General features: G+C 35.4%; 4 protein-coding genes across 4 annotated transcripts; 3 read left to right on the top strand and 1 right to left on the bottom strand.

The window, feature by feature from the left end:
* Window positions 1–5,250: 5,250 nt before the first annotated feature.
* Window positions 5,251–6,189, bottom strand: LOC308430786 (olfactory receptor 7G2-like; the record flags this gene model as incomplete). Its single annotated transcript, XM_080930073.1, has 1 exon — window positions 5,251–6,189. One exon carries the CDS (start codon window positions 6,187–6,189, stop codon window positions 5,251–5,253), a length of 939 nt encoding a protein of 312 aa, XP_080786199.1.
* Window positions 6,190–25,328: 19,139 nt separating this feature from the next.
* Window positions 25,329–26,276, top strand: LOC308430776 (olfactory receptor 7G2-like; the record flags this gene model as incomplete). Its single annotated transcript, XM_080930064.1, has 1 exon — window positions 25,329–26,276. One exon carries the CDS (start codon window positions 25,329–25,331, stop codon window positions 26,274–26,276), a length of 948 nt encoding a protein of 315 aa, XP_080786190.1.
* Window positions 26,277–37,094: 10,818 nt separating this feature from the next.
* LOC308430797 (olfactory receptor 7G2-like) lies at window positions 37,095–38,011 on the top strand (the record flags this gene model as incomplete). The annotated part of the gene is given in 2 exon segments (XM_080930084.1): window positions 37,095–37,881; window positions 37,884–38,011. Coding segments are annotated over 2 exon segments (915 nt in total).
* Window positions 38,012–63,061: 25,050 nt separating this feature from the next.
* On the top strand, window positions 63,062–63,994 carry LOC308430882 (olfactory receptor 7G2-like; the record flags this gene model as incomplete). Its single annotated transcript, XM_080930159.1, has 1 exon — window positions 63,062–63,994. The coding sequence occupies one exon, from the start codon at window positions 63,062–63,064 to the stop codon at window positions 63,992–63,994; it is 933 nt and encodes a 310-aa protein (XP_080786285.1).
* Window positions 63,995–65,755: the final 1,761 nt, after the last annotated feature.

Genomic DNA, 65,755 nt, shown 5'->3' with positions numbered 1-65,755 from the left:
TCTTCCTTATCTTTTTTGATAACTTTTGGTTGAAAATTTACTTTATTCGATATTAGAATGGCCACTCCAGCTTGCTTCTTGGGGCCATTTGCTTGGAAGTTTTTTTCTCAACCTTTTACTCTGAGATAGTGTCTGTCTTTTTCTCTGAGATGAGTTTCCTATATGCAGCAAAATGCTGAGTTTTATTTATGTATCCAGTCTGATAGCCTACGTCTTTTTATTGGGGAGTTGAATCCATTTATGTTAACAGATATCAAGGAATAGCTGTTGCTGTTTCCTGCTCTTTTTGCTTTTGTTGGTTGAATTGTGCCTTTGTGTCTTTTTTCTTTTGTTTTTTTTTTAAATTGAACAACTTTATTTTAAAAAACAAAGATAAATGTACAGATTTTAAACATTTTTGCATAAAAGTATCTGAATACATTTTGTCAGTACTTAATTTTTTTAAAGGTTTGATAGTATGCATGAAAATCTTCCTAGTTACTATGAAGATAAAGTACATGTAAAACAAGATGTAACCTGTAAATAGTCAACGTTTTCTTGGTGTGTAAAGATTAAGCATAATTGTTTTTCATTTTCTTTTTTAAATTTTTTCTTTTGGCCTTTGTTTTTTTTTTTTTTTTTTTTTTTTTTTTTTTTTGAACTTCATATAGTCTGTGAATTGTTGGGTGTTCAGAGCTTTCTGGGGTTAGTATCCAATTATCAGTGACTGCATATTATGTCTGTTCTTTTGTGACTGGGTTACCTCACTGCGGATGTTATTCTCTACATGCATCCATTTTCTTAAGAATTTCATAAGGTCATTGTATAAATATACCACAAATTTTGTATCCATTTATCTACTGTAGGACATCTGGGTTCTTTCCAGCTTCTGGCAATTCTAAATAGGGCAGCTATGAGCATTGTGGTACATGTGTCTTTCTTGTATGTTAGTGCATCTCTGGGGTATATGCCCAGAATTGGAATAACTGGGTCTGCAAGTAGGACTATGTCCAATAATTTGAGGACCCACCAGACTGATTTCCAGAGTGGTTGTACCGATTTATAAACCCACCAACAGTAGAGGAGTCTTCCTCTTTTTCTGCATACTAACGAGCATCTGCTGTCATCCGAGTTTTTGGTAGTTTTTACTGCATATATAATCTTAGGAATGGACGGGCCTATGCATTTGGTCAGCTGTGAGAACTCTTAATTATTCTGTATTGTATACTTTCTGAGTATTACAAAACATTCCTTTGGAATTTTTTGATCTCTGCGTGGTGAGGAGTTTCACTTCCCTTTTAAACATTCAAAGTCATAATGAGTGTCCCTCCAAGATGGAAATTTTCTACCCATAAGAAATTCTTACACAGCAGAGATCCATTTTAGAAAAGTTTAGCATAAATGGGGATTCTTTGAGATTGTAGCTTCAGCACTAAGAAATCCCTTATGATCTTTCTGTTTTGTTTTCATTCAGGAAATGAACATGACCATTTGTCTTCAGAGTAAAGTTTAATCTTATGATCGCTTATATTTGTCTATGAGCAGTATTTGATTAGGTGTCGTAAAGTGTCAGGGTGAACGTAAAATGAAAACTCTTATTTGAACAAAGCTCCATTGCTATTCTTGAACATTGAAAGTTTTAAGATATTTATCAGGTTGTAGAAAATAGTGGCAGATACAATACAAACAACAAAGAAAAAGACATTATGCTCAATCCTTACTCACCAAGAAAACATTGAATAATCTTGGGTTACATCCTGTTTTACATGTACTTTTTGTTCATTGTATCTAGTAAGACCTTAATGCAGAGTATCAAACCTTAAAAAAAAAAAAAAAAAAAAAAAAAAACAAGCACTGAAAAAATGTATTTGTATATTTATGCAAAAATGTTTAAATTTTTTCCTTTTATAATGTTTTGTAAAATAAAGTTTTTTTTTAAAAAAGAAGCGATCTATATTTTAATATCAGCATGAACGCAAAACTGTTGAAACAGTTACAGCTGACCAGGAAAAGCAGGCTGAGAGCATCATCTTTACTAAAGCAGCTTTGTTAAATATCTTTTCTTGTTGCCTGGTAGTAGCCACACTTGCCATCTCAGGGTTCCAACTTTACATCAGCATTTGACCCAATTTGGAAAATATTCATTGTTACCTATATTATCATCTACCAAAATATATTCTACATGGACAACATCACATTGGCATACTACGTAGTTCTCAAAGAATTTGTTATGCCAAAATCTTGCTTTTCCCTACCCTGGAGAAAATGAAGAAGTCAGGGAATCTTTGCTCAAGAGAGTGATGGAACACACGAGTGTGGGTATTGTATACCCCAGGAAAGCTCTGATTTTATTGGGAAAATCAATTTTAACTTTACAGATAGTTGATCCTTTATTTCTGATATATAAACTTAATTCCAAGAAAATAAAGTTTTTAATGAGAGTAATGCTTTTCTATGAATTTTATTGATGAATAAAATGAGAGTGTGAACAAAGAAGAATCACTATTTTATTCCCCTATAAAATTCAAGGTAACATATGTCTTTCATGTACTCAAGAACCTTTAAGGCTAATGAATTCTAAAGCAAAACAATACCTCCTTTGTAAAGAAATGGGAATTGGTATGAAATTTTAAGGTTAACTCTGTTTACATGCATGAGCTATTATTATATAAGGACATTAATAATAAATTACAGGAATTTATAAATACATAAAAATATAAAACCAAATATCACCCAGGTAAATTTTTTGAAGACTTGGACATTATAGTTATTATTTTATTTGCAATTTCAAAAAACTCACACAAAAATTATTTTTCAGTTACTGTTACACTTTTTCCCAAATACAGAAAAAACGCAAAAACTTTAGAAGGAGTAAAAATACAAGGGCAAGAAATTTATATGTTGTTGTGTGAATAAAAAATGTAATACATGCCAATTCTAGGGCCCACATCATTGAAATATGTGAGTAAGAACACGGGAAGGATCTCATAAAATTAAATTGGAGAAAACTAAGCCTGCACCATTCATAAATGTCAGTAATATTAGTGAATGTGAATATCTTAGAAGGAATGATAATTTTTAAATGAAAACCTCCTTATAACACAATTCAGGATGCATACTTTTAGACAGCTAGATGAGTTTGTAAATTCAGAGCAATTGAGCTCAAGAAGACAGCATTTTTACCCCAAATATACAGCTACCTATTAATGAAACATATAAAGTTGAATGGATTCTTTTCAATAAGTATATTTAAAGTAGAACATTTTTTTTTTACCTACACTTCAATAAAAATTTTAGTTGCCACTACCTGTGATAGAAATAGAGTTTAAAATGTAAATCATAGTTACTAAATGATAAGAAGGTGAACTGGGGTATTGTCAAATGAACAACAAATAAATAATCCAAATTGATATTTGCTTTTTCCAAGTTAATGGAACTAAGTTGGAAAAATTTGTACAGGAATCCATAAAGGATGGATATCCCTCTACAAATGTCCGGAATATTATTTTTGAGAATGCATGTACAGATATAAGAAAAAACTGATTCTATTAATTTAATCCCCCGTTCTCAAAAAATATTACACACAATTATGTTTTTGTATTATACTTACATCCACACAGATAAACTTAGTCCATAACTCCAAACAAATACGTTTGTCATATGTGGTATTTACATGGCTATTGGATAAAATAATATCTAAAAGTTAGGGCATTAGTATACAGACTTGCCAATTTTATTTCTAGCACACAAATAATGGCAAAAATAATTTGTGTGTTTGACTCGTAAAAGCATGTATTATAATGGATTGAGAGTAGAAGTTCTATGACTTTACAGGGAAAATCTGAAAAGGTTTCTATTTGCTCAAAGAAGTTATTAATTAAGAGCATGAATAAATAAATTCACAGAAGTGTATCTTGCTGAACCAGTACCTTTATTCATGAAAAAAAAAAAAGTATAGCAAAGGCAGCTTCAAAAACAGATGCCTACCGCAGTATGACTGATGGCTTAGAATTGCTATACTCTAAAATCTCTCTGATCAACTTAACAACTTCCATCCAAACTCTCTAGAACTCACAGGGACTAAAACACCAAACATTGAGCACACAAGGAGAGACCCATGGCTCCTGTTGCATATATTGCAGAGGATGGCATTGTCTGTCATCAATGAGAGAAGAGGCCTTTTGTTAAGTTAAGGCGAGTTTTTCCAGTATAGGGGAACACCAAAGCCCTGAGATGGAGAGGTGATTGTTAGAGGGAGCATCTTCATTGATTCAAGTGGAAATGTAGGGGTAATTGAAGGGGGGGTGGAATGGGATAGCATTTGAAGCATAAATATAGAGAATATCCAATAAAATATTAAATTAGAAAAAAGAAATAAGTTGAAAGATTTTAATTGAATTAGAACACTTAATCTAAGTCAATTTTTCGACTAAAATGGAACTAGTCTACCCCACTATCTGAATGAAAGGCCAGTAAAATTTTGTAATATTTCTAAATGGAAAATTATTTTTTATCTTAAAAAACAAAAACAAAAACAACTACAATAAGAATGAATTCTCTCTTCAGAAACTTTGATGCAACTGTAACACTTTGGAGAAATTTTTGAATATTATCATTTTCAGAACTTTCTCAGGCTTTTCAAGTTTACTTCTATATATTTTCAGTATAAGAGCTATATTATATAATAGCTAAATATAATAAAAACTCTCAGAGTTTTACCTCTGACATCCAGCAAATATGGGACTATCAACAACATCTAAAACCATATATAGACTGAGAAAATTATGAAGTGTGAATTAGCTTTCTTGTGTATGAACTAATGAGCCTTTATGTTTGAAATTTTAGTTCCAATATTTCTGAACATTTAAATTAGAATGAGGATTGATTTTTCTTATTTGAGAACCTATAAAGGAAAATTTTCCTTTCTTATAAAGAAAAAGCTTCTGTGAATTTTGCCTTTCAAAAATAATGAAAACATAAAGAAGAAGCTAGCTTGTCTAACAAACACAAAAATTGTAGTGAATTAGTTATTAACTAGTAAATTAACTATTGATTAATGTGAAACAAAGTAGTTGTTTTTCTGGGATACATTTTATCTGACACAGAATATGAAGTGAAAATGTCAATAAATATTCTATCTACATAAAGCATTTCTTTTATATGCAATAGTTATACATTTATGCCTTTAAGAGAGGTTTATACATTTTCTTTGAATTGGAAGTATGACCATTATTTTTTTAAATTTTTGCCTCAGTAGATTAGAACACAAATCTATGGTAAACAAATGATCCCAATGATGAGCTGCCTCAAGGAGTCCTTGATTTCTTTGCTCCTCAAGCTGTAGATGAAAGGATTTAACATTTGAGGGACCACACTGTACATCATAGATGTTATTACATTACTAATTGAGGAGTTGGAAACTGAAGCATTCATGTACACACCTAAACCAGTCCCATAGAATAAAGTTACCACTGAAAGATGAGACCCACAGGTTGAAAATGCTTTATGCCTCCTGCCAACTGATGACATCTTCAGAATAGAGGATACGATTTGAGTATAAGAGAAAATAATTCCAGAGAGTGGGATAACTGAAAATACAATGGTTGTAGTATAAATAAAACGAATATTGATCAGTGTATCAGAGCAGGCCATGTTGGTAATTTGACCAAGTTCACAGAAGAAGTTAGGGACTTTCTGTCCTGCGCAGAAGGACAGTTGCAATGCCAGACATGTGTGGAGTAGTGCATTTATTGTGCTAATAAGCAAAGAAAGTAATACTAGGAAAATGCATAGGAAGTGGTTCATAATGATTGTGTATCTTAAAGGTTGACAAATGGCCACATAGCGGTCATAAGCCATCACAGTGAGGAGACAGCTTTCTAAACCACAGAATGTCAACATAAGATATACCTGAGACAGACAGCCTATGTAAGTGATGCTCTGATCATGGATTTGGATGTTCAACAGCAACTTTGGGACTATCGTTGTGCTTGTACAGATATCAGTGAAAGACAGATTGCCAAGAAAGAAGTACATGGGAGTGTGGAGGCGGGAGTCCTTGCTCACAAGCACTATAATGAGTAGGTTTCCAATGATGGTGATAAGGTACATAGACAGGAACAAGTTGAAGAAGAGAGGTTGCAGTTGAGGGACATATGTTAGTCCCATGAGGAAGAATTCTGAAATACCAGTTTGGTTTGTAGGTTCCATGGATATGCTTGAATATTGACAAAAGTATGCAATAAAATATTATATTATTTTTTTTTGTGGAGAAGAGCAACATAAAATTAGTTTAGGGCAGATATAAACAGAATTGTACTATTTTGAGTTACTTTTAATAATGTCAAAGATCATGAGAAATAATGATGTGTTTTAAAATAAATACTCCCAACTGAAGCTTGGAAAGAAGACTCCTGGGTAGAGAGAACTAAGTCCTCTTGCACAGGATTCAGGTATGTTTCTCCATAATGTGGTCTGGAAGCTCTAATTTCATGTGAACAACTCCAGAACTTAGGATTTCTTCTCCTTTTTAAAAGATTATCTCACATGTGGCACTCAAACCCTGACCAAGGCACAGGTTAAGAAATAAAAATTAAAAAATTAAAAATAACTCATTGAGTTTTCTTTCCCCCTAAAGCTTGAGAAACAGTAAATATAAAATAAAAACTTCCTTAGTTATAATATAAACTACAAAATTCATTTTTTTAATCACCTGCCTCCACTTCTCATGTTCATTTGAGTTTCAATAGCTAATCAATCTACAGAGTACAAAGATACTGCGAACATTCAACTGGTGATGAGACTTCATTGACTAATAAAGCACTACACTTTAATTTTTAAAGGCATCTATAACTTAAAGAAAAATGGCAGACTATCATGAAAGTTACAAACTAAAAATCAATAGCAACAGCAAAATATTTTGGCTTGAATCAGAATCACCTCATGTTATCCTCCTGGATTGCAGTTGAACTGATCATGTTTTTGATACACTTATAAGATGATGGCTTAGAACCAATGCACACAACCAACAGAGGAAAAGTCTGATTTCTGCTCTTCTCTGTGCAACTTGAGTTTATGAACCTCCTGCACCTATGTCTCAACAAAATGTGTAATTACCATTCCTAAATTATCACAGACTTAACACTCTATTTTCACATTATAGTATTTGATTTCAAATGTACTCTTAAGCATACCTTCACTTTATGCACTCTAAAATCTACTCATTGGTGTAATTTAGAGAAATGCAGAACATAATTTCAGATGAATTTGAGTTAAAACTGGTAAATTTTTCCCAAAAACTATGAGCTCATAAGTTTTGTAACTGAAAACCAAAGGACTCCGCTTGCAAATCAATCTTACAGGAAGTGTAGAGACCATGTTGATGACTCTCATTTATTTTAAAATTATTGATGGTTTAATAAAATATAGGACATATCACTATATACAATAATAATATACTTGAAAAATATCAAAAAATTTAAATGATGTAATACTGAGTTCTTTATTCAACAATTTGTTTCTTGATAGAGTCAGGTAACACAAAGAGAAATCTAGATGTACAAAATGAGAGTACTCATAAAGAGCAATGATTTTCTTCTCACAATAATAGGAAAATAGCTATAATAACAACAATCACTTAGTGTAATAATTATTTCACACATTCTGCATTTAGAAGATATACATGTTACATATTGTGTTAATGAGTCATGTCATAAATATATTCCAAACTATTGTATTTATTTTATACTCAGAAACTTCAGTCAAATCAGAAACCTCTCATTGAGAACCAATTTGAACTCAATTGATTCTCAGTTCACAACTTGTCCTTCTCGAAACCTCAAATTATGCATCTGAAACTTCATGACCTTTTACGCATTTGCACTGGAATTAAGTTCCACAATGACTTCCTGGAATTTTTTTCAATGACAAAAAAAAAAACAAAAGAAAAAAACTAACAAAAACTGTCTACACTATCGTGAATATTTTAGAAACTTTATCAAGATACTGGAGACCACCACTCTTTTTGTATGTATTTGTGTGTGTGTGTGTGTGTGTGTGTGTGTGTTTAAATGTGTGTGTGTTTGTAAACATCAATTTAGTAAAGGCATATTATACAGTGATAACCTGATTTAAATAATTTAATTAGTTACATAAAAAAAATTGTGAGTGTTACTGTAAGTGGTATATCATGAAGAAGTCTGTGGTATATCATGAAGAAGTCTATAGTATAAAAGAACTTTAGACATTTTGAACACAGAGAGGTTAGTGCATTTTTTACTGTCGACCATGATTACATAATAGAAAACAAATAAAGGACACAATGTTGTCTACAGAAGAATAAGCAAAACCATGTGTTTCTCAAATATTGATTTATTCATTTTGCAAATGCTATAAATAATAGTTGAAGTTCCAGCTCTCCTATAACACTTGAATTTATTTCTAGGGAGAATAAGTACCATGTCATGTGTGTCCTTTCATAACATTTTATGTTATAGTATCAACATAATATGTCTGCTTTGTCTTGCCATTAAGACCTTTATACTTATAAATCCATAATATGTATGTAATTTAAACTGGAATTCATAATTGATGTTTTTAAAGTTAATAGTAATATGTGCACTCATAATTTTCTGAAATTTAATGATAATCACATTTGATATTTGGTAACAACACACTGGTTCCTTTTTTTAAGTGATAAGTAATATGCTTACTTTTAGTTATTTATGAATACATGTCTAACACTGATTACTATACAGAAATGTTATATTAAATTCAAGACCAAATGTCTTTCTCAAAAGCAGATGAATGAAAAGCAATACTCAAGGAATATGTTTTATATATTTTCTACTTTGCTTTTTCAAAGAAAGATCTGAAATACAACAATATATCAGCCCTGATTAATTATGTGAAAAAGCAGCGTATTGTCATGGGTATTTCTTGTCAATATTAAGCACTGGCCACCCTGGTTCTTCTGATCTCTATTTAAAAAAACTAAGTGATTCATACCAAACTTAGTGAAGAAGACTGACATTGTGGAGCAATATGAGGCATTCTCAAAAGGCGATAATGGAAAATGCTTAGAAAAATCATGTCAAAGTTTTCTATAGATAGCTGTGTAGTTAGGGTATCTAAAAAAGACCTATGAAAGACATTGCTTTATCCAGATCATGTAGATCATTTACAGACCATTTTGGATTAATTTTCAAGGCAGCAGTTATTTATCTTTATTTTTTAACCAGAATTTATTCTTCTCTATTAAAACATTATAAAGTTTTTAATTAAAATCACTAACTTTTACCAGCCTTATAAGTTGGGCTTGCAAATTTAGGTAGGCATAACATTATTGTTAGGCATTCTATTCTTTTAAGTAAAAGTTATTTTCTGGTGTTTAAATATAATTAATGCAACAGGCACATTTTCCATAATTATCAAGTCTTTTAGTATCAGTGCATATACCTAACATGCTGCTTTTATTCATATTCTCTCAGATATTTCTATTGAAAATATTTGATCCTGACTAAAAAGTTTCAAGACGCTGCTTTGTATATGTCTGTCTTCCTCTTTAGTTCTTAAAGTAAGCTTAATTGACAGAACTACCTCTCCATCTCCTGATGCATATTAGAATACGCAAAGATAATTAAAGATGAGATGACAGTTAGGGGTTAAATATATTCCAAATTCCTATTTAACCCGTAACACCCCAAAAGATAATTAAATGTAAAGATGTTTCTCAAAAAGTAAATTATATCAATATGTGGACAATTATGGTATGGTATCCTGGTCCAATATGACTTGTGCCCCTGTTCAAATTAAAAGATGAGTGAGATATGTAAACACACCTGTGTACATACAGATACATGTATTCATTAAATAACAATACAAAGGAAGAATAAGCATCAGCAAGCCTTAGAAAAGAAAAAAATATAATATTTGATTTCTCTACTAACTCCAGAATTACAGAAAAATATTTGATTATTTTTAAGGCATTAATTTCAGCATTTTAAAGGAGAAACTTAGCAAACTAACACTTTCACCAAATCTCTGGACACTAATACCAGAGCAGCTTAAGGAAATATGTGAATGATTTGAGATAGTTATTATAGTAAAGGCATGACTAATATCTGGTCATAAGAAAATGGACACTGTACTTCTAGACAGTATTTTACCATCAGAAAGAGACATGTGCATTGAAGTACAAATATATAGGTTTAACCATCAAGAAACATTTGACAAGTGGATTAAAAGGTCTTATTTTCATATATTGTGTTACATGCCCTCACTTCCTCCAAGGATAAATTTTAATTTATCCTTGCCTTTAATTTTAATGTCCTCTGTAAGGTACCATGATAATACACCTGTTACCTTACTGATGATGATGCCCAGAACCTTAACTCGATGTTGTACAAGATTGGCTACCTTAGGAATCAGTGGGATCCTGGAAAACCATGATCATCTTTGGATGAATGCATATCTTTGTTTGGATGATGCTTCATCTTAACATACAAAGAACATTAGCCAGTTATTGAGTCTGACAGTGTGTCGTGTATGTATAATAGATACTTAACATCCAATGCTTCCCACTAGACCATCTGTTTTACTGCAATTCTAATCCCAAGAGTGCAAGGCTTAACTACTGAGTATATAGAAGTGTAGTATTTAATGTGCATGCTTTGATGACCTCTGAGGATAGGAATACTATTCTATTGTTTCTGATCACATTTATGAAGAATATTTTCAAAGCCTTTTTCATTTGTTTACAAGAAGTTTTATGTTTGCTTTTTATTTTTATGTAGAAAATTCTAATCTATTTTTTGATTTATATTTTTCTTATCTTATTTAATAAGTTAATGCTTTGACAATTTTTATACATATATATACAATTTATTTTGGCTCCTGACTTCCCACACTTTCTTATCCCAGTCATTTCTATACCACAGTCAGTTTTATCTTCATTATATAACACATTGAATTCTATCATATCCATCTGAGTGTCAATCAGATGTGATTAATCCATTAGAGATTGATAAGGTAAGCAGTGAACATTATAATATAAAGAATCAATTTTCTCTTTTCTTGTATCTTCCCATATATAAAAAAGCCAAGCAGTAAGGGATAAAGCTTCCAGAGTCATTTCTCCATTAGCACTGAGCTGTGGACATGTCTAAATTTCTGCAGACTGCAATCAACTATAATTATTGAACATTCATTTCTGTCGTTCCATATATGAGCTAGAGGACATTTTGTTCATTATCTTCTGTCTCCTATATTTTTTTCTGTTTCATCTGTTTCGGTGTTCCCAAAGCCTTAAAGAGTAAGACCCACATTTATGCTCTAAAACTAAAATCTTTTCACTTACTTGAGTGTGTTTTGTGTAGACACAAGTTTCTGAATTCACAGAAGTTTACTAGAAATGGAAGCTTCTCTGATTATAGCCAAAAGTTGTATCTGTGATGAACACACACACACACACACACACACACACACACACACACACACACACACACGCATGCACGCATGCACTGAAATTTTAGTTAGACAGTAGAATTAGAATCTCTAAGGCTAATGACTTCCCTTGAAATCAGCTTTTGAACAGTTTTACAGTAACAGACATGAATTCCTACCTATGATGTGGCCCTTAAATCTAGTCTCTAAGTTGTCTCTTACTCCTATAACATTTACCATTTTTGCCATCATTGAATATATATGTAAAATTTACTTAACATTTCAATCTATCACCCCATCCCATTCTCCTAAGAGAAGTGGAGGCTTTCCTTCAGTACCAATCACCCTTGAAACATCTTGTTGCAGTAGGCCTAAGTACAACCACTTGCACTGCAGTTTAGTTATGGGAAGGGATCATATGGTGGATAACCAAGTGAGAGATGGCCTCCATTCTGATTTTTACGGAGCCCACATAAAGACCAAGATAGATGCCTTCTATAAAACTTTAAGGATCCTAATTTCAGACCCTGTGCGATCTTTTATTAATGACCGACTCTCTGTGAAAACCCCATGGTTCCAGATTAGTTCACTTTATATGTATCTTTTGGTGTCCTTGACCCTTCCCCCAACTCACCTAAATCTACCACAACTCTTCGACACTATTCCCCAAGAATCACGTGCTATTTACTTGTGGGTCTCTACGTCTCTTTCCTTCAGCTCCTGGAACCTCTCAAGAGACAGTTATTCTAGAGGGTCCTGTGTGCCAATATAACATGGTATCATTAGTAGGTCAAGAATTTGCTATCTTACGTGGGTTCAAGTTATATTCAACTTACATTCAAGTTGGGCCAGTCATTGGTTGGCCATTCCCTCAATCACTGCTCCCTGTTTATTCATGCATCTGGCTATAGGAGGTGGCCACCTCTCCACTGATTTCCATCAGCCCCAGTTCTCTTCTTCCTTTCCTTCCATACCTGATCATTATACCTATACCACCCATTACTCCCTCTCCCACTCAGTTGCCTCTCTCCAATCACATTTGATTACTATATTTTTCACTTCTGAATGAGTCTCACACAGGTTTCCTTGGACCATTCTTATTACCAAGTTGCTTTGGGGGTCTGTATTGCACCTTGCTTATGTCACTTTATATGTAATATTCAATTATAAGTGTGTACATACCATATGTATCTATCTGAGTCTGAATTACATTATTGAACATGTTATTCTGAAGTTCCTCCCATTCTCCTGCAAATATCATGATTTTTTCATATTTGGGTAGTATTCCATTATGTAAATATACCACTTCTTTTTTTATTCATTCTTCCATTGAGAGATAGTTTAGCTGTTTCCAGTTTCTATCTACTACCATAAAAGTTCTATGAACATAGCTGAGCAAGTGTTTGCTGTATATTGAAATATCTAATGGGTATTTGCACAGGAGAGATAAAACTATATCTGTCTTGAAGTAGAAATGATAGCAATATTCTGTGAAAGCACCAAATTGATTTCCAAATGTATTGTAGAAATCTGGGCTCCCACAAGCAAAGGATGTGCATTCTCTTGTTTCACAAGGTTGCCAACATAAGTTCTAACTTGAATTTTTGTTCTTAGCTATTCTGATCCGTATAATATGGGATTTTGATTTGCATTTTGCTGATGACTATGGACATTGAACAAATTTAAGTAATTTTTGGCTATTACATATTTCTCTTTTGGGAATTCTATTTGGCTCTGTACTCCATTTTAAATGGGTTATTTGGTGTACTGATGTTATTCTCCTGAATTCTCTATATATTTTGGATATTGGTCCTCCATCAGATGCAGGTTGGTAAAGATATTTTTTCATTCTCTAGGCTTCCATATTGTCCTGTTGAAGGTTTCTGCAGTCTTGCAAAAGCTTTTCCTGTTCAAGAGATTTCATTTAATAATTGTTGAACTTAGTGCCTGATCTATTTGTTGTTCTTTTCTGCAATAAGTCTTCCATGTCAATATGTTCAAGGCAGTTTCCCATATTCTCTTCTATTATCTTCAGTGTGCTTGTTTTTGTACTGAGATCTTTGATCCATTTTGGACTACAGTTTTGAGCAAGATGATAAATATCAGTCTAGTTGTGTTATACTACATTAGACATCCGGTTAGACAAACTCCATTTATTGAACATGATATCTTTTTTTTTTCATTGTACAGTTTTTGTTTATTTGTAAAAAAAATCAAACCACAAGTGTTTGTAGGTATTTCTGGCTCCTTATTTAAATTCCATTAATCAATTTGTCTAATTTTATGCCACTACCATGAGGCTTTTTACTAATGTTGCTCTATAGTAGAGCTTAAAATCATAAATGGCGCCGCCTCCAGAAGTTCTTTTATTGTGGAGGATTACTTTACCATCTGAATTGTTCTTTTCATTATTTTTGTTATTGTTGATGCTGCTGCTGTTCCATATGAAGTTGAGAATTGCTAGTACAAGGTCAGTAAAGAATTATGTTGGAATTTTGATGAGAATTGCATTGAGTCTGTAGATTGCTTTGGTAAGATAGCCACTTTTACACTGATTCAGGAACATGGGAGTTCTTTTCATCTCCTGATACCCTGCTCAAATACTTTATTTAGAGTCTTGAAGTTCTTTTAATACACGTCTTTAACTGGCTTGTGTAGAGTTAAACCAATATATTTGTTATTTCAGTACAATATAAAAAGTATTATTTTCTAAATTTCATTCTTATCCTGTTTATTATTTATACAAAGGAGGGCTGAGGATATTTTTAGCTGATTTTTAATCTAGTCACTTTGCAGAGGTATTTTTCATCTTTAGAAGTTATCCTTTAGAAATTTGTAGTCAACAATTTGTACAATTTCAGCATTTTGTAAAAGGGATACTTTGACCTCTTTTTTTTTTCCATTTTGTATCACATTGATCTCCTTTATTTGTCTTATTATTTTTACCAGAATTTCAAAAACTATGTTAAATGGATTTGGAGAAAGTAGGCAGTCTTTTTCTGTCAGCATTCCTGCTTTAATAACAGAACAGATATTCTTGGTAGTTACATTTCAAATGTTAGCCCCTTTCACCCCACTCACATCCATCCTTCCCCTCCACTTATTTCCATGAAGGTGCTCCCTTTTCCAACCACCCTCTCTCCACCTGAGTGCCTTGGTATTCTTCTACACTGGAAAAAAACACACCTTCACTGAACCAGAAGCATTTTCTCCCATTGATGCCAGACAATACTATCCTCTGCTACATATGCAACTTGAGCCATAAGTCTCTCCATGTTTACTCACTGGTTAGTATATTATTCCCTGGGAGTTCTGAATGGTTTGGTTGATTGATAATATTGTTATTCCTATGAGGTTGAAAATCCTTTCAGCTCCTTCACTCTGTTCTCTAGCTTCTTCATTGGAGACCCCATGTTCAATCTGATGGTTAGCTGCAAGCATCCTCAGCTGTATCTGTACATCCTCAGCAGATCCCCTCAGGGGGTATCCATATCTGGCTCCTGCCAGTAAGCACATCTTGGGATCAAGAATAGAGTTTGTGCTTGGTACCTGCTTATTGAGTGGATCCCTGGGTGAGACAGTCTATGAATGACATTTTCTTCAATACCTGCTCCTTTATTTGTTCCTGTATTTCTTCCCATGAGTGATTTATTCTTCCATCTAAGAAAAACTAAGGCATCCACATTCTGGCCTTTTTTCTTTTTGAGATTCATAAGGTCTCTGCATTATTTCTTGGTTATTCAGAGCTTTTGAACTAGTATCCATTTATCAGTGTGTATATATCATGCATGTTCTTTTGTGACTTTGTTACCTCATTCAGAATAATTGCTTATACTTCCATCTATTTGCCTGCTATTACATAAAGCCATTGTTTCTAATAGCTTAGTATTACACCAGTGTGTAAATGTACTGTAATTTTTTTTTATCTATTGCACTATTGAAGGGCATCTGGATTGTTTTCAGTATCTGTAAGGCTGATATGAACTTGGTAGAGTATGTGTCCTTGTTATATGTTGGAGCTTCATTTGGGTATATGACTAGGAATGTATAGTTGAGTCATCAGGTAGTATAGTACTATGACAAATTTTCTGATAAAACCTAAGACTGATTTCCAGAGTGGTTGTACCTGTTTGCAATCCCACCAAGAGTGGAGGAATGTTCCATTTTCTCAACATACTCACCATCATTTGCTGACACCTGATGTTTTTGTCTTAGCCATTTTGACTGGTGTGAGGTGAAATCTCATGGAAGTTTTGATTTGTATTTCCCTGATGACTTGGGTTGTTGAACATTTCTTTAGGTACTTCTCAGCCATTTGATATTTGTCAGTTGAGAATTCTTTGTTCAGCTTTGTACCCCATTTTATAATAGTATTATTTGATTCTCTGGAGTCTAACTTCTTGAATTTTTGTATATATTGGTTATTAATCCTCTATCAGATGTAGGATTGGTAAAGATCCTTTCCCAGTCTGTTGGTCTCTGTTTTGTCCTATTGACAATGTCCTTTCCCTTAAAGAAGCTTTGCAATATCATGAGGTTCAATTTATCAATTCCTGTTTTTAGAGCATAAGGCATTGGTGTTCTGTTCAGGAAAATTTCCCCTGTGCCTATGCATTCTAATCTTTTTCCCAATTTCTCCTCTATTAGTTTCAGTATATCTGGTTTTATATGGAGGCATTTGATACATTTGGACTTGAGATTTGTAGAAGGAGATAAAAAGTATCCATTTGCATTCTTCTGCATGCTGACTGCCATTTGAATTAACACCATCAACACCATTTGTTGAAGAGGCTGTCATTTTTCCATTGAACATTCTAAACACTTTGTCAAAGACCAAGTGATCATAGGTGTATGGGTTCATTTCTGGTTCTTCAATTCTATTTCATTGATCTACCTGAGTGTCTCTGTACAAATATGTGGTTTTTAGTCACTATTGATCTGTAGTACAGTTTCTGGTCAGGGATGGTGATTTCCACAGAAGTGCTTTTATTGTTAATGATAGTTTTTTGGTATCCACGCACAAGAATATAGAAATAATCTGATGCATCCTATCAGATCACTATGCACTAAGGTTGGTCTCAGGGAGTGCAGTGCTCTCTGGAAAAATGTCCTATCTGGAGTGAGTCTCCACCACCAGAACTCAGAATATATTTTCAGGAGGCTGAGCTCCCAGATCAGATGCACAGGCATTTTTCCACCTGGACCAAGGGTAAGTCTGAGGAACAGACCCAGGGAGGGACAACTTTGAGTTCTCAGTGTGTAAAGAGTGTGGAGATCTCTGGAAAAGATTTTTTCCAGAGAGAAATAGAAAGAGAGGGGGGGGGGCTGACTCTGCCATTAGGACTTAGTACCTATGGGCAGAGGGCTGAGCTCTCAAAACAGCCTCACAAGAGTTCACACATGAGCCCTTGGAGACAGAACTGAATCACTTCTATCAGAACTTACTGCCTGCCCACAAAGAGCCAAATACCCAGGACAAGCCCACAGGCCCTTAGATCCCCAGGAGAGACAAGCTTCAGTTAGAGTCAAGATAAACTATAATCACAGACAACAAGATGGCAAGAGGAAAGTGCAAGAACACAAACAATGGAAACCAAAACATCCTGGCAACATCAAAACCCAGTTGTCCCACAACAGCAAATAGTGGATTTCCCACAACACTAGAAAAACAGGATTTAGACCTAAAAATCATACTTCTTGATGATGGTGGAGATCTTAGAGAAGTGCATGAACTTTACCTTCATTAAACAACTATAAGAGAACCAGGAGAAATCATTCAAAGTTTTGCAGTAAAACACAACCAAACAGGTGAAGGAACTGAATACAAAAATTGATACAATAAAAAAATTAGAAAATGATACAACCCTGGAGATAGATATCTAAGAAACTATCAGGAGTCACAGATACAAGCATTACCAATGGACTACAAAGATGGAAATGAGGATCTCAGGGGCAGAAGGCAATGTAGAAAATATAGACACAACAGTAAGGAAAGATGCAAAACCAGAAAGCTCCTAACCCAAAATATCCAGGACATCAGGACACAATGAGAAAACCAAACCTAAGGAAAATAGGTATAGATGAGGGCAAGGAATATCAACTAAAAGGCACAGTAAATATCTTCAACAAAATCATAGAAGAAATCTTTCCTAACCTTAAGAACAAGATGAATATGAACATAAAGGAAGCATACAGAACTCCAAACATATTGGACCAGAAAAAGAAATTCTTCTCTACACATAAGAGTCAGAACACCAAATGTTTCAAACAAAGAAGAATACTAAAATTTTTAAGGGGAAAAGGACATGTAACATATCAAAGCAGACCAATCAGAATTACATCAGAATTCTCAACAGAGACTCAAAGTTAGAAGATTGTAAACAGACATCATACAAACTCTAAGAAAACACAAAAGCCAGCTCAGATTACTGTAACCAGCAAAATTCTCAATTACCATACATAGAGAATCCAAGATATTCAAGGACAAAAGGAAATTTACACAAATCCAGCCCTGCAAAGGATAATAGATAAAAAAATCCAACACAAGGATGGAATCTACATTTTGGGAAAAGCAAGAAAATAATTATTCAAAAAAAGAAGAAAGACACACAAACATAATTCTACCTCTAATACCAAAATTAACAGGAAATAACAGTCACTATTTCTTAATATCTATTGACATCAATGGTATCACTTCCCCAATAAAGGGATATACACCGTAAGACTGGATATGTAAACAGAACCCAGCATTTTGCTGTATAGCGGAAACTCATCTCATATAAAAAGATAGACACTTACTCAGCATAAAACACAGTGAAAAAACCTTCCAAGAAGAAGGACCCAAGAAAAAGCTGGAGTAGCAATTCTAATATTGAATAAAATAGATTTTCAACCAAAAGTTATTTAAAAAAATAAGGAAGGACATATTTTACTCATCACAAGAAAAATCTATCAAGATGAATTCTCAAACCTGAACATCTATGCTCCAAATAAAAGAACATCCACATTCATAAAAGAAATTCTACTCATGCTCAAAGCATATATTGAACCACATACAATAATAACGGGAGACTTCAACACTTCACTGCATCAATGAACAGATCATGGCAGGAGAAACTAAACAGAGACACAATGAAACTAGCTGAGGTTATTAATCAATTGGAATTAACAGACATCTACAGAACATTTCACCCTAGAAAAAAGAATATACCTTTTGGAAGCATCTCACTGCACCTTCTTCAAAATTTATCATATAGTTGGTTACAAAGCAAGTCTCAACAGATATAAGAAGATTGAAGTATTCCTATGCATCCTATCAGATCACCATGGACTAAGGCTCTTCTTTAATAGCAACAAAGGCAATGAAAGCCCACATGGAAGGTGAACAATGTGCTACTCAATGATAACATGGGCAAGAAATATATAAAGAAGGAAATTAAGGATTTTTAAAAAAATTTAATGATAATGAAAGCATAAAATACCCAAACTTCTGAGATGCAGTGAAAGCAGTATTACAATGAAAACTCATAAAAGGTGTAAGTGCCTCAAAAAAAAATCTGGATAAAAAATACACTAGCAACTTGATGGCACACCTAAAAGTTCTAGAACAAAAAGAAGCAGATACACCCAAGAGGAGTAGATGCCAGAAAATTATCAAAGTCAGAGCAGAAGTCAACTATGTAGAAACTAAAAGAACTCTACAAGGAGTCAACAAAACCAGAAGCTGGTTGTTTGGGAAAATTAACAAGATTTATAATCCTTTAGCAAGACTAACTAAAGGGCAGAGAGAGAAAGAGAGAGAGAGAGAGAGAGAGAGAGAGAGAGAGAGAGAGAGAGAGAGAGAGAGAGAGAGAGAGAGAGAGAAAGAGAATGTCCAAATTATTAAAATCAGAATTGAAAGGGGAGACATAAAACAGAAATAAAGTCTAGAAATCATCAGATCCTACTAAAAAACCCATACTCAACAAAACTGAAAAAATTTACAGAAAAAATCTAGACATATACAAGGTACCAAAGTTAAATCAGAATCAGATAAACCATCGAAACAGCCCCATAACTCCTAAAGAAATAGACACAGTCATCAAAAGCCTCTGCAACCAAAAAAAGTCCAGCAACAGATGGATATAGTGCTGAATTCTACCAGACCTTCATAGAAGACCAAATACCAATAGTCTCCAAACTATTCTACAATATCAAAACAGAGGGAATACTACCCAAGTCATTATTCAAAGCCACAATTATGCTCATCCTTAAAACACACAAAGACCCTACAAAGAAGGAGAACTTCAGACAAGTTTCCCTCATGAAAATTGATGAAAAATTACTCAATAAAATTCTTGCAAAACAAATCTAAGAACACATCAAAACAATCATTTACAATGATCAAGTAGGCTTCATCCCAGGGATGCAAGGATGGTTCAATATATAAAAATCCATCAATGTTATTCATTATATAAACAAACTCAAAAAAATCATGTGATTATCTCTCTAGATGCGGAGAAAGAATTCAACACCCCTTCATATTAAAAGTCTTGGAAAGATCAGGAATACAAGGCCTATACTAAACACTGTAAATGCAATATGTAGCAATCTTGAATACAACATCAAACTAAATGGTAAGAAATTGAGGCATTCCCACTAAAATCAGGAACTAGACAAGGCTGCCCACTTTCTCCTTACCTATTCAATATAGTACTGGAAGTATTAGTCAAAACAATTAGACAGCCAAAGTATGTCAAAGAATACAATTCAGGAAGGAAGAATTAAAAATATTAGTATTTAGAGATGTATTGATAGTACAGTTAATTGACCCCCAAAAAATTCACCAGAGAAATTTTACAGCTGATAAGCAACTTCAGCATAGTGGATGGATATAAAGTTAACTCAAAAAAAACAGTAGCCTTCCTTTATTCAAAAGATAACCATGTGGTAAAAGAAATTAGAAATACAACAACCTTTTCAATAGTCAAAAACAATATAAAATACTTTGGTGTGACCCTAACCAAGAAAGTGAAAGATCTGTATGACAACTCCCTGTGATTAGTTAAAGCCACTTGAAGATTGATCTTCTTTGTCTTCCTCCATAGCACTTCTTCTCCATCTTCCCTGACTTCTCTGTTTTTTCCAAACCTCTCTCCCTGCCTTACATTTTATTGTCCAATCACATGCCATGTCTTATCTAGTGCTTCCCCTCTTTTAATTTCAACCACAGAGTTTGATAAGTAGATGTTTAGGAATTATCTCATAAAGTTGGGGAAGCTTGCACTATAATCAGAATATACTATGTGATTTTTTTTGTTAAAGAAAATTTAATCCAACAAGAAGAAATTATGCATTACTATATAGAGAGTAGTAGGTGGTCATGATGGTCACTATGGTAATGGTAGCAGAATACTGTTCTATAAGACAGAATAGGCATTTTGCCTATTTGAGAAGAAATGCATTTCAACAATGATATGTGTTCAAGTACATGGGAGTGTTGTGAAGACTTTGCTCTCTCTTTATCTTTTCTGCAAGCAAGCACTCACCAATCTTTATGTTAAAAGATGAAGAGTTCTTATCATCTATTTTTAACAGGAAAGAAACCATGTAATTGGTGGTTTTATTGGAATTCTACTCTTGATTCTATTACATTAGTTTTTTTAAAAAATTATTAAATGATCTTTGTATTTATAGTTGAAATGTTATCCCCTTTAGTCACCCCACTCCCATCCTTCACCCCCTTCTCTTTGTCTTCACGAAGGTATACTAGTTCCAAATCACCCTCAATGCCTTGGCAATCCCTACATTGGGAAAATGCACCCTCATTGGAACAAAGGCCTCTTCTCACACGGATGCCAGACACTGATATTCTCTGTTACATATACAGCTAGAGCCATGGACCACTCAATTTCTGCTCAATGGTTGGTGCTCCTTCATTTTCCCCCACAGCAGCCCCCTCACCAGTGTCCCCATGTTCAGTCTGATGGTTCGCTGCAAGTATGCTTAGCTGCTTGACTCTGGCAAAGCCCCTATCTGGTTCCTGACAGCAAGCACATCCAGTATCATTGACAGTGCTTGGTCTTGATGGATGCACATGATGTGGATCCCCAGATGAGGCAGCCAATGAAAGATCCATTCCTCAATCCCTGATCTTCAATTGATACTGTATGTCATTCTGTGAGTGTTGTGTTCTGCATTCTAAGAAGGACTGAGGCTTCAACATTTTGGCCTTCCTTTTTGAGCTTCATGAGGTCTTGAATTGTTTCTTGGGTATTCAGAGCTTTCTGGGTCTAGTATACAGTTATTAGTGACTGTATACCATGGGTGTGCATTTGCGACTGGGTTACCTAACTCAGGATGATATTATCTAATTCCATCCATTTGACTAGGAATTTTCTAAAGTCATTGTTTCTAATAGCTGAGTAGTACTTCATTGTGTAAATGTACAACACTTTCTGTATCCACTCTTTTGTTGAAGGACATGTGGGTTTATTCCAGCATTTGGCTATTAGAAATAAGGCTACTATGAACATGGTAAAGCATATGTCCTAATTATTTATTGAAGCATCTTTGGATATACTTCTAAGAGTGGAATAGCTGAGTCTTTAGGTAGTACCATGTCTAATTTTCTCAGCAACAGACAGACAGATTTCCACAGTGGTTGTATTGAAATTAAAATTTTAAGTTGTCCCAACTGACCCTGCCTTGATGACAAGCATGTTTCAAGGCTAAGAACAAAGTAACACGTTCAAAGAAATGGTCCAAACCCAGACCATCTAGACTCAATGAGGTCTGCAGTCCTGGGAAAAACAAATACAAGGTCAGTGGGTCCCAAAATAGAGTAGCCTAGAGTTAAATCATGTCCAAATGCAGACAGAGTGTGCCAATTTGAGTGAACCAATAAAATTGTTATGTGCCTGTTGCTAACTGCCTATGTAATTTTCTCTATAAATATGTCCCCCTAATTAAGTTCACAGTCACCTCCTCTATCTCCTGCATGAGATATGTGTCATCCCCAGACCTCTGGTCTCCCCCTTTCCCACAATAAATCTCTTGCCTGATTGCAGCAAGATAGGCTCTCTGTGAGTTTGTGGGTTTGCATTCTCCAGGTACTAGAGTTAGGGGCTTCCCCAAATTTGGGAGTCTTTCAGTACCAGCTTATAATCCCACCATTTAACAAAAGGGAAACAACAGTTTCAATAATATCCCCATAAAAATTCATCACAATCCTTTTTTGATCTTGGAAGAACAATTCTGAATTTCATATGGAAAACAAACCCACAAAACTGCTGGGTATCTAAAACAACCCCATATAGCAATAAAACTTTCAGAGATATCACCTTTCCTAACTTCATACTGTAAGAAAAAGCAATAGAATCATCAAAGTAAAAATTGTTTTGTTATAAGACAGATAGGATTTTCAGTGGAATTAATCAAAGAACCAGAGATAAATCCATACTTTTTTGGAACTTGATTTTTGTAAAAGAATGCCAACAGATCTAAATTATCACCATTCACAAAACTCAAGTCTAAGTGGGTCAAAGACCTCAACATAAATCCAAATATACTAAATACGATAGAAGTAAAATTGGGAAAGAGCTTGAACACATTGGTACAGGAGACAACTTTCTGAAAGAACAAATGTAGGTCTGGCACTAAAATAAATAGTAAATCGGACCTGAAAAAAACTAAAAAGCTTTTGTAAGAAAAAGGGTACCATCAATCTAACAAAATGACTTTACAGAATGAGAGTAGATTTTCCTCATTCTTACACCTGACATACTGCAAATATCCAAAATATATAAAGAAATAAAAAAAACTTATATTCCAACAAAGCAAAGAACTTGGTTGAAGTGCTAATAAATCAAGCAGAGGAATCTCGAATGACCTGTAATCACTTAAAGAAATGTTCAATAACTTTATTCAGTAGAGATATGTAGATCAACATGACTCTGAGTTTCTATCTCATACCCATTATAATGGCTAAGATTTTTAAAAATCTAGCTATTAATAACAAAGCATTATGAATTTTGCAGGCAAGTGAATTTTACTAGGAAATAACTTTCTGAGTGAGTTCAACCAGTTGGCAAAGGAAATATACTGTTTGTACTCACTTATAAGTGGATATTAGCCATAAATTACAGGATTACCACATTAAATTTTATATGCTCATAGAAACTATATAAAGAGGAGTACCCAAGTCAGGATAGTTTACTCTTTCTCAGAAGGGGAGATAAATAGATATAGGTAAATGAAATGAGGGAACTGGGTTGAAAACAGGATGAGGGTAGATAACTAGGGATAGTTCAGGTTTAGAGAGAAAACAGGTAAGAGAGAATGTAAGTTGGTCATGGGCATGAGGTCTTCTTGAAGACATACCAGAGACCTTGGATGTGGGGATCCCCCACCTAAACTGAGAATGACTATAGCAGAGACTATATCATTTGGGCATATGGACCATGAAGTGGCAATCTACTGTAGCCAGGAATGACCCTCAGTTGAGTAATTAGAATGGCAAACTAACCACAAAACATTAAATTCAAAATGTGTCCTGCCTAGAGGTTTGCAAGGACAAAACAGATCACAGACTGAGGCAATGGTCAACCAATGACTGGCCCAACTTTAAACCAATCCCATGAGACAAACCAATCCCTGATACTATTAATGCTCTTCTGCTATGGTTTCAGGCAAAAGCCTTGAATAATAGTCCTCAGAGAGGCTTCAACCAACACCTGCCTGAAACAAATGCAGAGACCCAGAACCAAACATTCAAGGGACCACAGGCTATTTTGTGGAAGAGTTGAGAGATAAATCTAAGGACCCAGAGGGGTGGGAATTTTACAAGAAGACAAACAAGTCATCTATCCTGGACTCTTGGGGTCTGACAGGAACTGAAAGAGCAACCAAAAAGTACACATGGGCTAGACTTTGGCCGCCACCACATGTGTAGCAGATGTGCAGCATGTTCTTTAGGACAGTCCTCCATCAACTGGTCAGTGGCGTGTCCCTGACTTTCTTTCATGCCTGTAGTGTTCTCTTAAGTGATCTACTTGGGCTGGCTTCAGATTACAGGATGTGACTAGTCCTGTATTTACTTGATGTGCCAGCATAGGTAGGTGTGGAAGGTATTCCCTCTTATCAGAGAAGAAAGGAAAAAGAGTTAGGGGAGGGGTTGCATCAGGGGGAATAGTGATGACATAGCCTGTAATTAAAATATACAGAGAATAAATAGATAGATGATAAAAATGCAAAAAGATACATCTCAGTTTTACATTATTTTTATGTTTTAATATTTATAGTTTTTAAAATTATTTCAAGGTATTTTCAATTATTCAAAGAGATAAATTACATACAACAAACATGTAAAAATATAGGTTGGAATTATTATAAAAATTATGTAGCAGGTACTCAAGACCTGTAAGATGGAAGGAAGTATAAATACAATGTTTGAATATGAGAAGTTGGTATCTTGGTACCATAAAGTGAATAACACAAAATATTCTTTCCTACAATCTCTTAGGCTTTTCACTCATGGGGTCAAAGTGTAAAAAGTAGTCTCAGTCTAATGAGGCACTTTAGATTGAAAATCTCCCAGGAAAATGCATGCTGCTATGAGAGTCTGCTGATCCCTCGTGAAAAGTCTGCTGTGATAGTGTTTCTTCCTGTTCATACAGTTGATTTTCAAATACACATATTCAAAGCTTCTAAAGTTGGATTAAGGCTGGCTGCTACAGCGACTTTGTCTTCATGCTTGTTTCTGGGGGTCTGAAGTCTGGGAGTTCTGCTTCTATAGAAAGTTCTTTAATTATTGGAGCACAGCCTGAGACTTAAAGGATAGTATTCCAGCAAATTATTATGTGTGGCAGCTCTGTCTGATTGAACTTTTTCATTAATTTTTTTCATGTATCACCCTCAATATCAGATTTATGAACAACATGGTAAACAAAAACCAAACAGATTTTCCAGGATTCTTTCTTCTGGGATTGACAGAGGACCCAAAACTGCAGCCCATCTTGTTCACCATTTTCTTTACTATATATCTGGTTACCATTCTGGGAAACCTGCTAATAATCTTGATTTCTATCTCAGACAGCCATCTTCATACCCCTATGTACTTACTCCTCTCCAATTTGTCCTTAAATGACATCTGTTTAAGCACAAGCACGATCCCCAAGATGCTAGTGAACATAGAAGAAAATAGTCAATGCATCTCATACGAAGGCTGCCTCACTCAAATGAGCCTTGTCTTAATTTTTTGTGGCATGGAAAACTGTCTTCTTGCAGTAATGGCTTATGACCGGTATATAGCTATTTGTCACCCCCTGAGATATACAGTCATTATGGAGCCCTGTTTCTGTATCCTGTTGATTCTATTGTCCTTGATAATTAGTGTTGTGGATTCTTTAATGCACAGCCTGATGGTGCTAAGATTGTCATTCTGCACACACCTGGAAATACCAAACTTCTTCTGTGAACTTCCCAAAATGCTCAAGTTAGCCTGTTCTGATACCCTCATTGATAACATCCTAATTTATATTTCATCATGTATATTTGCTGGAATTCCTCTCTCTGGAATAGTTTTTTCTTATATGCATATCATTTCCTCTATTTTGAAAATGTCATCATCAGAAGGAAAGCACAAAGCCTTTGCCACCTGTGGGTCTCACTTGTCAGTTGTGTCCTTGTTCTATGGGACAGGTTTTGGTGTATACATTACATCTATTATTTTGGATTCATCCACGAAGACTGCAGTGGCTTCAGTGATGTATTTGGTTATACCTCAGATGCTGAACCCCTTTATCTACAGTCTGAGAAACAGGGACATGAAGGATGCTATGAGGAAGTTCTTCAGTAAAATGGCTTCTTTTCTATGATATCTCATTTACTTGAACATCAATTTCTAGAGTAAGTAAACTAATACAAATTTATTGAATCAGAATTTTGATTTTTTGTCATACTGCATTCTTCTAATATGATAACAAAAGCACAATGTTTTAACTGTATCAAACTTCACAATTATGATATTTTCTGTGGCGCTATGACAAGGAGATAGACATTCTTTCCTAGTTAAGCTGTTACTGTTATTTTTAATCATAGTGCATGTACCTTTTAGTTAAATATTTTTATGCAAATTAAATGTCATTATCAATAGAATTGATGTATTTATGCATTAGGTGTTTGGTGAATTATATAGTTGAAGAAGCTTGAATTTCTATCAATCCTTCCTACAACTCTTTTCTTCCAGGTACTGGAAATAATATAAAACTGCAAGGGTAGTTTCTGGTTAAGTCCAAAGATTCAACATATATATATATATATATATATATATATATATATATATATATATATATATATATGTGTGTGTGTGTGTGTGTGTGTGTGTGTGTGTGTGTGTATCTCTTCTCTGTGTGTACGAGTGTGTATTTATGTGTGTGTGAGACTGTGTGTTTTTGAATTTTTAGATCTCATTGAATGACTTCATTTTATATCATTTAGACTAAATACTTGTAGTAGTTTGAATTGTTCTGAAAATATGGTTAGGTTTCAGGTCAGTGAGATAGCTCACTTGTAAAGATGTTTATGTTTATACCTGCTGACATTTTTTCACCCCCTAGGTTCCATGTGCTAGAAATAAAAATTCACTCACATAATGTGTCCTATGAGTTCAATATGCAAGTCATGGCATGTGGATAGCTAAATGCATAAGCATGTACACAAAGTAGATATTAGATAGATAGATAGATAGATATGTAAATAATATAGTGTGAAATATTTTAATGTAATCCTATCTCATTTTGCAGGTAGATGGAGAGACCTGACTCCCATAAGTTATCCTTCACCCTCTACACAAGAATCTTCTATTTATGTGCTATATACTTTTAAACACACACTTCCTTAAAAAAACAAATCTAGGATTGAATTTATTTTCAAACTTCTGAGAAAAAGAAAAATCTGAATGATGTTTGATATTATGGTCAACTGTGTTTCTTTCAGACAGAGAAAAAACAACTTCTATAGGAACATTTCTTCTAGAAAATGTGATGCAGTCATAATTTTATTGTGACTGAGTCTTCTAAGAAGTAGTGACTTCCTATTTTCATTCATTTAATAAAAAATATAATTTTATAACCTATACATTTTTATTAAAGATGTGCACATTGCCTTCTAATTGGAATGTACCTGAGAGCTTAGGAAATACGCTTCCTAAGAAAACATGAAAATTCATGATGAGAATTTTCATTCACATGGCAAATGTAGAATGTAGTAAATGAATGAATAGATTTAAACAACTTAATTTTGTTGCCACTGCTTGATACAACAGATAGATAAGTTACTTCTTGTTGAAAATTGGGCTGAAAGAATAAATACAGATATGTTATAGGAAAACAAGCATGGAGTCTTGAAAATCAAAATAAAACATATTCTGACTTATTTGAGTTTATAAAAGAATTTCTAAAGAAGAAATTTGCAAACATTAAAAGTTGTTTGAAGAAGTAATAGACCAAAAAAATTGGACAATTGATGATGCTCATTTCTAGAGATGATTTTCATGAGAGTTACCAATTTTAGTCCAAGAGCTGACATTCTTAGTAAATGCCCAAGTAATTCTACTGCTTTGGTGGAACAATGTGTGAAATTGTTTATTTTCTATTATCACCACTATTTTACATTAGGTTTAAGAAATAGGGTGCCATTTAGAAAACAAAGCTATTCCATTCTTTTTTTGTGAGAGACTGACAGATCATATAAAAAACTTTACCCCTCTTTTGAGAAGGGTCTGTTCCTACCAAGACACTTGTTTAGCACACTGCAAACAATATACTAATCATTATTCTGGCTGTGGAATTTAATTTCCACCTCTGCACCACTTTCCGTAATTTAAACTGACCTCAGAATAGTTTAATCCATTCTACAGAAATGAGGAAATATTCAAACACCCAAGCAGATCATAATTTTAATTGGTTTCAAATTTAATAAATGAAAATAATGTTTTGCACAAAATTACTTTCATATTTCCCCCTCAAAAATTTCACTTTCTCTCTAAATGAATCTTTTTTATTTCTATGAATTATTTTGTGTCCCTATGTTGTGTATTTTAAACACACAAAGTTCACTAGGTTTGTCACAGTAAATATGTGTAAGACCATATACTGGGACATTGAAAGCCTTTTAGGGACCTCATTTTTAATGACAAAAGACTTTCTGACCTTAGCAATCTTATTGATACCATAACTAAAATTTCATAGTATTTCATCCATATATGCCAGAACTTTGTCTGTTTTGATGTACTAAGGGACTTATGGATGCAGTTAGAGTTAATGTAAGTTCATGTGTGTAATGGTGTTCTCATGTCTGGCAAATACTGTCCGGTGTACATAATTATTCCATATCACTCTTTCTGTCTCTTTCATGATGTTTTGCTGAGCCTCACACAGAAAAAATCATAGTACACATGTTCCATTTAGGACTGAGCATTACTTAGTCTCTTTGTTTTTCAATGTAGGACAGTTGTGAGTTTCTGTCTTAATTGCCATCTACTACAATAATAAATTTTTCTAATGCTAGTTGAATGAATACTAATCAAAAAACCAACCTGTGGTTATAAAGATGAAAACACATTATTATGCCCACTACTGTTACCAAGATACATTTATTATTTCTTTTATTGTTGTGACCAAATATCATTAATTTCTCCTTTACATTTTCTCATAAGAGTGGGTGTGGCAGCAGTCCCAAGATGATGCTTGGGACTCCTGCCTAGTCTTGTGACTAGCACCTGACTTCCTCCTGTCCCTGAGATTAGCCACTCCCACCGTTCAAGGAGTTGCACAGGTGCACCAATGATGTGAGATCAGGCCAGATGATGCAGACCTATGAACTGCAGCTGTGCAACATGGACTGAGGAGGTGGAGATAAGAGAGGATAATAGGACTGTGCTTGGAGGCAGGAGAAAGAGAAAGAGAAACAGAGGGAGAAACAGAGAGAGAGACAGAAAGGGAAAAAAGATTTTTACTGGCATGTTGTAAGGTTCCTGAGTAAACTGCTTTGAGAAGAATGCTGTGTCGATGCTCCTTTCTGCTGGTCGGAGATGGTAGCGACAAGTGGTGGCCAGTATGTAGACCCATTCAGAACTCATCTTGGTCAGGGTGACTAGTCGGTAAGCTCCCAGGTAAGTGGGACAATCAAGGTTCTCAGTTTGAGACTATAAAGCTCCCCGGTAAAGGGAATGAGAAAGGCTCTTGTTTTGAGATGACAAAGTTCCCGGTACAGGGAAAAGTTGCACCTGGCACTATGGAAAACACAACATCAGTTTATACAGTTCGCAAAGCTCTGAAGGATTTGCTGAAAGCAAAAGGAATTGGGCTAAGAAAGGAGACTGTATAGAATATTTTAAAAGCAGTGGACCAGGTAGCTCCTTGGTTCCTGCTATCCGGACATCTCACAATGTCTAGTTGGAAAAAATTAGAAAAGGATTTGGGGTTTGCTGAAGAGCAAGGGGCACCAGCTAAAGGAGTGCTGCCAATATGGAAATTGGTGAAAAACTGTATAGATGATGAGGAATGGTGTAGTGCAGAACTGGAGAAAGGAAATGAGACTCTGAATCAGGTTAGGAAAAAGCGCTCCCAGAATTCAGAGGTGGAAGAAGTGTCTAGTGTGGGAGAAATGTTGGAAGACAATCTAGAGAGCATAGCTGAAAGTTTGGAGATAATGTAAGTACAGATTGAACCATTGGTTCCAGGACCGCCAGGGCTTGCTTGATTTTTTTCGATACATCACCTATTTCATTGGTTCAAGAATTTCATTCACAGTTCCATGTTAATTCCAAGACTCTGTTCTCACGCTTTATGATTACGCACAATGAAGCATGAGATATTGTAAAAGGGTGTCAGAAGTGTGCCCCTATGCTACCCCAGATTGGTTTTACGCCCTCTACACCTCTGGCAAATGGATGTCACTCATTCCCTTGAGTTTGGAAAATTAAAATATCTCCATGTTTCTGTTGATACAGTCTCTGGGATTATTTTTGCATGTCTACATACAGGGGAAAAGGCATGTCATTGCACATTGCTTTGAAGCATGGAGCACCTGGGGGCAGCCCAAAGAATTAAAAACAGATAATGGGTCTGCCTTTACTTCTGCTTGTTTTGTGTCCTTCTGCAAAATGATGGTTATTCTAGTAACTCACAGATTGCCCTATAATCCTCAAAGACAAGAAATCATTAAGCGTGCTCACCACACCCTCAATAAGTGTCTAGTTAAACAAAAGGGGGGAATTACCTCCACAGGTTCTCCCACTAGGGAGAGACTGGCTATTGCTCTTTTTATCTTAATTTTTTAAAATGAAGACAACCATGGGCAGGTTACTGCTTATTGTCACACCAATCCTGATGTTTGTCCCAAAGGACTCGTTATGTGGAAAGATGTCCTGACTGGCAAATGGCAAGGTCCTGATCTGGTGTTGGTTTGGGCGAGAGAGTCTGTTTGTGTGTTTCCTCAGGAATATCGACAGCCACTGTGGGTCCCAGAGAGGTTGACCAGAGTGGTCCAGGATGAGCAGAGCAACAACCCTGTGGATGAGCCTGATGCTGCTGATGCTCTTGGTGGTGAAGACTGAAGATCTGCGATGGGGGCTCCTATCAGTGTTTCCAAGATTGTTATGTTTTCAGATGATTATCATTTTCAGGATATAATTGGACATCCCAAAGTCCTGCTCAGGCAATTGCCAGCAATCCCTTTAATGTATGGTTGCTGTGTGGTGTTAATTGTAGTTGCACAAGATTTGTGTGCTTTAAGTATGCTATTTGAGAGGGGGTTGGCATAATGCAAGCTGTCATTGGAATGTGTCTGTGGGATTTGAGACACATTCTCTGTTTCTCAGTTTGTTCCCTGGCCTGTACAGGCCCCCTCAGCAATGACCTTATTCAGGCGTAAAAGGGATTTTGGTCATCACTGCTGCCTCAAGGCTGAAAGAATGGGCTGGACTAGCTGGATTAGCCCTTTGCCTGGTCCTCATAAGTCTCCTGGCATTCTGGTGCATGTGCTGTATACAATTTCAACAGTGCAGTATTCGAGCCTTAATGATACAGGCTTTTGCAGCAGTAGATACTGGGCAGTCTCCTCAAGTGTAGCTTGGTATGCCAGAGAAGTATTCAGTGATGGTTAAGACTCTCTGGGCGTGTCACTAACCTAAGACAGGGATAGAACCAATGCTGTTCATCTCCCAAAGATGAGTAAGGGGCACTATCTCAGGGGGCAACCTAGGACAGACATTCTCTTGGCCAAAAATATAAATAAGGGGGAGATGTGGAGAGCGGGTATGGTGGCAGTTCCAAGATGATACTTGGGACTCTAGCCTAGTCTTGTGACTAGCACCTGACTTACTTCTGCCCCTGAGATTAGCCACTCCTACCATGTGAGCTGCTACACAGGTGCACCCATGACTCAAGATAAGGCCAGATGACATGGATTTATGAACTGCAGCCACACAACATGGACTGAGGAGGTGGAGATGAGAGAGGATAATAGGGCTGAGCTTGGGACCAAGGAAAAGAGAAAGAGAAACAGAAGGAGAAACAGAAAGAAAGAAAGAAAGAAAGGGACAAAAAGATTTTCACTGTCATGCTGTAAGGTTCCTGAATAAACTGCTTTGAGAAGAACATTGTGTCCTCGCTCCTTTTCTGCTGGTTGAAGATGGTAGTGACATTTTATTTTTCCAAATTTTCTCTTGTACCTCACCTTGTTATCCTTAAAATTCATTGTCACCCTTTTCAGTTACTGTTGTTACATTTGTGTGTGTATGCATATACATATATGTTTTTAAATACAATCTGTTCTGACTGAATAATACTTATATTCATGTGTAGTTCAGGTATGGCAAATTGGTTTTGAATAAAACATTTGGGTTATCTTTGGAGAAGATTATCCAATCATCAATTATTTTCTTTTCTTATCAATTCTTAATTGCTTGTAGTTTTCTTTTTTGTTTCTTTGTTTTGTTTTGGTTTGGCCTAGGCTTGAGGCTTTGCAGTCTTTCCTTCATTTACTTTCAATTGTCTATAGGTGTTATCCCTGTTCAGCTCATGTTTAGAGAGATATGTTGTTGATATTTTATTTATTTTGTTTTTAATACTATGAGGAAAGACATTCCTCCAGCATACATTTTTGTCCCCTGACTCTTTTCAAGTGTCTGCCTACCTTTCTGCACTGTTGACTGAGCCTTGTGTAAAGGTGTGATTCATAGATATATCCATTGAATTACCCAGATCTGTTTGGTAAATGTAAGTGTTTATTTGCCTTATTAAAAATATCCTCACAACATTAGTCTGTGATTACTGTTTAAACATTTGACATCTTTTACTAGAGTGCACAATAAACATGAAAGGCATTACTGTATTTTCTGCTCATTCTGGTCACTGGTTAAAATAGCATTCTTTTGCTTCACCACCTCAGCCTTGTGATCTTCAACTTCTCTGATTTGGAATATTACACAACTATGTAATTATACATTTCACTTATTACATTAGTTTTATTCCATCAGATGTCTCTGGAGAATCAATACAGGAAATGTGGTTCATTTACACAATGGAATAGTATTCAGCTTTTAAAAATGAGATATCATGAATATTGTAGTCAAATGGATGGAACTAGATAATATTCTCCTGAATGAGGTAACACAGTCCCCAAAATTCATGCATGGTATGTACTCTCTGTTAAGTGGATATTAGCCAAATTGTATAGAATACCTAGGATACAACCCACAAGCCATAAGTATTGTCACAAGTAGAAAGGCCCATGTGAGGAAGATTCAATCCCATGTAGACTGGAGAATAAAATAATCATGGGAGGGTATGGAGGCAAGGATGTGGGTTGGAGAGGAAAGAGGAAGGAGAAAATGGAAAGAGGACACTGTTACTGATGTTATAATATGCTTATAGACAGGAGTCATGCATGACTGTTCTTTGAGAATTCCTACAAGCAGCTGACTGAGACAGCTGCAGATTTCTACACCCAGCCATTGGATGGAAGACAGCGTCTCTTATGGTTGAATTAGGGAAAGAACTGAAGAAGCTGCAGGGGAATGTGACCCCATTTTTAGACCAGCAGTCTCAACTAACTGAGACCCCAGGCAGCTCCCAGAAACTAAGTCACAAACCAGGCAGCATATACTGGTTGGTATGAGGTCCCTGGCACATATATAGCAAAGGACTGTCTGCTTTTGCCTCAGTGTGAGAAGATAAACCTAATTCTTAAGAGACTTGAAGACTCAGGGAAGAAGAAGGCCTTAAGGAGGGCACCTTCTTGAAGGCAATGGGAAAGAGTGGGATGAGGAACTCTGCTGCAAGTTCAGGAAGTGGGCCATTGGCTGGAATGCAAATAAATTAAGTACCAAAAATAGACATTTAGTAATAATTATTATGACCTTAAACTGCTGCATTTTTTGTTTGTTTATACATTTATTTTGGTTTGTTACTGATTCTCTATATCAATATTTCAACACTGTCTTTGTCTTTCTTGGTTTGATAATTTTCAGATTGAATGTATTTTAACAGCCACACAATTATTACTAAAAAGCTTGAAATCATTATTCATTAATTAATCACCATTAACTTAAAACTTAACATATTTTCTCTTCCATGAGTTATCTTTAATTTCTCCCAGGAAATTTTGTTTTACATGAATAATTCTACTCTAAATTCCCATCCTTAATTATGATAATTTTTATAAGAAAACCCCAAACTGATGTGTACCATTCATAAAATCTCAAATATGTTACAATAGCCTATATATCTATCATGAATAAATAATTAACATAATTAATTAATAATGGAAATATTGAGAAATTAAAAAATATAATCATATTTTTAAGAAGCACATGAAAAGATTTAGCCACATTTATTATTAAGCAAATATATATTCAATTTGAATCTAAAATATAAACTTTTATAAGAGATGACATATTTGAACAAAAAATGAATATGATTACAGTGTGTTATTTACATATATAAAATAAATTTTTGTTGTAATAGCTGACTGCTGATAACAAACCTATTTTCTAGCAAGAGGTAAATTGGTGAACATTAAATATTAAAATTAATATTAAATTAATATTAAAATATTGGAATACCCTCAAGCAATAAAACCAGGATGGTGTTGTTATAGAATGATTCAAAGACTGTAACATATATATGGTAAATAAATTAGCAAAACATATTTATAAGGACATAACTTCCACCTCTAGATGAGTGTAACATGGCTGCCTTCCATGAGGCCCAGCAAGTAAGTGACTATGAAAAAGGTAGACACTTATACCCAATCAATGAACTGTTGTTGGAACCCCTGTGGTTGAATTAAGGAGAGGCTGGAAGAAGTTGAGGAGGTGTGTAACTCCTTTGGAAGACAAGTAGTCTCAAGTAGCATGGACCTCCAAGATCTCTCAGACACTGTGCAACCCACCATGCAGTATAAACTAGCTTGTAAAAGACCCTCAACTCATACATAACATAGAACTACCTGATCTGGCCTCAGTCAGATAAGATGTACCTAATGCTTGAGAGATTTGAGGTCCCACAAACTTACTAGGTCTGGCAGGGGGGTGGGGTGGGGCAGATGTGGAGTAAGGTAGAGTTGGGTGGGGACATCCTCTTGGAAACAGGGGAGAAGGAATAGAAAGAGAAACAGTCAGAAGGCAGACCAAGAGAGGAATAAAAAGTGGCCTGTGAAAAGAGATTGAATAATTAAAAAAAAATAAAATTTATCAAGAAAGTTTAGGTAGAAAAGTAATTCTAAGAATCCTAATATATCTCTCAAATTATAGGTTAGAATGACAGTGATAGAGGAAACATGACAATAACTGACATACATACTATGAAATAAAGTCACACCGGTAAACCCTTTACATGTTGACAGAGGTGTCAAAAATACACTAGAAAATGACAGGCTGCCAAGAAACAATGCAGAGAGACAATGCTTACATGTGGAGGATTAAATTAAGTCCATATATCTCTAGCTGGAGAATAATATATAAGATCTGAAGTACTGAAACTATTAGGAGCTGTGGTTATTTTCAAACATTTGGTTCTCAGTATTGAACATGGAAATGTCATGGCAACCAGCGAATTTAAATGCATCGAAGAAAGTTGTTTCAAAGTGAAACCATAAGATATACATGATAAAATGTAAAATTCATGTTTGTGCTACCCAACAGTCACTTGGGGATGGAACTGCCTAATGAATAACATGGCCTCAAGGGCCATGGAGGTCACACGTAATCTCACAGTGACCATCTACTTATTAGCTTTGAACCAGTAGTAGGTAGCATTCCTGACCCTGCTCTTAGTAACCACCATTTTTCCACAGGGTCACTGTGCCTTTCCACCTTTACAAGTTCCTCAGAGCAACATTTGCATATTTTCTTTTAAACTGAGAGAAGAACTGAATGTCATTTTTAAATCTTGAATTCCAGGTAATCTGAAATTTAGTTATCTTCAAGACTTCTGACAGGAGATAATCTATTTGAGAATGGGTGGGATAAGAAAATGCCAGATATCTGCAGAATTTTTAGTCATTTTTCATGCTTATCTCTACTCATACACCAACATTTGAGCAGCTTCAATTCTGGTAGTTTCACAAACTAATTCTAAATCCCCAAACCAATCTACTTTTCTAAACCCTAAAGTCAATCTTTATATATCCATCACAAGCCAATCAGATACCTTTGACACCAGACCTGATTTTCTATAAAGCAAGCAACAAATTTAAAAGTTTAATTAATCTTTTATGTTCCACTCCATTTTTTCTTTTACAAAGAAAAATACACAGTACACTTTAGTTATGCTTAATACAGTATTATGAATTGTTCTACAAATTTTACATTTATTTGATTATATACATATTAATACCATCCTATAAATACTCGCCTGTAGTGAAAAATATATTTATTATGTTCATAAAGCACTGAAATAAATCAAATTTATATTATAATTATATATTATTATATAATATATATAATATATAATAAAGAATTTATATATAATAAAGAATATATTATTAATATATAATTAAAATCAGTGAAAATTATCATTTAAAATAAATTAGATGATCTTTCTGATCATGTCTTCACAAATCTATCTATTCTCTTACGTACTGTATTGAGAAAAGTGGTCTTATCATGTTTATACATACATTAGTCACAATCAGCCAGCTTTGTTGCAATTACATCCCAAATATTGCTCTTGAAGATTTTGATTTTGTTTTTATATTTTCTTCCTCTCAATGTGAAATAATATTTTATAAAAGCTTCTGTTACACAATTTAAAGAAGCAAACTTCTGACACAGATGAAAACAATTTTCTTGCTCACAAGCTGGATACTGAAGCCAGATTTAGATGTAATGCAACATAAAATACCAACCATGAATTTTTTTTCTTTTTTAGATTTAGTATAATTTTTATACTGCTGGAAATTTGCATAATTATTAGTTTAAAATTATGTATAATTTTAAGAATAATTTTTGGTTCTATAACATACATTAATAATCCACTACAAAAGACACTTAAATACAGATTAGGGTATAAATAATAGAAGTGGAAGGCAAACGATGAAGAAAAAAATGCAAACAGAGTCAAAGTGGCCTTGTATAATTGCTTCTGTGACCAATCACTTATATTTCTTCATTCAGATTCTAACAAATGATGAAATTAGAAAACCAAACAAGAGTAGTAGAATTCTTTCTCTTGGGATTCTCACAGGATCCAGAACTTCAGCCCATTCTCTTTGGACTGTTCCTGCTTATGTACCTAGTGACAGTTTCTGGGAACCTGCTCATCATCCTGGCCATTGTCTCTGACTCTCACCTCCACAGTCCAATGTACTTCTTCCTTTCAAATCTTTCCTCAACTGATATCTGCTTCAGCTCCACCACTGTTCCTAAAATGCTGATGAATCTTCAGAAACAGAGCAAAGAGATTAGCTACACAGGTTGTATTACCCAGCTCAGCTTTGTCTTAATTTTTGCTGGAATGGAAAACTTTCTTCTTGCAGCAATGGCTTATGACCGTTATGTGGCTATCTGCAATCCCCTTCGATACACAGCCATCATGAAACTCCATTTATGTCTCCTGATGCTTTTATTGTCTTTGTACATAAGCATTGTTGATGCACTTGTACATGGTTTAATGACTTTGCGGCTCTCTTTCTGCACATTTCTTGAAATTCCTCACTTTTTCTGTGAACTATATCAGGTTATCAAGCTTGCATGTTCTGACACTGTCATCAATAACATCCTGGTTTATGTACTGACTAGTTCATTGGGTGGTATATCCATGATAGGGATTATTTTCTCTTACTTCAAAATTATCTCTTCCATCCTTAGAATGCCATCATCAGGTGGTAGGCATAAAGCTTTCTCAACATGTGGGTCTCATCTGTCAGTTGTGTCCTTATTCTATGGAACAGCTTTTGGGGTATACATTAGTTCTGTTTTACAGAATCATACAGGAAGACTTCTGTAGCATCATTGATGTACACTGTGATTCCTCCAATGCTGAACCCATTTATCTACAGTCTTAGGAACAAAGATATGAAAAAGGCTTTGAAGAAAATCATCTAAACATCTATTTTTTATTTAAAGTGTTACTTTCAATGTGACCTTCTAAACTGTCACATGGATTACTGGATGAATCAAATATCACTCATTCAACCATATGCTATTTTTTAGAACAGAGATTAGGTACTAGAATAATAGAGCTAAAGGTTATTATTCTTTTATATGAAAGTATCTGTTATTCTACTCTGTTTAGTGGGGATTTTCAATTCCTATATGAAATTTGAGAATGATTTCCTGGACAGTGTCTATAGACAGAGATTCAGAAAAAGATTATAGAAATAATTATCAGAAGCTGCTAACTCACATTATTTACAGTATCATGTCAAAAAGAAGAAATAACCTAAGTGAATATTTCATTAGGCAGAGCTGACCATCTCATCATGAATACTGCCTTGAGTACGACAGTTTTCTGATACCTATGACGTTGTCCTGACATTTATGGCATTAGGCTAAATATTTTTAAGACAATTATTTTAACACCTGCATCATTCTGGGTTCTCTACTGCTGTTACAATTCTGAATTATTTGGAGAAGCTTCTGTTGACCTCAAAAGTGAATGGAAAAGCTATGAATTTTGTGAGTCCATCATGAAAGCAGAGGTTTCTTTAGTGGCTGCTTATTATTTTTCAGCAATACTCTCTAAATGTGTATTCCCTATCCATGAAGGTACTCTATATTATGAATTCAATTATCTGATAGTATAATAAAATTTTAAGTTCCTCTGAAAAGATAGGAATAACTTACAAGTTCTATAAAGAGCCCAAATAGGACAATGAGGAGCAAGAAGACTTCTTAGGACCATAGAAAAGGATCTCCTATTTAACCTTACCTAAACCAATATAAATATACTCTGTGTATTTATTCTTATGTAGACATACAAGTGTAACACCCATTTTTCAAGAAACATCTTTTGTATCAGATTAGAGCATTTGGAAAGACCCAACTAATTAAAATGAAAGAACCACTGGCTATGTGATACAAAAATCTCAATTGATACATAAAAAGCACAACCGTGACATAGAAAGCTCAGGAACCATCACAGAAATGGAAGTGAGTATAATTTGGAAGAGAGAGATAAACAGGCATCTGTTGCTTGAGTGTGCCTTTTGTAGCTGACAGGTGCTTCTCTCATATAATATCACTGGAGGCTTCACCTAAACAAGACTTGAAAATGATAATGCCAATTAATATATTTTGTATGTGCCCCTTTTAAGGCTCAATTCTATAGTCAGAGCTTCAAGAAATTAATCTCACCTGAGAGAGAGAGGACATCATTCTCTATCAGGAATGAATATCTTCATAGTTGATCAAGAAATAAATGCCAATGTATGTACCTCTGTATTTATGAACAACAAACAACAAAGGTGCACACACACACACACACACACACACACACACACACACACACACACACACAAAACACACCTTGAAATTCCCCACTATTTCTGTAAACTTGGTCAGGTTATTAACCTTGCATGTTCACATCTTTTATCAATAATAAACAAAGGCTTTAGTTTGTGTAATACATATTACAGGTTGTTTTCTTTTACACTAAAATTATCTCTTCCATTCTTACAATGACACTCAGGTAGTAGAATAAAGCTTTCTCAACATGTGTGTCTTATTTGTTATACATGTGTGTGTATAAGACATTTATCAATAATTAAATAATAATAGGCTATTCATTTAAAGAGCAATAGGAGAAAGAAAGAAAAAATTCTAAGGAATGGGAAGAAGGAAAAATTATATTAAGAAATCAATTTAGAGTAAATTAAAGTTCAAGGAGGCACATACAGATGAATCCTAGTCATTTAATTGTATTCTTTCTATGGTTAGCATCTTTCTATGGCTGTTTTACACTGCAGATACCTGCTCTCTTGCAGGTATAACAGATATTACATCTTCTCTATTAAGAGAAAGTATGGTCTATAAAGATCATCTAAACTTACCCTTTTGAATATTATCATAATGAAGCTTGTATGTACTTATTTTTAAACAAATTTCTGGACAGAGAGATGAAGTTATCATGAATTATTAGATATCATGCATATGATTGATGATGAACACTCAACTAATGAAACACCAATAGTCTTTTTAGAACCATGTATTTGTTGAATCCACAAAGATTGTCAGTGCTTTAGAATGTTTCTAATTGGTGCATATTTGTGATAAGATCATAGGTTATGGCAACATAATTATTTTGGTGAAAAATTAAGAGATATTAAAACTACTGCTATAATATATGTTTCTTTTTGTAAATATTTACACTGTGTAATTGCTGTTTGAATGAAACCAGGCACAGTCATTGCTGAATGGTAAATAATAAAATGTAGAACCATCAAATTCCAAGTTCATTTTGACCCTTGGGACATAAATTAATTTTGTATAACCTACTTATACTTTTGATTCATAAATTATCTTTTTCAGTTATTTTTTTAAAACAAACATGTAAGATTTTGGTTTTTTTCCTTACAACTTTATTTTTAAAAGCATAGATGCATGTACATATTTTTAGAAGCATTGTGGCACAAAACTATATGAATATATTTTTGTCATTTTGATTTTTTTAAAGGTTTGATTGTATGCATTTAAATCTTACCAGTTATAATAAGCATAAAGTACATGTAAAAAACTTAACATGAAAATATTGAAATGTTTTTGGTGTGTACAGGTTAAACATAATGCTTTTTAAATACCAAGAATTGCCACAAGGCTCGCTTCTTAGTTCTTGAGTTATTAATGATTTAAGGTCTAGGAGTATTACACTCTGAGAGGGTACTATGCATTTATTGGGTTTCTTTTTCTAAGAAGGACTGAGGCTTCCACACTGACCTTCTATTTTTTTGACCTTCATATGGTCTGTGAGTTGTTTCTTGGGTATTCAGAACTTTCTGGGGCTAGTATCCAATTATCAATGACTGCATATTATGTCTTTTCTTTTGTGACTGGGTTACCTCACTCAGGATAATATTCTCTAGATACATCCATTATCTTAGGAATTTCATAAACTGATTGTTTCTAAGAGCTGAGTAGTACTCTAGTGCATAAATATACCACAGTTTCTGTATCCATTAATCCACTGAACAGCATTTATGTTCTTTACAGCTTCTGGCTATTAGAAATAAGGCTTCTGTGAAAATGGTGGAACAAGTGTCCATATTGTATGTTGGAGCATAGTTAGGGTATATATTCAGAAATTAAATAAATGGTTCTTCAGGTAGGACTATATTGAATTTGCTGAGAAACCGCCTGACCGATTTTCAGAGTGGTTGTACCAGATTAAAACCCCATTAACATTGGAGGTGTATTCCATTTTCTCCACATCCTTGACAGCATCTGAGTTTTTGATCTTAGCCATTCTGACTGCCTAGAGGTGGAATCTCAGGGGTTGTTTTGATTTGCATTTCCCTGATGACTAGGAATGTTGATCATTTCCTTAGTTGCTTCTCAGCCATTTGATATTCCTCAATTGAAAATTTTTTGTTTAGCTCTGTACCCCATTTTTAATAGGATTGTTTGGTTCTCCGGCATCTAACTACTTGAATTGATTGTATATATTGGATATTAGGCATCTATCAGATTTGTGATTGATAAAGTTTTTTTTCCCAATCTGTTGGCTGCAATTTTTTTTGACAGAGTCCTTAGTCTTACATAATCTTTGCAATCTCATTAAGTCCCACTTATCAATCCTTGATCTTAGAGCACAAACAACTGGTGTTCTGTTCAGGAAAATTTGCCTGGTACCTATGTGTTATAAGGTTTTCCTATCTTTCTCTTCTAATAGTTTCAGTTTACCTGGTTTTATGTGGAGATCTTTGATCTATTTGCACTTGAGCTTTGTACAAAAAGATAACAAAAGATTTATTTTCATTTCTATTTCTGAATGCTGACTGCCAGTCGAACCAACACCATTTGTTGAAGAGGCTGTCCTGTTTCCATTGAATGTTTACAGCTCATTTGTCAAAAATCAACTGACAATATGTGTGAGAGAGTTCATTTCTGGATTTTTTTATTCTGTTCCAATGATCTACCTACCTATCTCTGCACCAGAACCATGCAGTTTTTACCACAATTGCTTTATAATACAGCTTGAGGTCAGTGATGGTGATTCACACAGAAGTTTTCTTGTTGTTGAGAATAGATTTTGAATATAGGTTTTTTGTTATTCCAGATGAATTTGCAAATTGCTCTTTCCAACTCTATGAAGAATTGAGTTGGAATTTTGATGGGGATTGCATTGACTTTGTAAAACAAGTCCAGGCATGTTCAGCTAAGCCCATTGTTAAAACATTCCTGAGGCTCGGTTAACTGACCATAAAGATACAATATGAATGCAGAAGCTTATCCAGGCTGTCTTTTACAAGTGAGTCATTGGTCATATGAGCCCCTCCTGAGTCTATTTAAAAGTTATAGGTTAACCACAGGTTTTCCTGACTTAGATAAGCATCAGCTCCACCAGTCTCCTGACTTCCTGACTGTCAGTACTATTCTGCTGAAGCCTAGTCACCCTGTGGGTGTTGGGTGAACTTTGTACTCTCGCTAATTCTTGTACTCTTGCCCCCAACCCTTTCCCTATAAAAACTCCTAACTTTCGAGTCTCAGGGTACATACCTCTGTCTCCTGCATGAGATACGTATTGGTCCGGTGTTCCGCCATTAAACTACCTCGTGCTTTTGCAGCAAGAAGTTCTCTCGAGTTTCATTGGGTAACCCTGTGTCCAGAGACTCGATTGGGGGCCCTGAACGAGGGTCCTACACAGTTTGTTCTATCTAAATTTCAACCCCAAATTCTCAGATAATGTAACAATTTTAACATCAAAATAAGAGAAACATAAGAAAATCCAAGCTTCATACTAATTTCAATGACATGTTCACTTACATGTATGACTTTTAGATATGTGTGATCTTTGGAAATTTGTTTAGGTTTGTACTTCCACATTGGTATTTATTAGCACAGACAGTCAAAGGATGTCTATGTATATATTTCAATTACTTTGATGCATAGATTTTAGAAAAGGGTCCTCTGATATTTTTATTTCTGTTTCCAATTCCATCATTTTTTAGTTATGCTTTCCTGTAGTTCTTTGATTTCTTCTTGTTCTGCTATAATGGTTTGAAGGAGTTTTTCATGTGCTTCTGGAAGATCTCTATCATCATTGTGAAGTATGATTTCAAGTCTAAGTCTTTTTTTTCTGGAGTGTTTGGCAATCCACTACTTGTTGTGGTGGAAGAACTGGGTTCTGATGATGCCAGGTTGTTTTGGTTTCTATTGCTTAAGTTCTTTTGCTTTCCTGTTGCCATCTTCTTATCTGTAATTATTGGTGATCTTGTTGTCACTGGCTGGCAACTGTCTCTCCTGTGGATCTGAGGGTCTGTTCTGGGAGCTCAGCCCTTTGCCCAAAGGTATTGAGTACTACTGAGGTCCCGGCTCTTTTTCTAGGCCAAAAGGACTTTTTTAACAGAGTGCAAAGCACTCTTTGTTCTCTGAGCACTCCTGTTGTGACTTTCTGAGCATATGTGTCAGGCTCACCTCTCCACCTGGTTTAAAAGCACCTATGGAGCTAATATTGAGCAAGGCCTTATATGAATGGATCGTAAGACCCAATGACAAAGGCCCAGCCCTCACTATGGGCAGGAAAGCACCCTTTTCCAAAGAGCACTGCACTCTCTGTGTTCTGAGACCTTTCGATGTGACTTCATCGTGTTTGTGCTCCAGGCTCTCTGCAGGTCCAGGTGGTAAAGAGCCTGTGAGGCTGGTATGAAAGCACAGACTTTCTGGGCAAATTCCCATTCTCAATGGCAGATATTGGACCCTCACTATAGGTCACAAAATTCCCTTTCCCAGAGAGCATAGGACAGCACTCTCTGTGTTCCTAGAACTCCCAACATTACCTATTTCATTGGATATTAGGATGGCAACTCAAGTGTGTTTCTTGAGACCATTTTCTTAGATGACTTTTTTCTAGCTTTTTTTTTTTTTTTTTTTTTTTTTTTTTTTTTTTTTTTTGAGTAAGTGTTTGTCTTTGGTATTGAAGTATGTTTCTTGTAAGCATCACAACACTGGATTCTGTTTGCCTATTTAGTCTGTTAGTTTATGACTTTTTATAGGGGATATACTTTGTTGATATTGAGACATATTAAAGGTAGATGATTGTTAGGTCCTGCTATATTTGTTGATGCAGGTGCCATTATGTACAAGTGATTTTCTTCTTTTGCTTTTGTTGGGAGATGATTAATATTTCATTTTTCCTTTGGTGTAGGTACACTCCTTGTTTTGGAGTTTTCTTTCAGAATTCTCTGCAGGGCTGTATTGGTAGATAAATATTGTTTGAATTTGTTTTTTTCCTGGAATATTTTGGTTTCTCTATCTATGCTTATCAAGAGTCTTCCTGTGTATATCAGACTTGGCTTGTATTTTTATTTTCTTAGAGTCTGCATGAATTCTGCCCATTCTGTCTGGATTTTAGTGTTTCAGTTGAGAAATCCGGTGTAAGTCTGATAGATTTGCCTTTATATGTTATTTGACCTTTTCCTCTTGTAGCTTTTAATAATCTTTCTTTGTTCTGTTTGGTGCATTTTGTATTTTGATTAGTATGTGATAAGAGAATTTTCTTTTATTTGGTGTTCTATATGTTTCTTGTACATTTATGTTCATCTTTTTCATTATTTTTTTTTCCCTATGGTTTTCTTGAAGATATTTTTTAGTCTTTTGAGCTGGTAATTTTTGCTCTCCTGTATTCCTATAATTCTTAATCTGTTCATTGTGTTCTGTATTTCCTGAATGTTTTGGGTTAGGAGGTTATTTTTTTCTGTTTCAATTTTTTTGGCTTTTGTTCAATATCTTCTAAAATATCTCCTACAACTGAGCTTCTGATTTTTTATCTGTTGTATTCTACTGGTGATGTTTACATCTTTATTTATTGAGCTCTTTCCTAGGTTTCCCATGTTCAGGGTTGTCTCTATGTTTTTTAAATTGTTTTCACTTTCAATTTTACATCTTGGACCTCTTTGTTCAATTGTTTCACCTGTTTGATTTTTTCCTTCTATTTTTTTAAGAAATTTGTTTCCTCTTTAATTCTACTTGTTTACCCATGTTATCACCTTCAGAGAATTATTTATATCCTTATTTATGTTCATGAGGTAGGTCAGCATCCTGATTTTTAGGTGTGTTGGTGTATTCAGGGCTTGCTGCCCTGGAGAAATTGCATTCTAAGGATGCCATTGTATATTGGAGTCTGTTCCTTATAGTCTTACCCTTGCTTCTCACCATATGGTTACCCTTGGCGTTGGCTGGTCTGGGTGTCTCAGTCTGGTGCCTGATTATTGTATTGCTGGGTTGCTCAGGTCTCCTGGTAGGCCTGTGGCCCTGTCTGTAGCAGATCTCCTGTGTGGCCTTTGTACAGTATCATGTACACCTGTGACCTGTTGCCCTGGTAGCAGTGGCTTGTGTAGGAGGACTTCAGACTATTGGGTCTTCAGAGGAGCAGTCAAGCTGTTGTTCTGCTTACATCTATTCTTCTGCGAGGCCTTCAGATTGTGGGTTACATTGTCCTGTATAAAGTAGACCTCCAGGAAGGCATGCAGACTGTTGTGTCAGTTGCCCAGTTGCCCTTCTTACTGCAAACTCCTTAGATTCTTCAGACTGCAGTGTCTTCACAGAAACAGACGAGCTGGTCATCTGCCTTGGCAGAAGGCACTGAAAGGAAGAGGAGTGGAATTTGAGGGCAGAGGTTTGGGGAGAGATGAATCCCACATCCACTGCCCTAGATGGGTTTCCCAGTGTCTGTGGCTGTTAGGAAATATCCCTTATCAGTTGCTTTGCATTTGATGGACTGCCTGAGAGGCTTTCAGACTATGGTGTCTTCAGAGTTGCAGACAAGTTGATGATCTGCCCTGCAGAAGGAACTGGCCAGAAGGGGAGTAGTATTCAGGGAGTGGGTGGGTTGGCATTGATATGTCCTGAGTCCACTGGACTCCTTAAGATTCCCAGCAAGCTACTCTGTTTAACAGCTTTCTAATTGTACACATTTATTTCCATACCAATATATTGGAAGTTACAGAGTAATTGGATTATGCATTTTGGAAAAAAATGTAATAAATTTTATAAGAGTGATTTTATCTGGGACTGACTTCAGAATTATTTCTACTTAGGACTTGAAGGAAATCTTTCATTAATACACAGTGGTTGTTACCTGAGACTTTAAAATTTTTTGTTTTATTATTTTTTATATATGTGCTTTACATCCTCATTGTCTCTCCTAGTCTACTTCCTGACCTATAAAAAACCTTCTCAATTTCTCCTCTCCTTTTTTTTTTTTTTTTTTTTTTTTTAGAAAGGAAAGCTTTCCTGTGTACCACCCCACTCAGGGAAATTCAGGAAAATTAAGAGCATTATCTTCCTCCGATGCCCAATTAGGCAATCTAGTTAGATGAAGGGGATCCAGTGCCAAGCAACAAAAACAGAGACCTAGGGCCAGCCCCTGTGTGCTCTTTGGTTAGTTGTTCTGTCTCCTTCAGCCCACATTGATCTAGTTCATTTGACTCCATAGGTTTTCTTATGATGACATTGAACAAATCACTCAATTCTATCCCTCAGTCTCTCAGGTTTTTGTTTCTGTTGCTTTGCATGCATACCATAGGGCCCCCAGGAAGTGTGGTGTCTATGGATTCAGTTGCCCAGTTGTTCTGTGTACAGAGGAACTCCTTGGATGCCTTCAAGCTGTGGTATCCTAAGTTTAGTGGATCTCCTGGGATGCTTCAGGATGTGGGGTCAGATGCCCTGAGTGTAGCAGATCTTCTGGGATACCTCAGGATGTGGTAACAAATGATCTCAGTGCATTGGATCTTCAGGGATGCCTCAGGATATGGTGTCTTTTGGGGAACATACTAGCTAGCAGTTCGTTCCAACAGAAAGGAATAGAGATTCTTATGCAGACAATGCATAACTTTGTTAAAGAAATCAATAGATCTGCCTGGAAAGACCATGCTCGTTAATTAAACGCACATGCTCTTTTTCACCGGGACCTGCAGAGATTCGGGGTCACAGGCATGGTGCCATTGTGCCATGACTAACCAGAGCATAGGGAGGGCTAAGTGGTGCTCTCAGAAAAGGTTCCCCTCCAACCCACAGTAAGGGCCAGTACTCTGTCAGATGGACTCAGGATCTGCCTTGAAAGTCTGTGCTTGCAGACTAAATGCACATGCTCTTTTCCATCTGGAACAGCAGAGATCCTGGGGCACAGACATGGTGAGACTGCACCGTGCATAACCAGAGCGAAGAGAGTTCATGGCAGTGCTCATGGAAAAGGTTCCTTTCCAGGCCACTGTAAGACCTAAGCCTTTATCAGAACCATCTGGTGTATACCCAGGTAAGGCTATGCTTGAAGATCAGCTCCACAGGCCCTCTTACACCTGGAACAGAGGTGAGTCTGGCACATAGTCACAGTGAGAGCCCACTGGGAGTTCTCAGAGAGCAGAGAGTACTGTGCACTCTGGAAAAGTGTCTGTTTTGGCCTAGAGAAAGAGCCAGGTCCTCACAAGTAGTACTTAGGACCTGTGGGCAGAGGGCTGAGGTCTGAGAACAGCCTCACAAGAGCTCCCTAACCAGAGCCCACAAAGAGAGAGTTGAGTCACTGCCACCAAAACTCACTGCTTGCCCTCTAAAAACCAAACATTCTTAAGCAATTTTCTTCCTGAGTCCATGGGCCCTCAGATCCACAGGAGAGACAGGTGACAATCACTGACAAAAAGACCACATATAATCACAGATAACAAGATGGCAAGAGGAAAATTAAAGAACTTAAGAAATGGAAACCAAGACAACCTGGCAACATCAGAACCCAGCTTTCCTACAACAGCAAGTAGTGAATTGCCAAACACTCCAGATAAAGAAGACTCAAACTTGAAATTATATTTAATGATGATGATGAAGATTTTCAAATAGCATGTGAATATCTCTTTTTAAAAAATCACAGGAGGACACACATAAACAAATAGAAGCTCTTAAAGAAGAAACACAAAAATCACTCAAAGAACACAACCAAAAAATATAAATAAAAATAAAACAAACCAAACAGATGAAGGAATTGAAAATGAAAATAGAAACAATTTTAAAAAACACAAAAAGAGACAACCTTGGAGATAGAAAACTTAAAAACAAAAATCAGGATTCACAGATGCAAGTATCACCAACAGACTACAAGGGATGGAAAAGAAAATCTAAGAAGCCAAAAATAACAAAGAAAACATAGACAAAACAATCAGAGAAGATACAAAAAACACACCCAAATAGGTGGTCAAGAAAAGAAACCCTACCTGAAAGATATAATCAAAACAATAAGTGTTCAAAACAAAGAAAGAATACTAAAAGAAGAAAGGGAAAAGGGACATGTGACATATAAAGGCCGACCAATAAGAATTACACCTGACTTCTCTATAGAGACTATGAAAGCTAGAAGATCCTGAAAAGATAATATACAGATGCTAGTAGAACAAAAATATCACCTCAAGTTACTATATATAGCAAAATTCTCAATCAACATAGAGATATTCCAGGACAAAACCAAATTTACAAAATATCTGAAAACAAATCCAGCCCTACAGAGAGTAATAGATGAAAAATGATTACAAGGAGGGAAACTACATCTTAAAAAAAAAAAAAGAAAAAAAAAAAGAAAATAACTAAGCAAGAGAATCAAAAGAAGAAAGACAAAAAGACATAATTTTACCTCTAACAGCAAAAATAGCAGAAAACAACAACCACTATTCCTTAATATCTGTTAGCATAAATGAACTCAATTTTCCAATAAAGAGACCTAGGCTATCAGACTGGATACACGAACAGTATCCAGCATTTTGCCGAATACAGGAAACTCATCTTAGAGACAAAGACAGACATTATCTCAGAAAAAAAAGCCTGGGAAAAAATCTTTCAAGCAACTGGCCCAAAGGAGCAAGCTGGAATAGTCATTCTAATATTGGATAAAGTAGATTTTCAAGAAAACATTATCAAAAAAGATAAGAAAGGACACTTTTTCCACATTACAGGAAATTTTATCTCGAATTCTCAACCCATAATGTATATGTTCCAAATACAAGAGCACTCATAATCATAAAAGAAACCCCACTGAAGCTCAATATATACATTGTACCACACATAATAGTATTGAGAGACTTCAGCACCCTACTCTTATAAATAAGAGATCATGGAAGCAGAAATTGAGCAGAGACAAATCTACAAAACATTTCATTCTATAACAAATAATACATTTTCTTCAAAGCAGACAACTTCAGGAGGTAGGAGTTGGGAGGACCCTCCAGAATGCAACAAAGACCTGAGAGCTGAGAGACTCTCAGGACCCAAAGGACAGGGGACCCTAAATGAAATGCCCTACAGTGGGGAGTGGCCTCATCACCAGCAGAAAGACAGATCACCATGTAAGAGATGGGGTTCCTATCTCACAGTCAAAACTCTAATCCGTAATTTTTCCTGTCTGAAAGAACTACAGGGATGAAAAAAATGAGAAGAGGCTAAGGAGAAGAAGGTCTAGAAACAGTTTCAAAAGGAGATCCAGATTATGGGGAGACCCTAAGGCCTGACATCATTACCGATGTTATAGAGTGCTCACAAAAAGAGCCCTATCATGACTGCCCTCCAAAAAACCCAACAAGCAGCTGAAAGTGTCAGAGGCAGATATTTTCATCCAACCAATGAACAGAAGCTGATGATCCCTGTGGCTGAATAAGGGGAAATCTGGAGGAAGTTGAGGAGTAGGGCATCCTTGTAAGAATACCAGCAGGCTTAATTAACCTGGACCTCTAAATTTTCTCAGACACTGGATAACAAACCAGGCAGCACATACCAGATGTTATGAGTCTCCTAACACATATACAATAGAAGACTTCTGGGTTGGATTAAGTCAGAGAACTTGCACCTAATTCTAAAGAATTGAATAGAAGATCCAGAAATGAGCCCTCACACTTATGGTCACTTGATTTTTGACAAAGGAGCTGTAACGATCAATGGAAAGAGGACAGCCTCTTCAACAAATGGTGTTTGTTCAAACTGGTACTCAGCATGCAGAAGAATGAAAATAGAACCTTTCTTATCTCCTTGTACAAAGCTCAAGTGCAACTAGATCAAAATCTCCACATTAAACCAGGTACACTTAAACTATTAGAAAAGAAAGGAAGCAAAACCTTAAAAAACATAGGCACAGAAGAAAAATTTCCTGAACAGAACACAAATGGCTTGTGCTCTAAGGTCAAATATTAACAAATGGGACTTAATGAGATTGCAAAGTTTCTGTAAGTCTAAGGTCACTGTCAAGAAAACAAAATGGCAGGCAACAGATTGGTAAAAGGTCTCTACCAACCCCACATCTGACAGAGGCCTAATATCCAAGGTATACAAAGAACTCAAAAAGCTAGACACCAGAGAATCAAACAACCCTATTAAAAAATGAGGTAAAGAGCTAAACAAAAATTTCTCAATTGAGGAATAACAAATGACTGAGAAGCATCTAAAGAAGTTCTCAACATCCTTAGTCATCAGGGAAATGCAAATAAAAACAACCCTGAAATTCTACTTCACACTAGTCAGAATGGCTAAGATAAAAAATTCAGAAGACAGCAGATGCTGGTGAGAATGTGGAGAAAAAAGAACACTACACCACTGTTAGTGGGGTTGTAAACTGGTACAACCACTTTTGAAATCATTCTGGCAATTCCTCAGAAAATTGAATATAGTACTACCTGAACACCCAGTTATTCTACTTCTGGGCATATACCCCAGAGACACTCCAACATACAAGAAAGACACATGAACCACAATGTTTATAGCAGCCCTATTTATAATAGCCAGAAGCTGGAAAGAACACAGATGTCCTTCAGAAGATGAATGGAAACAAAAATTGTGGCGCATTTACACAATGGAGTACTACTCAGCTATCAGAAACAATGACTTTATGAAATTCTTAAGAAAATGGATGCATCTAGAGAATATTATCCTGAGTGAGATAACCCAGTCACAAAAGAACAGACATAATATGCAGTCACTGATAATTGAATGCTAACCTCAGAAAGCTCTGAACACCCCAGAAACAACTCACAGACTATATTGAGTTCAAGAAAATCAAAGGCCAAAAAAAAAAAAAAAAAAAACAAAAAAAAAAACTGAAAAAATATTATGCTTAATTCTTACACACCAAAAAACCTTTGACTATTTCCAGGTTACATGTTGTTTTACATATGTTCATTGTAAGTAGTAAGATTTTAATGCATGGTATCAAACCTTAAAAAAATTAAGTATTGACAAAAATGTATTCCTATACTTTTATGCAAAGATGCTTTTAATATCTGTACATTTATCTCTGTTTTTTTAAAATAAAGTTGTTCAAATAAAGGGAGAGAAAGAGAGAGAGAGAGAGAGAGAGAGAGAGAGAGAGAGAGAGAGAGAGAGAGAGAGAGAGAGAGAGAGAGAGAGAGAGACTCTAGTGGCCCTAGGCAGTTTAGAAGTCTACTTGGGTGTGGGGCGGATATCCTCCTGGAGACAAGAATGGCAGAGGAAAGGAATGAGATGTTGTGGAAGAGTAGGAGGGTGAAATGGGGACAGTTAAAATCTTGAGTTTAAAAATGAATGAAAAAAAGTTAGAGGGAGGGACAGGGGAAGTGACGGAGTGAGGGAGGAAGGATGGAGGAAGGAAGGAAAGAAGGAATGAAAGTAGGAAGGAAGGAAAGAAGGAAGGATGGAAGGAAGGAAAGAAGGAAGAATAGGAGATGAAAGATGGTCAACAAATAATTCGGGGAGACTACATTCACATGTGCAGGATTGAATTAAATCTCCATATCTCCAGCTGGAGAAATTATATAAGATTTGAAATACTGAAACTGTTGGAAACTGTGGTTATTTTCATATATTTAGTTCTCACGATTGAACATGGAGAGAGTATGACAATGGGTGATTTATAAAGCTATCATGGGGAGTGGTTTCAAAGTGGAATAATAAGATATGGATGATGAAAGCTAAAATACATGTTTGTGCTGCCCTACAATCAATCACTTGGTAATGGGACTGGCTGCCTAATGAGGAACTGTGGATTTACAAACCTCAAGGGTAATGGAGGATGAATGTAATCTCCTGGTGACCATCTACTTATTAGCTTTGTACAGATAGTAGGTAGCTTTCCTTACCCTGCTCTTAATAACCACCATTTATTCACAGGGTCACTGTGCCTTTCTACCTGTCTGTGTTCCTCAGAACAACATTTTCATATTTTTCTTAAAATCCAGAGGAGAACTGAATGTCACTTTTTAATCCTGAATTCCAGGTAATCTGACATTTACTATGTTATCTTCAGAACTACTGACAGGAGATAATCTACAGGTCCATTCAAGAATGGGTGAGATATGAAAATGCCATATACTTGCAGAATTTATAGTCATTATTTTTATGTTTACCTCTCTTCATATACCAACATTTAAGCAGCATCCTTAATTCCTTAAACTAATTCTAAATCTCAGTGTCAATCTACTCTTTGTATTTTGGGAAGGTTATTATAGGATTAACTGAATTTTAAACCAGTTGAAACTGTCAAACAAATAGTGAGTTGAACCTAAGTTTTAATTTATTGACTCAGGAAATACTTAGATGAAATCACGGTTGACATTCCTCTTTTGTGATATACACAAAAACTAACTGCAAAATTACATGTTATTATAATAATTTTTTAAAAAAATTATTGGATATTTTATTTATTCATCTATTTATCTATTTTTATTTAAATTTCAAATGTTGCCCCTTCATTTCTGGTTTCCTATCTGCAAATTCTCTATCCCTTCTCTCGTCTCCTTTGCCTTTCTGAGTCGGCTCCTTCACACATACACCCATGCCTGACTCACCACTCTAGCTTCCCCCTAAGCTGGACATCAAGCCTCCAGAGGATCAAAGGCCACCCCTCCCACTGATGCCATAAAGGCAATCATCTTCTACATATGTGGCTAGAGGCATGGATTCCTCCCTTTATACTCTTTGGTTGGTGGTTTAGTCCTTGATAACTCTGAGTGGTGTGGTTAATATTGTTGCTCATCCTATGGGGTTACAATCCCCTTCAGTTTCTTCAATCTTCCCCCTAAATCTTCCTCTGGGGCCCTGTGCTGAATCCAATTGTTGGCTGTGAGAATCTGCATCTATATTATTCAGGTGCTGGCAAAGGAACACAGGAGACAGCTATAGATGCCAGGAAAGTAAGAGGCTCTCAGGACTCAACAGGCATAACATTAGTCAAAATAACAAACAAAGGAGAAATAGAACCCTTAGAGACCACCTCCAGTAGATAGTCACTGTCCCCTGTAGTTGGATGGGGCCAAACACACATCTCAAAAATTTTAAGCCAGAATTGTTTCTGTCTAAAGGAAAAGCAGGGACAAGAAATGTCGCATATTCTGAAGTAAATAAAGGCCATCTGGAAACCGCCCAACCCAGTGATCCATCTCATCTGCAGACACCAAACCCAGACACCATTGCTAATGCCAAGATGCCCTTGTTTATAGAAACCTGGTTTGGCTGTTCCCAGAAAGGCTCTGCCAGTATTTTTTATAACTATTTTGATATTTAAATATTAAAAGTAAGAATAGCTCTGAGTAGAGGAAATACAGTAATATCTACATATGTCCATAATAAGTCATATCCTTTGACATCAGATCTGATTTTCTATTTAAGAAAGCAACAAGTCTAATAGTTTAATTCATCCTTTATGTTCCAAACCATATTTTCTTTTTACAGAGACAAATACATAGTATAATTTAATTCTTAGTATAGTATTATGAATAGTTTTACAGTTTTCACATTTATTTGTGTATATACTTATTAATGCTATCCTGTAAATATTCTATTGCAGAGAAAAATATAAATAATATATCTGTTATTTTACAGAAAACACTGAAAGAAATCATGTTATTATTAGTAATTGAGAGAAAAATATATTTTAAAATCAGTGAAAATTCTCAAAGAATGCAAATTGAATTTTAGAAGAACAAAAATATTGCTCACAAATTTTAAAATTAAGGGCACTAAAATTTTAAAAGTATAAAGACTACCAACTTTTGCATTCCATTAAGTAAATAAAAATCAATAATTCAGAGGAAGTAGAGAAGTAAACTTGCATCATTTCCTTCTGGCAAAATTCAGTGGTAATATTCAACATATAATTTAATTGTTAATGATGACAATTTTATTGTTTTCACCATTTTAAAATAGTGTAAACATTTTATTAGATATAAGAATATTGTTCTAAAAAGGTAAATTATGTATGCTATAATTTTCTATGAGAAAATTAAGTATGTCTTGGCACTATCATTTATGTTGACATGGTAAATATATTTTCTTATAACTATACATCACTATATTACACTAGGAAATAGAAACATCAGTGTTATTTAATGAATTCTGTGCTTGTCTTGCTTTTCTATGTGCAGTATTCTAAATAGCATTTCTAGTAGAAGAGTTGACTGAACTCTGATATTATTATTCAAAAGATTTATAAGGGATATTCAGAGGGAAAACTGGAAAGCAGAGAATAATATTTGAAATGTAAATAACTAAAATAACCAAGAAAAAAACTAACTGTAACCAAATAAAAGCAAACATTGGTGCCATGTAGTGTCAAAATGTGCTAAATATGTAGCTGGAGCCATGGGTATCTCTATTGGTTGGTGTAATAGTCACCAGGAGCTCAGGAGGGTTTGGGGTGAGGTGGCTGCTTGATATTGTTCTTCCTATGCAGTTGCAAACAGTTTCAGCTCCTGTACCCCTTTCTCTAGTACTCCATTGGGGTTCCCATGCTTAGTCTGATGGTTAGCTGCAAGCATCTTCACCTGTATCAGTAAGGCGCTGGCAAAGCCTCTTGAAAGACTCCCATATGAGGCTCCCATCACCAAGCACTTCTTGGCATCAGCAATAGTGACTGTGTTTGGTGGCTGCACATAGAAGGAATCCCCAATGTGGAAGTCTCTAGATAACTTTTTATTTAGTCTTGCCCTACTATTTGTCCCTGTATTTTGTCCTGTGAGTATTTTATTCTCCTTCTAAGAAAGTCTGAATGATCCACAAATTTGTCTTCCTTCTTCTAGAGCTTCATAAGGTCTGTGAATTATTTATTGGGTGTACTAAGTTTTGTGGCTAGTATCTACTTATTAGTGAGTACATGCCATTTGCATTTTTATGGCTGGATTACCTAATTCAGGATGATATTTTCTAGTTCCATCTATTTGGCTAAAAATTCCCTGAAGTCATTGTTTTTCATAGCTGAGTAGCACTCCCTTGTGTAACTGTAACACATTTTCTGTATCCATTCCTTTGTTGAAGGACAGCTGAGTTCTTTCGGCTTCTGCCTATTATAAATAAGGCTGCTATGAACATATCATGGATATATGCCTAGGAGTGGTATAACTAGGTAATCAGGAAGTACTATATTCAATTTTGTGAGTAACCACCAGACTAATTTTCAGAGTGGTTGTACCAGTTTGCAACCCTACCAAAAAGAGAGGAGTGGTCCTCTTTCTCCACATTGTAAACCGCATCTTCTGCCATATGAGGGCTAGGATTTCTTTTGTTTTGTTTTGTTTTAATCTCAGTCATTCTGACCTGTGTAAAGTGGAATCTCAGGGTTGCTTTTGGTTTGCCTTTTTCTGATGACAAAGGATGTTAAACATTAGGTGCTTTACAGTCATTTGATATTCCTCAGTCGAGAATTCATTGTTTAGCTCTGTACCCCATTTTTAAAAATCATTTTTAAACTTGATTTTAAAAAACAAAGATAAAAGAAAAAATTTTAAACATTTGTGCATAAATGTACACAAATGCAATTGTTTCAGTGCTGACTTTTTTTTTTCTTTTTCTTTTTTTATTAGGTTATACACTCTACATTAAGGTCTTCTATTTACAATGAGCAAAAAGTACATAAAAACAGGGTGTAACTCGGAATTAGTAAATGTGTTCTTGGTGTGTAAGGATTGAGCATGACTTTTTTTGTTTTGTTTTGTTTTCTTTTCTTTTTTTCTTGAACTTCACACAGTGTGTGAGTTGCTTCTGAGGCATTCTGAGCATGAGCATCTGGGTTAGAATCCCACTATCAATGACTGCATACTATGTCTGTTCTTTTGTTGTATATTAAAGTGTCTCTGGGGTATATGCCCAGAAGTAGAATAGCTATGTCTTCAGGTAATACAAGGTCCAATTTTCTGAGGAATCGCCAGACTGCTTTACAGAGTGGTTGTATTAGTTTACAACCCCACCAACAGTGGAGAAGTGTACCTTTTCTCCACATCCTTGCCAGCATCTGCTGTCATCTGAGACTTGGATCTTGGATAATCTGACTGGTGTGAGGTAGAATCTCACCGTTTTTTGATTTGCATTTCCCTGATGGCTAAGGATGTTGAGCACTTCCTTAGATGTTTCACAGCCATTCGATATTCCTCAATTGAGAATATTTTGTTTAGCTCTGTACCCCATTTTTAATAGTGTTGTTTGATTCTCTGGTGTCTATCTTTTTGAGTTCTTTGTATACCTTGGATATTAGGCCTCTATTTGATGTGTAGTTGGTAAAGATCTTTTCCCATTCTGTTGGCTGCCATTTTGTTTCCTTGACAATGTCCTTAGCCTTACAGAAACTTTGCAATGTCATTAAGTCCCATTTATTAATCTTTGACTTTAGAGCTTGAGCCATTGTTGTTTTGTTCAGAAAATTTTCTCCTGTGCCTATGTATTCTAAGGTTTTCGATACTTTCTCTTCTAATAGTTTCAGTGTATCTGGTTTAATGTGGAGATCTTTGATCCACTTACACTCGAGCTTTGTACAAGGAGGTAAGAAGGGGTCTATTTTCATTATTCTGCATTCTCAGTATCAGTAGGACCAACATAATTTGTTGAATAGGCTGTCCTTTTTCCATTGAATGTTTACAGCTCCTTTGTCAAAAATCAGGTGACCATATATGTGAGGGCTCATTTCTGGATCTTCTATTCTATTCCATTGATCCACGTGCCTATTTCAGTACTAGTACCATGCAGTTTTCAGCACAATTGCCTTGTAATATAGCTCGAGGTAAGGGATAGTGATTCTCACAGATGTATTCTTCTTGTTGAGGATGGATTTTGTTATTCTAGGTCTTTTGTTATTCCAGATGAAATTGCACATTCATCTTTCAAACTCAAGGAAGAACTGGGTTAAAATTGCATTGAATTGGCCATTTTTAAAATGTTGATCATTCCAATCCATGAGAATGGAAAATCTTTCCATTTTCTGAAATCTTCCTTGATTTTCTTCTTAGAGGTTTGAAGTTCTTGTCATACAGGTCCTTCACTTGCTTAGTTAGAGTCACACCAAGGTATTTCATAGTTTATTTGAATATTTTGAAGGGTATCTTTTCCCTAATTTTTTTCTCCACATTTTTGTCCTTTGAATATAGGAAGGCTACTGATTTGTTTGAGTTAATTTTGTATCCAGCCAATTTGCTGAACTTGTTTATCAGCTGTAGGATTTCTCTGGTGGATTTTTTGGGGTCATTTAAGTACACTAACATGTCATCTGCAAAGAGTGATGTTTTTACCTCTTCATTTCAGATTTGTATCCCCTTGATCTTCTTTTGCTGTCTAATTGCTCTAGCCAGGAATTCCAGTATTATGTTGAATAGATAGGGGGAAAGCGGGCAGCCCTGTCGAGTCCCTGATTTTAGTGGGATTGCTTCAAGTTTTCCACAGTTAAGTTTGATGTTGGGTGTTGGATTGCTCTATATTGCTTTTATTATGTTTAGCTATGGAACTTTGATTCCTGTTATTTCCAAAAGATTTAATATGAAGTGGTGTTGAATTTTGTCAAATGCTTTCTCAGCATCGAGTGAGGTGACCATGTGATTTTGTTTTTTGAGTTTGTTTATTTGGTGAATAACATTGATGGATTTTTTTATATTAAACCATCCCTGCATCTCAGGGATGAAGCCTACTTGGTTATGGTGAATGATCGTTTTGATGTGTTCCTGGATTCGGTTTGCAAGGATTTGGTTGAGTATTTTTGCATCAATGTTCATAAGTGTGATTGGTCTCAAGTTTTCTTTCCTTGTAAAGTCTTTGTGTGGTTTAGGAACAAGGGTTATTGTAGCCTCAAAAATGAGTTATATAGTATTCCAACTGATCCTATCTTGTGGAATAGTGTGTAGAGTATTGGTGTTATGTCCGCAATAAATGTGTGATAAAATTCTGCACTGAACCCATCTGGACCTGGGCTTTTTTTAGTTGGGAGGCTTTTGATGACTTTTTCAATTTCTTTAGGTGTTACAGGATTACTTAGATGGTTTACCAGGTCCTGGTTTAACTTTAGGATCTTGTATCTGTCTAGGAATTCATCCATTTCCTACACATTTTCCAACTTTGTGGAGTATAGGTTTTTGTAGTAGGATCTGATGATTTCTTGAATTTCCTCAATTTCAGTTGTTATGTCTCCGCATTCCTTTTCTGATTTTGTTAATTTGTATACTCTCTCTTTGCCCTCGAGTTAGTCTTGCTAAGGGTTTATCAATCTTGTTGATTTTCTCAGAGAACCAGCTCTTGGTTTTGTTGATTCTTTCAATGGTTCTTTTTGTTTCTATTTGGTCTATTTCTGCCCTAATTTTGATTATTTCTTGCTGTCTACTCTTCTTGGGTATATCTGCTTCCTTTTGTTCTAAAGATTTAAGCTGTGTTGTCAAGTTGCTGATGTATGCTTTCTCCAGTTTCTTTTTGGAAGCGATTAGGGCTATGAGTTTTCCTCTCAGAACTGCTTTCTTTGCATCCCATTGGTTTGCGTATGTTGTGTTTTCATTTTCATTGAATTCTAGAATATCCTTAATTTCTTTCTTAATTTCTTCTTTGACCCTCCTATTGTTTATCAGAGCATTGTTTAGTTTCCATGTGTATGTGGGCTTTTTGTTGTCTTTATTGTTGTTAAAGACCAGTTGTAGACCATGGTGATCTGAGAGGATGCATGGGAGTATTTGAGTCTTCCAATATCCACTGAGGCTTCTTCTGTTTCCAATTATGTGGTCAATTTTCGAGAAGGTGACATGGGGTGCTGAGAAGAAAGGGTATTCTTTTACTTTAGGATGATATGTTCTATAGATATCTATTAATTCCAGTTGGTTCATAGTCTCTGCTAGTTTCACAGTGTCCTTGTTCAGTTTCTGTTTCCATGATCTGTCCATTGGAGAGAGTGGGGTATTAAAGTCTCCCACTATTATTGTGTGGGGTGAAATGTATTTTTGTGCTTTAGTAGGGTTTCTTTTATAAATTTGGGTGCTTTTTTATTTGGAGTATATATGTTAAAGATTGAGAGTTCCTCCTGAGAGATTTCTCTGGTAATGTGTAAAAAGTGTCCTCCCTTATCTTTTTTGATAACTTTTGGTTGTAAATTTACTTTATTCGATATTAGAATAGCCACTCCAGAATGCTTCTTGGGGCTGTTTGCTTGGAAGGTTTTTTTTCCCACCCTTTTACTCTGAGATAGTGTCTGTCTTTGTCTCTGAGATGAGTTTCCTGTATGCAGTAAAATGCTGGATTTTGTTTATGTATCCAGTCTGATAGCCTATGTGTCTTTTTTGGGGAGTTGAGTCCATTTATGTTAATATATATCAAGGTATAGTGGTTTCTATTTACTGCTATTATTGCTTTTGTAGGTTGAGTTGTGTCTGTGTCTATTTCTTCTTTTGGTTCTTGCTTAGGTGTTTTCTTTTTTTTTTTTACTAGGATGTAGTTCCTCTCATTGTATTGGTTTTCCACCTATAACATGTTGTAGTGCTGGGTTTGTGGTCAGATATTGTGTATTTTTAGATTTGTCTTGAAAAATCTTCATCTCTCCATCTATGGTGATTGATAGTTTTGCTGGGTATAGCAGCTAGGGCTGTCACTTGTGCTCCCTTAGGAGGTGCATGATGTCTGTCTTGGCTCTTCTAGCTTTCATAGTCTCTGTTGAGAAATCGGGTGTGATTCTGATTGGTCTGCCTTTATATGTTACCTGACCTTTTTCCCTTACTGATTTTAGTATTCTTTCTTTGCTTTGGGCACTTGGTGTTTTGACTATTATGTGTCGGGAGGAATTTCTTTTCTTGGTCAACCTATTTGGAGTTCCGAAGGCTTCCTTTCTGCTCGTGGTCATCTCATTCTTAAGGTTAGGGAAGTTTTCTTCTACTATTTTTTGAAGATATTTACTGTGCCTCTTAGTTGATATTCTTCTCCCTCTTCTATTCCTATTATCTTTAGGTTTTGTCTTCTCATTGTGTCCTTTATCTCCTGGACATTTTGGGTTATGAGCTTTTTTGTTTTTGCATCTTCTCTGGCTGTTTTTTTTTTTTTTTTTTTTTTTTTTTTTTTTTTTTTTTATGTTTACAATGTTGTCTTCTGCCCCCTAGATTCTCTCTTCCATCTCTTGTAGTCTATTGGAAATGCTTGCTTCTGTGACTCTTAATTTTTTTTTTTTTTTTTTGGTGTTCTATCTCTATGGTTATCTCTTTTAATGTTTTCTTTATTGTGTCAATATCTGTTTTAAATTCCTTCTTTCATTCCTTCATCTTTTTGGTTCTGTTTTCCTCTAGTTCTTTGAGTTCTTTGAGTGTTTTTCTTGTTTCTTTTTTAAAAGCTTCTGATTCTTTTTGCTTTTCCTCCCATTCTTGGTTAAGGATCTCTATCAGCATCTTGAGGTATGATTTCAGGTCTGCGTCTTCTTTTTCTGGAGTGTTTGGCAGTCCAATGTTCACTGTTATGGGAGAGCTGGGTATGTACCCCATTTTTAATAGGATTATTCGATTGACTGCAGTCTAAGTTTTTGAGTTTCTATGTATGTATGTATATATGTATGTATGTATGTATGTGTATATATATATATATATATATTGGCCTTCTATTAGGTGTAGTATTTGCAAACATACTTTTCCAATATCTTGGTTGCAGTCTGGTTCTATTAACAGTGTTTTTGTCATACAGAAGCACTGCAATTCTTTGTGGCTCAATTTTTTTAATTCTTGAATTTAGAGCATAAGCTATTGATATTCTTTTTATGATATTTTACCCTGTGTCAATGTATTCAAGTCTCTTTGCCACTTTTTCTTCTCTTCATTTCAATGTATCTGGGTTTGTATGGAGGTCTTTGATCCATTTGGACTTTAGCTTTTGACAAGGACACAAGTATGTTCAATTTGCATTTTTCTACATCTTGTCTACCAGTTGCACCAGCACTTTTGTTAAAAATGATGTCTTTTTCTATTAATGTTTTAAACTCTTTTGTCAAAGATCAAGTGACTATTGGTGTCTGGGTTCATTTCTGGGTCTTCAATTGTGTTTCATTAATCTACCTGCCTGTCTTTCTACCAATACAATGAAGTTTTGAACACAGTTGCTCTCCAATACAGCTTGAGATTAGTGATGGTGATTCCCTCAGAAGTTTTGTTTCATTTTTGCTTTGTTTTTTTGCTATTCCAAATAAAATTTTAAATTACTCTTACTAACTGTATGATGAATTGAATTGGAATCTAGATGCGGATTACATTGAATCTGCAGATTGCTTTCAGCAATCCCTGATATTTTCAACTTTTTTCCAATTATTTTGATGTTGGCTGCTGGTTTTCTGTGTATTGCGTTTACTATGTTTAGGTATGGGATTTGAATCCTAATCTTTTCAGGACATTTTTTTCATGAAGGTGTGGTAAATTTTCTCAAAGCCTTTCTCAGCATCTAATGAGATGATCATGTGGCTTCTTTCTTTGAGGTTATTTATATAGTCAATTACAATTTTGGATTTCCATATATTGATCCATCCTTGTATGCCTGGGATGAAGCATACTTGTTCTTCGTGAATGGTTGTTTTTAGGTTTTCTTGGATTTGGGTTGCAAGAATTTTATTGATTATTTTTGCATAGATACTCAAGAGGGAATTTGATCTGAAGTTTTCTTTCTTTGTAGGGTTTTGTGTGGTTTGGGTATAAGCATACTTGTGGTTTCCAAGGATGAATTGGTTGATATTGCTTCAGTTTCTATTCTTTGAAATAGTTTGAAGAGTATGGGTATTAGAAATTCTTTAAACTTCTGACAGAATTCTGCATTAATCCATCTGTCTGATTCTGGGTATTTGTTTATGGGTGAAGGGTGAGACTTTTAACTACCTCTCCTATTTCTTTAGTGGTTATACTTATTCCTTTTCTATTCTCCTTCCCTTATGCTATCCCTGTTCTCATTCAAATTAATGTCTTTTTTCACTAATTGTTTTTTGTATTCATAGATGTACGTATTCATACATATATAATTTTATTTAGAACCAATTCAGTCTAGCTAATATTACTTATAGGTATTTTTTCAGTAATCACATTTTGACATTGAAAAATCAATTGGAGAACTCTTACAGAGGAAGACTATCCCTCCTACTCCAAACTTTCCTACATTGCTAAATGTTCTTTGTGTAGGATCTCTTTCATATCATGTCTTTAAAAACACCCATTTCTCTGTATCCTGAAAAGTTTTATGATCATATTGTGCATAAATAATTCAACTTCAGTAAGCTAAATGCTTATTATATTCTAAATACCACTGTAAAAGATTTTTATTTTCTTCTCAAAATCCCTTACTCTCAAAATTAAATAAAATTTTATAGAAGCATTCTGTTATACAATTTAAAGAAGGATATATCAGACACAGTTGAAAATTATTTTCTTCTTGACAAGTTGGATTCTGAAATCAGATTTAGATGTATGGAACATAAAATATCAACTAAGGCTATACTTTCCTTAGATTTAGTATGGCTTTCATATTCTTAGAGAATTGAAGAATTTTAGTTTTAAAATTATGTATAATTTTCTTACTATTTAATTCTGTAATACAAGAAAACACATTGACTATATTAAGTGCTGCAGTACAGAGTAGGGCACAAGAATCAGAAGCAGAAGGCAAAGGATCGTGATGGGAAAATCTGAGAAAGTGTCAGAGAATGTGCTTACTTTTTTTGTAACTAATCACTTTTATTTTTCCTACAGGCACTACCAAATAATGGAATTACAAAACCAGACAAGAGTAATAGAATTCTTTCTCTTGGGACTCTCAGAGAATCCAGAACTTCAGCCCATTCTCTTTGGATTGTTTCTGCTTATGTACCTAATGACAGTTTCTGGGAACCTGCTTATCATCCTGGCCATTGTCTCTGACTCTCACCTCCACAGTCCAATGTACTTCTTCCTCTCAAATCTTTCCTTCAATGATATCTGCTTCAGTACCACCACTGTTCCTAAAATGCTGATGAACCTTCAGAAACAGAGCAAAGAGATCAGCTACACAGGCTGTATTACCCAGCTCAGCTTTGTCTTAATTTTTGCTGGAATGGAAAACTTTCTTCTTGCAGCAATGGCTTTTGACCGTTATGTGGCTATCTGCAATCCCCTTCGATACACAGCCATCATGAAACTCCATTTATGTCTTGTGATGATTTTACTTTCTTTGTGTATTAGCATTGTTGATGCTCTTGTACATGGTTTAATGACTTTGCGGCTCTCTTTCTGCACATTTCTTGAAATTCCTCACTTTTTCTGTGAACTTGACCAGGTTATCAAGCTTGCATGTTCTGACACTCTCATCAATAACATTCTGGTTTATGTACTGACTAGTTCATTGGGTGGTATATCCATGATAGGGATTGTTTTCTCTTACTTTAAAATTATCTCTTCCATCCTTAGAATGCCATCATCAGGTGGTAGGCATAAAGCTTTCTCAACATGTGGGTCTCATCTGTCAGTTGTGTCCTTATTCTATGGGACAGCTTTTGGGGTTTACATTAGTTCTGCTTTTACAGAATCATACAGGAAGACTTCTGTAGCATCATTGATGTACACTGTGATTCCTCCAATGCTGAACCCATTTATCTACAGTCTTAGGAACAAAGATATGAAGAAGGCCTTGAGAAAAATTATAGGAACAATGATTTTTTAATATTACATTGTTACTTTCAATGTGGCCTTCAAAACTGACACATGGATTACTGGGTAAATCAAATGACAGTCAATCAATTATTTGGTTTACTTAAAATAGTGATTAAGTACCATAAAACAAGGTTTTTTTTCTTGTATGTGTAAATATCTGTTATTCTTCTCTAGATTGTGGATATTTTGAGTTCCTGTGCAGAAAAGTTGAAATTAATTTTTTGGACACTTTCTCTAGAAGCCATCTCTGAACATAAATTTATAGAAACAATGATCTGAAGACTCTAATTCACATTAGTTTATTATTTTAATGAAACAAAAAAAATCAAATAATCAAGGTGAGTATTTCATTAGGCAGAGCCTCCCACCTGGATTCATTGATAATGCTGTGAGTATGGTCATTTTCTGATACTTGTATGCATAGTCCTGACATTTATGGCACTGGAGTCCTCTGTTCCAGAGGCCTCACATGAAAATCTCTCAACAGGCTAACTGCAGAGTTTCAGGCAAAGGGGAGAGAGCTTGATCAGAGAGGGAGAATTGATTCCACTGTTTCTGCTGCTGGTGCTGCATTACCTCCATCTTTACTGCTGCTGGAAGATGTCATGCAGGGCTAAGCCAGCGGGAGACTCTGGTAGGAAATGTAAGGGACATTCTCGCTGCAATTTTGGTGGAGTACATCTCTTTCCAAGAAGAGGTTTTACTGCTTTTATGACAGAAGCTCTCAGATGAAGGAATAATTTCTGCCCATTTACCTTCTGGATAGGCTTCTTATATACAGTTTGGGGATGGTTCAGGGTCTGTCAGCCACTACTTCTAATTCGCTAGATCTGAGAGCTTGGGATATCTCATGTACATATTTGGGGGTGTGGCCCTGCTCCTATGTGACTGGTCTGTCTGGAGCATACGTCACATCCTTTCATGTGGAGGAGGTACTTGAGGTGTGACCTATGACTCAAATTTTTATAGGGTGGTCTGTGGGGGAGTTGTAGCTAATGAGAGGGTTACGGTCTCCCTGGAGACTAGAAAGCTTCTCACATTCCCTTAGGTTCCCTGGGGCCAGGGTACATTTTGCAGGTCACGACCCCACATGACATTATTTTGAATCCACTCTTATGGTATTATTCTGAAATTTACGTCATTAGGCTGGTTATTTTTTTAAGACAAGGTTTTTATTTTTTAACATCTGAATCAATCTGATTTTCCCCAACTGCAATTATATTTCTGAATAGTTTGTAGAATTCTCTGTTGGACTCAAAAATGAATGAAAAAGTTATGAATTTTGTGAGTCCATGATGAAAACAGAAGATCCGTTAGTGGCTGCTTTTTCTTCTCCACCAATACTTCCGAAATGTGTGTTTCCTGATAGTATAATAAATTGTCCATGTATCTTTCAAAAGATAGGTGTAAGGTACAAATTAAATGAAAGCACTAATATGACATTGGGGAGTTAGAAAACTTATCTGAATACCCTGGAAAATAATCTCCTATTTCACCTTACCTAAACTAGTATAATTTCTAAACACAGACTTTGTATTTATAATTCCATAGACATTAAGTGTAACACTCATTATTCAAGAAACACCTTGTTGTGTCAGATTAGGTCATTAGAGGAAGACCAAACTACTCAAAATGAAAGAACCACTCTTTGTGAAACTAAATCATAACTGATACATAAAAAGCACAACCCTGACACAGAAGGCTCAGGAAGCATCATAGAAAAGGAAGGGAATGGAATTCGGAAGAGGGAGATAAGAAGCATCTGTTACAT

The sequence above is a fragment of the Micromys minutus genome (assembly GCF_963924665.1).
Source record: "Micromys minutus genome assembly, chromosome: 16".
Taxonomy (NCBI): Eukaryota; Metazoa; Chordata; class Mammalia; order Rodentia; family Muridae; genus Micromys; species Micromys minutus.
Note: the sequence above shows the minus strand (reverse complement) of the source record. Positions and strands in the feature narration are given on the sequence as shown.